This window comes from Myzus persicae, unplaced genomic scaffold (genome assembly GCF_001856785.1).
Source record: "Myzus persicae strain clone G006 unplaced genomic scaffold, MPER_G0061.0, whole genome shotgun sequence".
In the NCBI taxonomy this organism is placed as follows: domain Eukaryota; kingdom Metazoa; phylum Arthropoda; class Insecta; order Hemiptera; family Aphididae; genus Myzus; species Myzus persicae.
The window spans coordinates 56,673-121,328 of NW_019104186.1; the positions used below are offsets into that span (position 1 = coordinate 56,673).

At 27.7% G+C, this 64,656-nt stretch overlaps 2 protein-coding genes across 2 annotated transcripts; one reads left to right on the top strand and one right to left on the bottom strand.

Moving 5' to 3' along the window:
- The first annotated feature begins 49,755 nt into the window (after positions 1-49,755).
- LOC111039724 (histone acetyltransferase type B catalytic subunit) lies at positions 49,756-57,616 on the top strand. Its single transcript, XM_022323322.1, has 10 exons — positions 49,756-50,196; positions 51,832-51,891; positions 51,977-52,052; positions 52,114-52,234; positions 53,030-53,165; positions 53,231-53,390; positions 54,105-54,319; positions 54,393-54,544; positions 56,876-56,992; positions 57,099-57,616. Exons 2-10 carry the CDS (start codon positions 51,843-51,845, stop codon positions 57,261-57,263), a joined length of 1,191 nt encoding a protein of 396 aa, XP_022179014.1. The 5' UTR covers positions 49,756-50,196; positions 51,832-51,842; the 3' UTR covers positions 57,264-57,616.
- Positions 57,617-58,042: 426 nt separating this feature from the next.
- Positions 58,043-60,537, bottom strand: LOC111039725 (3'-5' ssDNA/RNA exonuclease TatD). The gene is made up of 7 exons (XM_022323323.1): positions 60,364-60,537; positions 59,999-60,156; positions 59,710-59,808; positions 59,199-59,359; positions 58,828-59,011; positions 58,510-58,672; positions 58,043-58,443 (listed from the first exon to the last, which is right to left on the bottom strand). The coding sequence occupies exons 2-7, from the start codon at positions 60,147-60,149 to the stop codon at positions 58,284-58,286; spliced, it is 918 nt and encodes a 305-aa protein (XP_022179015.1). The 5' UTR covers positions 60,150-60,156; positions 60,364-60,537; the 3' UTR covers positions 58,043-58,283.
- Positions 60,538-64,656: the final 4,119 nt, after the last annotated feature.

Sequence of the window (64,656 nt, forward strand, 5' to 3'; positions counted from 1 at the left end):
GTATGAACCAGGTGTCTATGTGCCTACATCGTCTTCAAACCGAGAATGTATTTTTTAAATTACAAATTTAAATAAAAATATAGGTACTTAGTAAAAGAATTCGAAAAATGTCTTTAATCAAAAGTGTAATATAATACATATTAATTTGATAAATCGAAAAACGCATAAGCAGTTAAAAACGCATAGGTATTTCAAACTATAAACCTACGAATCGTAATGACATTTTAACAATGTTCCAGTCATAAAATACATTGATCAATTATATTAAAATAAAATTAAGTCTAATATCAATAGGTACCGTCGTAAATTCGATATTTTCCGAGGTGATTACTGATTCATATTATGCCAAGTGTACAAAAATAAAAAAAATAACATTTGTAGAGGTAAGTATTTTGATTGGAATTCAATTGAAATTGAATACGTTATTAATAACAAATTTAAAAACCGTGAACTATTTTGGAGAAAGGCACACAAAAATGCTATAATATAATGTAAGTTATAATAGTAATATGAATACCTGCTAACCTGCTAGAGTATAATGAGACCAAAATTGATGATTTTTAATATTCATCCGTTCACCATCGATAAAAATAATAGTTAGAGTTTACGTTGATTTCTATTTAATTCATAAGTTTTAAAATTAAGGTTCGGATTTATCATTTATGTGAACTAAAAATCACAGCATCGTTGTTTAAAATAATATGTGTTATGTCTTTATGTACCAAAATGGTCAAATAAAACGATGTTTTTTTAAAGTTAAAATAAGTAGGATTTTGGTTTTAAGCTAATATAAAACTATTAAGGCTATCATTATTTATTCGTTTATTATTGTATATGTTTTGTACAACTAAAATTTAAAAGAAATAACACAAAAATCATACTAAAATGCTGAAAAAAATAGTAGAATATAAATAAAAATTAAATAGGCAAACTTTGAATTTATCTTCTTTGCTTCTATCAAATAGGCAGTCATTATTAAAATCTTTATTTTCTCAAAGTTGAACATAAAGTGTTTATATGAATTAAAATGGACAATATAATTCTATAGGAACTCCAATGTAACCTTCAAATTGTGAAATAAACTCTGAAAATCTAAATGCTGTAAAATGTTGAAATATGCATGAAAATGGCTTAAAAAAATGTGTGTCTTTAATCTTTTACCTTCTGAATTATATCGTGTGCTTATATAGAATTCAGTTTGTACGAATAAACTATTGACCAGTAAAAATATGCAAATGCATACAAATCCGAGTCCTATATAGACTTATAATTTTCTTAGCAGTCTGCGAAAGGCATAAATTCGTAAATGTATATTTTGAATATAACTTTTCAATTAAGAACATTGTTTCATTCTTAACTTTATTTGTTTCGTTATTCTTTTATTTATTTACTCGTTTATATAAAAGTACAAGAATTTATGTCAATTTAACAACATTCGAAGTAGTAAAGTACCTATTGATTTTAGCTCAAAGCATTTAATTCAAGTATTTTGTTACCTTTTCCCCTCGTCTTGAACAACAGCATGAAGGAGACCAGGTTAGCATTGCTACCCCTCAAATATTGTATTGCCCAACTATAACGAATATAGTCATACCCTGATTATTTTTAGAGTACTTATCGGCTAACTGGGATTAATATTGTTGAACAATAGTAATGATTTCGTTTTCATAATATATTCACTATTCATTATTATTATTAAAATCGAATTAGGGGTTATTATTGCTATATTTTATTATATCATATGCTAAGCTGTAATCGTAATTATAATCTGTCATTTGTTTATACTTTAAAAATGAATAGATCGAGATTAACTATTTATTAAACAAATTATGAATTTAACGTCAAGCTAGTTTTAACTAAAAACATAATGCAGAATACTAACAATTTTTATACACTCATTTTTAATTTGTAACTATTTTTTTTAGCGTTATATTTTAATTTAATTTTAATAGTTTTTATACAATTTGTTCTAGATAGGTAAGTACTGTAAATGTGTAATGTCCGCAGTTACAATCAGGAAATTATATACTAATTACCATGTATGATAATAAACTTCCACTCCAGTGTAACCATACGAATCATTAAAATTACCAAGAGATACGGTGGTATACCTCAATTAGACTACGCGTGCATACATTATAAATTCTGAACAGTTAAGACCGCTTGTCACCATTTAACAGGTACTGCGAATCTAATGTGAACCTATGTTTGTATTGAAAACTGTAACTGTTGAATTAACTTAGGAAATGTACGTGTTTCGTAAAATGTTAAATAGGTGCATAATAATATATTTTATCTGTTTTATTTTGAGGTGAAAAAGACAAAAACTACTATACGTTCGTACAAGACCTGCACATCGATAGTTTAAGAAACAAAAATTATGTCAATCATTTATTTTACGGCTTTTAATAAAATGTCTAATGTTTCATAATAGCATCGTTTGTAAATAATGTGGATTTCGTGACGTGAATGGGCTTACTACATATACTATTGTATGTATACTTACCTAATCGAACAAGGTACCAAGTAACGTAGACATATAAGAAACACTGTCAAGCCCACTGCAAAACAATAATATAGACGCTTAAATAAATCCTATAGAGCTGCAGGTAGCATGATAAAAGTCGAAAACAATAATATATTCGGCACAAGAGAGATCACAAGAGACAACCAGTATAGGAAATTGCACGAATCGAAAAAAAATTAAAAACGAAAAAAGCCAAATCCCGAAACAAACAGGAAGGTATAGTTGCAGAGGGATAAAACGATTTAAGACAAACAGGCGAACTGGACACGCCGAATGCGTGGGATTAAAGAGATTTTCGACCACATAATATATTATACACCGTGGTCGAAGTAATAATACTACTTTAATAATAATAAGGGTATATAATACCTGCCAACGGCCGACTTTCCTCGTCCCTCTCCAAACTAGGTTATAACCGTGGAATAACCAACATATTATTCTCGAACCCCATTATATTATACCTATGTCATAATGTGGACATTATGCAGCTAAATAGAGATCGCGGTTACAAGTTAGTGCCTCACGGCAGCGTGCGTAATTGCGGCACTCGGCCGCGATTTTCTCTGAGCGGATGGAGGGGTGGAAATCAATCAAATAACACGCAAACCCGTGAGGGTCGAACACCACTACCACTATACCAACCATACCACTACCAAATACATCTGTCCGATGGGCACTTCATATTCAACTTCACCCCGTCTTCTCTCGAGTAGAATACATACTTGTAATACCTGTATAGTAGTAAATACCAATAGACGATCCTAAAATGTCCATTATTATAGGTTACAAAATAGTAGTTTCGTGCAGAACTGTGATGTTATAATACATCAGTATGACAGTATCCATCGTCCGTTTGCAGTCCTACATGGTGCAGGTAATGATTAACTGTTTATCTTTAAGTTAAAGCAATGAAAAATAATTAGGAAAATGTATTGTAGGTAGGTAGTTAAAAAAAAAAAAACGATAAAATAGTATGAAGAAGAAAAGTATACTCTAAAAACACTGAATGTTATTAAAAATATTTCGAAATGTATTATATTAGGTACATCACTGTATTATTACATTAAATATATAAGTAATAACACAATTTTATTTTTCGTTCCAATTTTTGTTTCACATTTTAGCGTAATAAATGTAATAGTATAACAGAAAGTTAATATTTTAAATAGTTGTTTCTTTGAAACCTAATGTTACAAACTTAAAAATAAAACTTAATTAAAACTTTCTAAGAACTAGAATTAAATTACAAAGTTTGCAGAAAATGAGAGCTTACAGCTCAACAGCTACTTTTGAATGTTTGCTAAACTGAAAAACAATGTATGATATTAATAGAGATACCTATGAACGATAGTTTCAAATAATAGAAATATAACCCAAAAACTAAAAACAACAAAATAAAATGAATGTATACTACGAAACAAATGTATGACTGCATGAACAAAAACTTTTATAAAGCTATAAGAGAAAAAATAATATGCTCATATTTGAACTTAACTTCATAATCTCCCCATTGGAGAAAATCAGGATGTGACTTCCGGATGTTTACTTCCGAATAAGTAAAATGTAAAAGATTGGTTTTTTAATATTAAAATATCGTAATGTATAATACACTTTTCTAACTTTAGGGGCTAATAATAAGATTTCATAAATGATTCTTAAAACTTTTAAATTCTAAGAGGCATACTATTTTCTTTTTTTGTTGAGAAAACGGTAAGTATACATTACAAGCGCTACTCTACTATTCTAGACCAGCGGTTCCCAAACTTTTACGACCACGGCACTCTTAAAAAATTGTTTGTGTTTCGCGGAACCCTAATGTCTAATCCAACTCAACTACAATTTTTCTAAATAAAAAAAGGAAAATCAATTCTCTAAACTCTCAAGTCTAAATAATATTTTAATGATATTGTTAATAACTTTTCATTATTAAACTTAGTTTAAAAAAAATTTTCAATCAAACATTTTTTAAATAACAACATTAAATTAACATAATTTTCTCAATAATCTCATACATCTGGCGGAACCCTAGACATTGTCCCACGGAACCCTAAGGTTCCGCTTAACACACTTTGGGAAACGCTGCTCTAGGCTATAGAAACTTAACTATAATAATTATAGGTTATACGCATTGTTTAAAGTAGAAGCAATTTACCCGAGGAGTTCTTTTTGAAAACGGAAACAACAATTGAAAAAAATGAGGCAAATACTTACATACAAGTATTCAAAAAAAATATTTACCATTCGTCTGTAATTCGAGGACCAACTACATATCAGTACTGCTTTTTTTTAGAGAAATGATTTATAATCACTTTCTGTAAACGTATAGATGGACACCAAACCCAATGGCCCATACGAAAATCTCCATATCACATATTTTGCACGATCGGTCGAGACTTCCAGAGTTCGTGAAAATCGATGACTGCTACGATTGCTGCAAATGATCAGATAGATAAATAATAACAATATAGTGAATGTGTACTTTTGCATAACATTTAGTGATTTAATTGAAGTATAAGCACAGGTGATGTTTTTTCATCAAATAAATCAACTCGTTGAACTGCGCATCTCAAACATATTACAATGCTATACCGCGGGTAATGTACCGTTCATATTATTATATACCTACCCATACTTATTTTTAGTGATTGTGGGTTTGAGTTACACCGTTTAAATTGTCATCGCGTGATATTAATTACATTTAATACTCGACTACTGCTCGCCGAAGCGACGAGCTCGGCACCTACAGCTATTTACACGCGCGAAATGCGTGCTACCAATTTATCTTGTCACCTCGCGTCGGTTTATAGAATTATTCGTCGACACCATTGGCTACCACTTGCAATTGCCAGGTATTCTCCACAGTCACGCTCACACCGATTTTAGTGATTTTTCCATCCAGTCGTTGTCCCATATACGATACTCGATGATTGACTCGACCACTGTACATTATTGTATACAATGATAGTGTGACGTTATAATATATTGGTAATAATTCTGATAGTTGACTTGCTCGGCGGTAATTACAATTATAATCGGCGGTAACAGAGCGCGTGCGTCTATTATCCAACCCGCGCAGTGTATAATAGGTACGTAGGTACATTGCTATAATAATACACAGAAATCTGCATAATTGCGTATCATCAAATCGGAATGCGAAAGTTCATTAAGTCGCAGCGACGACGACGACCGACTGTCTCTGCTCGCGCCGGGCACACGCTCGTGTGATATTATAATATTATTAAACTGGTACAACCGATCGAATAGTTGATGCGCATCGTCCGGCGGTAAAACTAATTAGGTAATCGTAAAACATTAGACGGATAGAATGTACAGTGGCCGTGTTATAACGTTATTATTATTTCAACGATAGACCTTGCTGCAGTGGTGTGCCAGAAGAAAGTTCGTCGGTGCTTACGAATACAAAATAAACACGAAAACGCGAGCCCCGCTTTTTGGTTGTTTGCGTAGTCCAATCCATGTACACGGTTCATCCGTCAATCGCATTTACCTACCGTAAATTTTGATTATAATATAATATACGATTTCGCTGCGTTTCCCGCAATGCCAGAAATTGTAAATATGTAGGTACCTACGCCGAATAATATTCCGCGAGTCGGGTACGAAAGTTTCCCGAGTGCTCAGCAACTACTGGATTTTATTAATTTGTATACATCTAAACATAAAGTAAAAAAAAAAAAACCTGGGGGTTGAACACCCACTCCCCGATCGTGTGTACGCTGCTGATACATGTGCGTTTTGCGCTGTTTGTAAAATTTGATGTCCGATATTAACGTAGCTCATCTTCGTCTAGACTGCGGTGGAAAATATTAAAATATGAATAGTGGATGCTATATCATTATAAAGTTTGAAACACAAACTTAAAAAAGTTCTGATGGCGAAAATTATGTGTGTCCAACCATATTTGGGAGTGCTCTGACAGTATTTATAACAAAACGAGCTCGACATCTGTTGTTTGGTAAAAAATTCGGTGACATAAAGTTGTGCGGTTGGAGTAAAGTTGCAGAGCAAAAATTAAGAAAGCTCTCCCGGCAAGAATGAAGTCCAACAAAGTCGGGCAGTATTCCAACAATCATTCAAACAAGTAACCATTATTGGACATTGTATTACATGGCCATACGTAGTAATTACGACTAATTAGTAGTGGAACACTGGAACGACTGGAACAGTGATTAAATCAACTAGGTAGCCGAAAATAACACTGCGTAGAGATTCAAAAATAGAAAAATATTATCAAAACCTCTAGTTGTGTTATGGTACACGGCCAGGGGAGGGGGGATCTTACACAAAACTTATTTTCTATTTACGCCACACCCTGTATTTATTAACATTTTACACATTTCAGTACAAAATGTTTAAATTAATCTTTTTCAGTGATTTAAACTAGCAAATTTTACAATGGTTTATTATTGCCCACTGCGGTCACCGAGCTAGGCACCTACACATTTTTTTTTCAATTATCATACCATTGTTTTAAATTTAAATTCAATAATTATAGTTAGTACAATATAATACCACAAAGCGCCGAAGCTCATGGACTTGCATCTGATTTTAATTTTTGTTGTGCGATAAAGCAATCGAGGGTGATTCGTTGTTCAACGATAATCCAAATAGGTAGTATATCTACAAACCGTTGAATAATTATTTCATCGAGTTTGAAAAATAAAATAAAACAAAATTTAGCAGTTTTTCGCCGGACGTCACTAGTTTAACCATCAGCTGTTCCACCCCGATTTAGTTAGATATAGAACACTGTCCTCGGTATAATTTTTCGACTAAATCTATGGCTATAATATTATGTACATTAAGTTGTAAGTCGACCCACTTCGGACGAGTGCGACGAGACGTCAACAGAAAGGTTGTAATAATATCATCCATAATTTGAATTATATTTATTATTATATTACAATAACGCGATTCTTATATTTTATTCTAATTTATAATTGTTGAAAAAAATATCATCTGGAATTTGAAACATTATCGCTGAAATCATTTTCTGTCGTCAATGGAAATATTTAAATGTGCATATTATAATTTTGTTTTTCAACTCCATATAGTTGTTTTGATTAATATCTCTGTATATCTGAATTTTACTCGGTCACTAAATTTTTGCTATTGAACGTGTGATAATCGGGCATACACATTCAGTCAATGTAGACTCCTATACTTGTATACAATTGATAATTTATGGGAAACATTTTGTATATTTAGTGGTGATTTGAAAATAGTCCTTGACATTTTCATTGATTATTTATTTTTGAACTATGTATGTTATACTTGGTAAATTTAAAAAAAAAAAAACTATTTGTTTTAGTTTTAATGTAGTTTTGGTCTGTAGTATATTGGGTTAAGTATACCAAACGATTTTAATAACATTTCAGGAACATTTAATTACTAAAAACTCGTTTCAAACAATTTAATGATGTTTGTTATAAAATATTATGTAACATAAACGGATATTATAACTACGAAATTGTTATTTTTATTGATATTTTTTGGTTACTCCGTATTGGTATAAAGTATAAAAATCATTTATTTTTCAATTTAAATTTCAATATAATAATATACATTTCAGGATAAACTGCAACATAAACATAGCTTTAAAAAACAATTACTCAAAACAATATCACATTTATTAGCAGCCCTTGGTGAACATAGTAACACATTATACTAAACAAATCTAAAAAAAGCAATTCTTCGAAAATTTATCCATTAAATTAATTTTTCCGCGACCAATTTAATTTGTTTGCTTTCTAAAGATGACTTTTTATCATATTTATACAAACAAATGAAAAATAAACCGAATTTTCAACAGTAATTTAATTTTTGTGGAGACTATTTTTAACTTAACATTTTAGTCGTGAACATTTGCAGATTGTATAGGTATAAATATTATTTTGGTTTATAGATGTAGATTTTTTTAAGTTGAAATAAATTAAAAAGTAAATTAAAATCGTTTGTTTTTAAAATATATTAAAAATAAATAAATAATATAATTATTGAGTATTTGTATTTCCTAGGTATTTAATTAAAATGCACAATCAATCTGGTGTTCATGTTTGATATTTGCCATTCATTGATTGATCCTTTTCGAGACGACGAATAACCGCGGGTTTCAACATCATAATAATAATATATTCTCGGGTTGTATATATTAACCATCGAACATAATATTAAAAGTATTTTAATATATATATATTTGAATAGTTGATATAAAATTATGACCTCGACTGATGGCACAACAAGGAGAAATAATTAATTAATTAAATATAAATAATATAGTGATTTCTGATCGGTGTTTTTCCATAATGGTTCGCAAAGAAAATATAGAAAACGTATTAAAACTGTGGAATAAACTGAAATACCAATCAGCTGTAATTTTCTCTCTCGTTGTTATAGTTTGTACCAATCCCACTTTTAGGAACTAAAGTTTATGTCGATGTGATTTTTAATTATAATTCATTAGGTCATTGTCCAATTATAATATGATTTAATTAAATCAATTAATGTGTATATGTGTTCATTTGAATAGTGACTATGTTCAATGTGTAGTACTATATTTAATGCGAATTAAAATAACAACTGGGTTTTCAAATTAATTATGGATGACAAAAATGTTTTACAGCCACTCCATTGACAACATCAAACTATATTATTTTTATAATAATTATTTAACTTAATTAGCTCTGTTGCAGAAGCTCATAATTAATTTCAAGTACTATTGGGCACTGAAGCGCGTGTAGGATATGTATATACTTTGGGAACTTTTAGTATAGGAATTAAGTGGATAATGTTGCAACTACCCTGCCAAATTTCGGTTGGTCAGGTAGTTAATACAATTTTAAGTCACTGTAAATACATACAACATACATAGTGTTGTATAATATACTAAAAATAGCCAATAGAGACAACGATTTGGATAGTTCGTCTTCCAACACGTACGAATAACAATGTATTGTATATTATTCATAATAAATACACAACTTTCACTTGGAAAGTCATTGTGAGCTGATCCAGATGGAAAGCACACAGCTGTAGGTACTTTTCTTGATCGAAAATCGAATTAATGATAATGAAGTTGGTTGACCGCTCTCATTGACCCTACGCGAGTTTCATTAAGCCCGGCCGTTGGATTAAGCTCAGGTATTATATAAGCGCAAAATATTGATTTAGAATAGAGGGGGTTGAAATTCCAATCATAAATACGCATAATCGATTCACGAGGGGTATTGCCCTTCTTGTTATTCCCCGTATAATGTCTGTAAAAATGTCTAAGTACCTATTTGTATTTGATAATACATATATGCTGTACGGCACTTGTAGGTACAATTATTATAAGTTTGAATATCATCATATTCATAAGTAATAAATAACTAGTAGGTATAAATGTATAATAATCATAAAAATACAGAACATTATTGTCTTAATAATACCTAGATAGGTAGGTACTTAATAATTAGTAATTACTACAAATTGCTACCTAATACTTATTATATGACTGTAATATTATAATTTATAATATAATAGAATAAATATTACATTATCATTGTATTATCATTGGTAATAAAGCACGTCAACAACTTTTATTATATTTCCATTAGTATCGTTTATTGTGTAGCTCGGTGTAGGTGTGTGTTATTGTCTATTATACATAGTGAAACCCATAATTTCACTTTTATCAACATTTTTTTTAAATAAAACAATTAACAAATTGGAACAATTAATTTTGTCTTTAATCTTAAATAATTTTACTTAATGAAGCAAAAAATAGTCATTTCTTGTCTAATGATATACCTAAGTACATACCAATATACAAACAATAATTATTGAGGTAATTCGCGTAATGTGAATTGTGCCTATGACAGTTACGACTGTTGTTGCTAATTGCTATTAATATATTTTAAGTTATACTTTGTGTAAAGAAAAAATAACCACCCTTTGCTTGTTTGAACACGGTAGACCATTTTTTTAACATTATACAATTATCAACTTAATAAGGTTGTTGTGTTTGAGATAAACGCAACTTTGTATATCTTTTAATACTAAAATTGAATCATAGTCAAGCCTCACATAGTGTATTTTTTTTTACTTCACCTAAAAAAAAATAGTAAAAATATTTATGATTAATTATCAAGAATTTAATATCTGTATTATACGTTATTCATCAATATTTATCTCAACTTTTGAAACTTTTAAATTTTTTCATATTAGAACTCATAAACTTTCTTTTGTGTAAAATTATATACATTAAGAATTTAATTTAAATATCTAGACTATGTGTAGTCTCTAGACTATGTGTAGTCAGAAATGTCGTATAAAATTCACAAGAAGATACTAAAGAAGATAATAAATTGGTTATGAGTTAGATATAATTAATTTACAATGAACCATTTTATGGACTATATTTAAGACTAGGTAATATAATTATTGAATCTAACATAGAAACAAATTTACAAATGCCACTGCCTAAATGTTAGATCAAATATCATACTTAGATTTTCAATATTGTGTTATTTTATTCCATTAGATTTTAGTGTGATTTATCCATTTAAGTAACCCTAAATTTATATATTACATAGATTATAATTTGTATAACATTTATAAATGTAGATATCTATATATAAATAAATAAAAAACCGGAGAAGTCATTCTGCTGAAGCTTAGTAGCTGTGTAAAGTGTACCTTGTCATTAATTGTATTTATTGTAAATACAACTTTATAAAAACATTTATAGTTTTTTTAAAACAATAATAATTACATTTTAAAAAAAGAAAAAAAGAGCGTTCGTAAGTCACTGTAATGGATGTTTTAAAGTTTAATTAAACGATAAATAGTTGAATACAAAAAACAACTGAGTGAAGTCAGTCTATATATTTCTAAGGATATTATATTAGATATATTTAGTGCTGTGAGTTAGGTTATATATTAGCAATAAGGTAAGTTGAATTATTTTCTTTCAAAAACAAATCAAATATGTTATACTAGCTGTCCCGTCACGGAGTTGCCCGTGTATTATATAGCTGTACAAAAAAACTATATTTTACCCCTTTAGAGGTCAAATGTTGAAAAATAATTTCTTAGTGTGCCCCTACATTGCTTAAGGAACCTCTGAACAAAATTTCAAGTCTATATACCCAGCGGTTTCGTCTGGTGATGAGTGAATAGGGACTCACCGCCTATTAATCTCCTATATGTATATAGATAATAATATAATTCAATTAAATATAAAATAAAATATTATTTCATATACGAGTACCTATTTAATGATTAACAGTATTTCTTTGCTGTTAATTATTTATGAGTCGATACAAACATACTGTAGAACGGTAAGAATAGGTTCGAGGTATAAGTATTTTAAAATTAATCTAAAAATATTGAAACAATTTCATTGAGTATAGTAAATAATAATATGGGTAAAGGAGAAAAGTACCATTTCTCAAGTAATAATGAATACGTTTTTTTAAATTATTACAGCAAAATTACTTAAATCATTTTTGTTTAAATAACCAATATTGCAAAATGTGTACTGTTGCATTTGTATTTAGAGATTTGAATGTAATAACAACGGGCGGCTTTCATTTGGCCTTTCAATGACCCAACATAACATATCGTTTGGGCGAATTTATACATATCATTAGGGCGAAATTTACATGGACCCCTAATTTATCTAATACGCTTTCCTTTCCATTTTTAAAAGACTTAGGACTTTCAGTTAACTCTAACTGCAGATATGGTTAAAAAATATATATTATGTTGTTCTATAAAATTGTTTTTACTAGCATGGTATCTCATATGCCCCATTTGTTTAATATGCGTAATATATTGATGTTTTGTTTATTGATAGAATCCATTTTTAGTAAGGTTTCTGTTTGAATTTCTTTTAAAATATTAACTACTTGATAAACATTAGGATGTGGTTGATAAAATTATGAGTTATAATAATTACTGTGATATTATTCAGCCCCGTTAGTAGGAGGTTCGTCAGTTGATACTTTTGCCCACAGCAAAGGTGGGAATTTAGCATCTTTTATAATATAATTATTTAGAACATTGTCTGAATAATCAGAAATATCGGTCGGACAAATAGACATCAACTCTGTAAATCCATGTTGAATTTGATCTGATGATAAGCGGTAAGCCAAAGAAACATTTTCAGCCCATCACCAATTTCTGATAGTTATTGTTCAAGTAGTGCTTATGCAAAACAGTATTTCGCTGAATTTTCTTAAACCAATTTCGTGCAAGATGAAAGACACAGCAAATAATTTGGCCATGTTAGAAAGTATTGTTATTATTATCACACTTTTTTCTTGATTAACAAAGTTAATGTACGTAAAATAATGTATACGTAGGTATGTTACTTCCCTAATATTCAATAATTCATAAATTCACCTACACGATCGGTTAATTTCTCGCCCAAATGACGTATGCTTCACTCAAGTAAATTTTGGGTTATTCGCCCAAATGAATCCCGCCCATAAAAACTTATGAGGAATATTGTATTGAATTTACATTCAATTGTGTTAATAGTTTTTATTGAATAAAATTGAAAAATCAATACATTTTTAACTACATTGCGTAATTATTTTAACTAACAAGTTTTTTTAATTTTGACGTATTTTGTCAACATTAGAACTTCAATTGCTTACGAATAAAAATAGTGACAAAATATTTTGAGTATATTTAATTGTCTAAAAGTATAACTTAAGAGTTATGAGGAATCTTGTTTTTAATTTTTATGTTTTTTGACATAGGATAAAATTGTTAATTACTCTTGTAGAAAAAAACTAAAAAATTCAATATGCCAAATGCCTATAAATATAGCTCAAAATTAGTATAAGTATTTAAAAATTCTCACAGTGCTAAAAAATGATAATTTCATGAAATGCTTTAAGTTTTTACGATCGACATCTTTTTAATAATGAAAAAATAGCAAAAATCGTTATAAATGATAAATTGTTATTATACATTTAAGTAAGCAATTAAAAATTTGAATTTCGAAACAATCATTAAAAATGTATGTTGCTTTAAGGCAAACTTTTTTTGAATTCCAGCAACAAAAACTTATGAGAAATTTGGCTATACATTTTCAATCCTTAGATATTAAAATAAAAATGTAATGAATTTTTAATTAAAAACTAATTTGTAGTATTCGTGTTTTTGACGTATTTAGAGCAAACTAACCTAACGTTGTATTCAATTTTCAAGTTATTTTACTCATAAACATAAATTATGTTATTCGTAACTAAAAAAAACGACGAATTGTTTTGAGAAATTTTTATAATTTTTAGTAAATGCAATCTTAAATATTTGTAGAACATTTAAAGTCATTACAGTTATTAATTTTTAAATTATAACAAAAAATCTGTTTTTGCGTAATTAGTATTTTTGTATTAATTTTTTCTTTTACCTGTCCCGATTATTTTGAAAGTACTTTCTACATTTGACCATCCGGGGCTCAAAAATCTTAACGTTAAATCAACTCAGATTTACTTGCAGAAATCTCCTTCAAAGTTGGAGATGGAAAAGTGTTTTGTACCACTTGAGTAAAATATAATATATACCTGTATAATAAACATCCATATTATATCTATACATATAAAAGAAAATCGTGTTAGTTACACTATTTATAACTCAAGAACGACTGAACCGATTTAACTGAAAATTGGTGGGGAGGTAGCTTAGAACCAGGAGACGGATATAGAATACTTTTTATTCCGTTCCCTTGGAACGTGACATAAAACGTGGTATAACGAAACGCAACTGACAGCAAAACGATTGTACGGCATAGCTACCTGCAACTTGACCTTTTTGTCCGTCAAATTATGTGTTTGATCGGCGTGTAGATATTAATTGTTCCGAGAAGTAAGATTCGACAATCTATTCTTAATTTTTTATAAGAAATCAGTATTTTTGTTGTTGTTTGGTGGCCATTGGTTATCGGGCAGACCGGGTATATAAGCCATACCCATACGTCAAATCAAATTTATGCAAATTGCCTACCAAGGTGCAGGCTGAGTTGCACTTATATAGCCGCTCATCGGCTTGTCAACGATCAAAATAAAAATAATAATAAAACATAAAATAGAGTATGCTATGCACCTTGCAGGGTCCGTAATCCACCTCAGGTGGATTGCCTACCTGATAATAATCTGCTCGCATTATCACAAGCGAGTTTCATACATAGAGTTGGCATTTTTAACAGGTTAACTGCCATGTGTACCATATATGGTACACTGTTGTATTATTGCCAAGCAATTAACGAGCAACGAATTGCACGGGATCATCTAGTATGTATGTATATATACATTTTATAAGACACGTCATTTTAAAACCAATACATTCGTTGCTCTGCTCATAAAAATGTGTGAAATATGACTTATTGGTTGATTATTTTCGAATGTTAAATCGTTATAAGTTATAACCGTTACTACGCAGTAATGAGCAATAACAAGTATACATTTTAAAATAACGGAAAACGCGTGTAATTTTATTTTTGTTGTTGAGCTATAAATCACACTCATACAAAAAAATTAAATCCCTATAATATGCATTTGAATGTAGGTTATCAACGAGGTAAAGACATTTCGAATTAAATAGAATAAAAATTGCATTAGGTTACCTATACCTATAACAATATTAAATTAATTTAAATGTTAAACTAATTGAATTTCGAACCACCTGCAAATATATATACATGTAGTATTTACCATTTTATTTAACGATGCAATTATGGAATAAAACAATAATTAATGATCAACAAATATGCATGAAAATGCGGTAGAAAAAATCTGAACAATTTATGACCAAGTTAACTATACCATTAAATTACCTAAATAAATATACTAAAATGTATAAAGAATTTTTGGTTTTAGCGTATTTTTAATTACTTTAAAAACAAAATCATAATAATATGCACATCAAACAAATTTAGTTTTGACTAATAAGTGAGACGAAAATATCATAATCATATTAAATGTTCAAATACAAAACCAATGATATTACACCAAAATTCATAAAAAAAATTGAACGTGCTGTCGACATGTTCTATTCTCAACACTGGTATAAAAGAGCAATCGAAATACAAACTTCATAGAAGTTAATAATTAGTAGTCTTAAATCGCATTTAAAATGGTATGGTTTAAGTTAAAAACAATTAAATTATAAATGACGAAATTGTAATCAATTATACTTTCAAAAGAGATGAATTTCCATTAGTAGAAGTGGAGAGCATATATTTTGTTTATGGGGACAGCGATTGTCTACTTAATAATAAATATTATAAACTACTTGCACCTACATAATAAGTGTTTAAGTTGAAAACGGACTAATTTTAAATTATATAATCTTTTATTTATAAATACTTCATTTTGTTTTAATTCAACTAGTAAAGGCAATATTAGTTTTATGAACCACTTTATATTTAGAACCTTACACAAAAATATATCGTACTTGAGACATTGAGATATGGAGTAGTTGAGGAAAAAATAAATGCTCTTGAATGCCTTTAAGAACATCCTTACTAACTTTCTTATTATTTTGTTTTATATTGTCTATACTTACTACAATGTTGGTATTCGATGTTCTACAATTTTTGATTCACCCTCATCAAATATTAATTATAATTTTTTATCTCGTCCATTTTACAGTGGAATCCTTACATCTACGTCACCGCTGCACGTGCCAATATTATAGTATTATGTTTTTAAGTTGCCCGGGACATTCACATTTGTAACATTATGTTAATTTATTTTATTATCATTATTGTTGTTATATTATTATATGTTCTTTATATTCGTCATTTGTATTGTCACGACAAAATCTTCATAGTCGTGAATAATATGTAGATACAACCGCATTGATTAAAATTCTTTCAGGTTATTACGGTGCGCGTTATCTGATGACGAGAACAAAATAAAACTGTTCACACATAATATGCCAACAAAAAGTCAATGAGCCTTATATTTTACGATGTACCTACTACCTACTTACATATTACGTTAGCATAGTAATAGTCACCATCGGACCACATATCGGAAATTAACATCTATCCGATTTCGGGATAATATCATTATGTACTTAATATTCTCGAAGTGTAGTTTCGCTTCATTTGTAGACCCGCGGAGATCCACAATACTAGCGTACAATATAATATATCGAGGATAATGTACTAAGGTTCATTTTTTTTTTTTTTTTAAATAAATGTATGTTATATAAAAATCATTAATTAAATGACTTTTATAATCACAGGGCATACTCTGGCTTCCAGCTAAAATATTGAACAACTAATACATCAGATGTGAAACATTAGAAAATATGTGAAATATAATATTATTATAGACTATAGTTACGAACACAAAATACCTACCAATATTATCAAATAATTATATGAAGATATTTTATGAAAAAAGTTTTTGAACCAAGTTCACAATATTACGGCTTGTGACTTAAAATCTTAACACATATAGGTAATATATTATTACAATATTAATTGTATATACAAATCGTAGACAGCGATTTTATGAATATTATATTACTACAGAAACACTGAATAAAAACGAACTACATCAGCTGTGACGCTGCAGTGTTCTGTTTAATTTCAATGATAACTAGATGTTTGTTTAGGTACCTTATCATTTTTTGCGAACGATATTGTATAATTTATTGTCCATGACAAAATTGTAGTGTCATGATATTATAAGATAACGCATAAATAGCTTTACATTATGTCTACTGAAAAGCTAATTTACTATACTGCGCGCATGGTTTCAACTGATAAATGTGTTTTTCATTTTCCCTTGGTCTTCGTTTTGGCGATTCTGGTTCATAATTGAATGCCATGGAATAAAATAATATGTATATTATTAATTTGTCATCTAATTTTTTGTGCGTGCAGTCGCGTGCCCTACACGCCCCCAAGGTCCGCCTATACGAATTCCAGACACGTGGTAATGTTTTGCTTTCAAAAAATGTCAGTAAATAATATACAAATCAGCACATGGCTCAAACGCTCCTCACATCGGTTCCTTTTCATGTTGTTATATCGTGGTTAACATACTTTCGAAATGTAATATGTGTCATTGCGGACATTTACTAGTTAGTAGTTGGTAATGTTATCTCGAAAAATAATAAACAGTTAGACAGTAAACAACTCTCTTCGTCCACAGCTGGCAAAAATAATGGTAAATAATTATTATGGCTTATAAGTACCTCTGGTCCTACACGTTTAAATACAGCGATAAATATAAGCATACGAATAACAACGATCCCGGCCAAAGCTCGGGTTCTTAATGTTGTTTATGGTGTGATTTTTTTTAAATGATCAGTTTCTCTTGTTAAATTTATTAGCATGAATTTTAGACTGTTAAATTGTTTGTTATAAAATAAGATATAATTATACGTGAATACGAATCTCACTAGTAACCATAACTATAAATCTAAATATGTTATTTATTAATACAGTACAAACAATTAACAAAGCTTAAGTATATTCAAAAATATCTATACATGTATAGATGTCAATATTATACATGTATAGTATAATTTAATAATTTAAAGTATTCAAACTTAAAAATTCTATAATATAGAACAGTTTTATTGTAAGTTATACGATAATAATATAATAAAAGAAACTTAATCACAAACTACTTATTTTAAAATCATAGATTTAGTAAAAAGTACTAAGAACTATTGATTCATAAGTAATCAAATATAATAATATAAGTACTCCAAGATTTTTTTTTAAAAATGTATGCTGGATTTTAGATTTTTAGTTGTTTATATCATTATTTCATAGTTGTTTTAAATTTACAAATTTATTCTTACAAGTGTAGATGTATATAGTCATGTTTTTTGTTATACGTTTTTTTTTCAATTATTAAAAAATAAAAATTATTGGAAAATGCACTGTCATAAATTTTTTGTGTGCGTTGAAAGTTTAACTTTGACGAAATTCATTAAAAAATTTCAAATTATATTTTGCAAGTAAAAATGTCTAAGCTCATAATATTATCTAGTATTTTTACTTTAATAAAAACCATTACAATTACGTGCATTTTTATTCTATATACACAATTCAATTTTGAAAATATTTAGTCTAATTTTAAGCATTATATAATGTAGTGTTTTATGTACGTTATACCATATTACGAATCTATTCACACTTCTTACGTAGGTATTGTAGGGGCATACTCATAACTCTTAAGTTAAAAACGAATAATAATAATAATAATAAATATAGCCAAAGTAGGTAAGTGGTAACCTGTATCTACATTTAATTTAATGACCTTCCATCTGCCACAATTTGATTATTGTATATTTGAATATCTATATACCTTATACTATCACTTTAATTTTTCCTAGTTATTTTTTTTTTAGAAATTGAGCTTACTAATTTTCAGACTTGCAGTATTAAGAGTATATAAGCTTCAAAATGCAGATTTTAAATATTCGGTAACGGCGTTATTAATTTCATGAAGTTCGAACTTTTCTTGTTAATTTTACGAATTTTGCGTAACATATACTAACATACGTAGTACATCATGAACTTATGTCTCATAGAATATGTATTTGTACAACTTATTGCAATGTTATAAAATCGATTTCGTGGATAAACTGGTATATAGATACGTCTTTAATGATAACAATATAATCGTTATTGACATATCGTTTTAAATTATATTTTTTTATAAGATTTAAATCTATATCTTTGAATACTTCCTATCGTTATTCTTATCTTATGAATCAGCGTGACTCATACGAATTAGTTAATTTGTAATGATGATTAACTAATTCTAAATGTTATATTTTAATATCTGAGAGAAATTATAAAACTATAAAAAAATTTAATTTATAGTACAATAGATATTATTATCATATATATTATTTACTATAATACTAGATACATTATTAGTCTTGGCATTTATTATGCTTAATTATATTAAAGCAGTTTAAATTACACCCTGCTCAAATTATAAGAAAGAAATCCCATTAGTTAATATAGTTATTGTATACAATTGAGATAACTCTGTGCGAAGACTACAGATTATACATGGCCAAAAATATTAATTCATATTGTTAAACAAATAATAACAATTAGATAATTATATTAAGTATATTTTATTAAACTACTATATTCATTAAAGATATTTTAGCGTTTTAAAATTCTTCAAATTTTTAACCAAATACCAGATTTTATGGCGTATCGTTTTTGATGCACACTACTGTATAAATATTAGGTATATCGTATAATTTGTGTACATATACGTAAACACATAATTATGTAATCATTTATATCGGATCTGTAATGTAATATATAGCAACATTTCAATTTTAGACTAAAAACTTTGGATACCCAAGAGTTACGTTCTTGGAATTGTTTTCTCGTTGTATTGTTCCTATACATACACCAAATGCAATAGTTATAAAATTAAATTATTTGTTTGTCGATTTTCAAATTGTTTTAACTTTTAATAGAACTTTAGTAGAAAGTATCAGAAACTTTGTCGGATTTATTTTTAAGGTCAAAGCTATATTGAGTATTTCGATCATAATAATATTGGGGATATAATAAAATATTAAGTCATCGTGGAATAAAAAAACAAGAATTTAGTCACTGCTCGAAGTTTATAGATTTACATTACTAGGTACGTAAATAGTCATTTCAAAGCTGTGTTTTAATAGTTATTAAATTATATGAATATTTTAATACAAGCCATGCGATATATAGATACATATATTTGAAGTGACACATTATAACATATATCTGCTAAGTACAAATAAAGAAGATATATATATCATAACAACACATTAGGTATTGATAATATGTGTGAATAATATAATGTATTTATCATGTAAGTTATACATATGTTATGTAGGCATTAACCTTTATACGAACGTATCATATGTTTAAATCACTAAATAAATTGAAACCACATTGAAGTAGGTATTTGATAAACTTGACGTATAAAATTACAATTAGGCAGGTAGGTGCACATAATTTAAGTTTTTATTTTTAAATAATTTAAGGTTCTTATATGATGTAGTTATGTGTGTAGTGATTGACTATATTTCGGACTCACTATACGATATCTATTTCATTTTTTTTTAGTAATTAATACTTAGATAGTACATGGATTATTTTTTATTAGTTTAAATATTAGTTTATTTATTAAAGATGTCAGTGTTAATAAAAAAACAATTATACGAAATGTTGAAATGTTTTTTCACTGCAATTTTATTATACATAATATGAATAGGATAACTTTTATATAGTACGAACACTTTAAATAAGAAAAATCAGGAAAGCATCAAAAGTCCGTAGAACTGTAAACTGATCTGCGCTCATGATCATCTTTCACATACGAGTACCTACTTCAGTAGGTACATATCTGTATGGTTGTTTTCAACTTTAATATGTTACCTGACACACCCACCCTTGTACATTTATATGAAATCACTCATCGTTTATAAGTTTTTAAGTTTAAAAGTTTATAAAGGCTTGTAAGCAGTTCCGTAGAGTTTAACGTATTATTAAAGGAATTTTTTTTTAATGAGCTAGAATGTTTATTCTTGTCCAGATGAATGCGCATTAGAACGATATTGCAAACATATTATAATAATCCAGCAAGCTATAACTAAACAAGTAATAACTAAATCAATCCGTTTTAATTCTTTGGAAAACTACTTTTATCACATAGCTTCCATATTTATGGAATATTTAAAATGTATAAAAAATATATGTAAATATTATTTTATTATGTGTACACACCATTATTGCTAACCAATCAAAAAAAACATCAATATGCATTTGTACCTATATACGGCTACAAGCTCAACATTTTCAAATCTTATATAAACTGGTAGACGACCTTTTCTAAATAATAACACGAGCTACCTACGCGAATTGCTATCGATGAGTGACAGTGAGAATACAATTGTCAAACAATTACGACGTGTTAATGATATATAATATAAGAGGTATACAAGAGGTAGTCTGCGTCAGATTGGATGTCTGTCAACTACAGAAAAACTACACATCAATATGACAATATGAAAGTGTTGAATTGAATAAAATATAAGTGCAGGAAATAAAAAATATATGTAGTAACTTATCTACTGTAATATAGGTACCAGATATTTCTGATTAGAATATGACAATTATTATTGAAAGTTAAATAAACAATATATTATGATATATTATTACCTACCTTGTAGTTTGTACCAAGACGAAAGAAACTTTAGAAACTAGACGGATAGTAAGAATACTTTGAACTATAAAATTTAATACGCTTAAACAGTATTTATATTATATCGTGCATTTCATTTTTTTTTTGCATATCATATTTTTTTTTTTTTTAGATACATTAGTAATAAACAATCTATACTAATATAGTAACTCGCTAACATATTTCTTAAACGTATTGTTATGCTTATGAACTACAAAATATGCAAAACATTGATGCTTTGTAAAATATTATAAAGACGATTGTTAATAGATCCAATTGTCACTATAGCCAATTTATCAGTAATAGCGTTATTATTACTGCAACTTTCTAGAAATGTATAACACATTTGGCAAGTTTTAACATCGTTGTTTAGTAACAAACTAACAACTGCATCGAATTTTAAATTGACAGAAAGGATTTATATGAAACTTTTAGAGTACTGTTCCAAAAAGTGTTTTTGAAACATTTTCTTTGTTTTGTAAAAAACCCATTAATATTAAACTACTCAAACAACTTACTATACTAGAATGTCGAACAAAAAATAAGTAAATTAAATTCGTGTAATAAGAAAAAATATACTACTTGCAGATACCTATTTCTAATACTAATCTTTAGGAATCTACACACAATATCGTATAGGTATAATATTATGTCAACTATAAACATTAATTATTAAACATGTTTAAAATTATAGTTAAATATTTTAAAATACGAAAATAATGAAGTGCATAATTTTTTTTTTTAATCGCTTTTTTAAAATCTCGAACATTTGTATATTATCTTGCAACTAAAAATTCATAACATTTTTAATAGCTAAATTTCCAACATTTAATGCAAGGTTACCTACTCATAAATTATTGCTACAGCATTCTAAAAATGTCAAGAAAACACTCATTTTTACGGGCGTTATTTTTGAAGTTCAAATTTTGATTTTGATATTTAAATAAATCATAAAAAAATTTCATTTAACGATTTTAGTTTTTGAGTATAATTTTGTAATTCAAAAATATTGATTGTAGTATACTTATAATTTTTTTGCTATACGTAGGTAGATATATTTTTATTTTCTATGTACAATGTAGTTTTCAAAACATTTAGACTAATTTTAAACTATTAACAGTTTATAGGTACTACTAAATACTAACTTACACCAAACGTTCCCTGTACGCACATGATGGTTCTGACTTATAAGTTAATAACAATTATATTGAATTATAATTATTATTATATAATTCATATGTGCGAAATGATGAAATGTTTATGTAAACATTTTAACCAAAAAGTGGATCTTAGAAAATTAATTTAAAATTTAAAAGTACTGAATGTTAGCAATGTTCAAATGAATTTAACGTATGTCATTAGCTGAATAATTATATTATTTATTGAGTATCGCTAGTCGCTATTTTGAAAAATAATATACGTGCAAAAGAGATGATATTACTGAGGAAAAATATATTGCAATGAAATTGCATTATTTAGCATCTGATAAATCTTGAATCAATATACCTCCTTATTAATTTATTTTTACATATTTTATAAATTTTACACAATATACATAATTTACTATCGATAAATTCTTTTCCTCCTTTTTCTTAGTTTAGTCCTCTTAAACTTACCCCTAAATAAAATTCCTGCCATTTTACTTCCATCAGATTTCCGGCACTACCGCTTTATTGTCTTTCTTCACTCAGTGAACACAGATCTTTCTCACCTTAACCCTGACCTCTCTAAATTCTTTTTTCCTGTGGACCCTATATTATAAGGTGTCCTTTAATCACCTACCAAACTTAAGATCAATATTTATGTCTTTAATTTTATCGGACCGTTGAAACTGCTTTAGGACTTTAGGAGTTCATTATCGTGTAATTTCTCTATTCGTTATTTTGACATCAAAGATTGATGTCCAACTGCTTAATGATATTCTACATAAGAGATTACAAGATGTACATAAACCATAAGTGACATCATAAACACATGTTAAGGGTCCTATTTTCAACTGACCCAGAGAAATAAAATTCCTTTGTAGACGTTCAATTTTACTTTCTTCAACAACACTGAGGATAGTGTGTCGGAGGTTCTTTCTTCTTCTAAACAAAATTTGTTCTGTTATTTAATATGTTAAAAATAATAATTATTTTTACTGCATTCCTTATGATAAACAATAGATATCAGTGACTCGTATATTTATCCAAAGTTTCCACTTTCTGTAATTATAACATAATTTAAGAACTTAACAACTATTATAAATGTATAACAAGCTATAACACAATTCTTGAATTTGGTGATTTAAAAACTTATTCAAATATTTTATGAAAAATAATTTAATTTAGTACCTATTTTAATTATAAATGTATGTACTCTTCTGAATTTTTCATCGAGAATATTTAAATAATTTTAAATAAGCATAAATAAATTAATCAAGACATTAACTAAAGTAAATATGTTACGCTAGACTACTCAAGTATTTTGTACTATATGAATCTTTTAAAGCTTTATCTGTTTAGCAATCACCAAAAATATTATTGTCAAATAAAAATAATAATAAAACATATAATTGCAAAACCGATGTAGTGGTATTTTTATTCTACTCTCAAAAACAGAATGATATGTATATGCTATAACCACCAACATCACTGAAAATAATATTATGCGTTGGATTATATTACCAAATGGCACAATATCAAATGACGTATACACAGAATTCAAATGTATTAAATTATTAGGCATCCATATTGGGACTTTTAAGAAAGCGAAAAAATCTCGTCATTACCCATCCTCAGAAAATAAACAAAAATTTATTTTTTTTTAATTATTGTAAAATGAACAATTAAACACATATAGTATCAACACTTTTGTAAAATATGAAATAGTAGATACTGTTATTGTATTGCGCGTTGAAAATTTAAAATGAATTTACTTTAAAATGATAATGGAAGATTTTTTGAAATATTAAGTGAATATAGTACTTGTAAGAGTGTGTACATGAGGTTGGACTTGATTAATTATTCCAGCTTTATTAAAAATTGATGTAATTTTAAACTAACGAAAAATCATTTATTGTTCAACTTCATTAAAAATTTAAGTGAGTGAAGTTAAGTCAACTTTAGAATTGTTAGAAAATAATAAGCAAACAGTATACTGAATGCTTACATTTAAAAGTGTATATGGAGAACAATTTTAAATTAACTAGATGAAAAAGAAGTTATTTCATTTTTTTTTTTTTTAATTACCACTGAGTTACATAAGTGATCGTGCAACTTATCTAACAAAATATCTTAAATAATTATCAAATATTATGTTGAAAATGCATTTTACTAAGTATGCCTTCTTAGTTCTTATTGTACACTATTTGGGCAATCATACGTTTGTATTATTCAATTATTGAACCAAGAATATTTATTTGTAATGTGGTAAAGTGATAATAAAAATTTGTATAGATGATTAATTAATTAAAAAATTATCTAGATAAGATAATAGATCAAATAAATAAAATATTTTTTTTAAATAACAGAAAAAAGATAACCTGCACATCTATTTAGATAAAAACACAGACAAATTGTATATAATTTAAAACTTTCATTTGTAAAAAAAGTATTTTTGCTAGGTATAAATACAATAATAATATAATTAACTGTTAGATAATGATTTATGATTATGATTTATCCCCAAAAAATCTAATACTTAATACTAGTTATAATAATTTAGAGATTTCAGGAGGGGATGAAGCCCAACTATAATAATATAAAATAATCAAAAAAATCAAAAATTTGGAAAAAAAAAGTCCCCTCCCCTATTTGTTCATGTGACCTTATTTTTTTTAATTAGTACCTAACTATAATTTTTTAAACATTAGGTAATATTTGATTATTATAGAAATAAATTCCAATTACTTTAACATTTTGTGTAATAAATCAATTTATTATTTATAACATATAATTTAAAATATTCATATTCAAAATAGTAGCTAACTAATCAATTATGTACCTACCTAATGAATATTGTAATTGAATAACAATATTGGTTTGTATATACTTTGTAAACCGAAACTGGTGTTATTATTATTCTGCCATACTATTAATAACTTTTATTGAACGTAAATGTTTTAATATATATAAAATACAATTTATTTAAGGTTTCAATACACAATTCATTATCAATTACGTACTACGTAGTATTATATATAATATACCTATTATAAATATTTATATTTAATTTAACTGGCATATAAACAATTTAACAATGTTTATCAGTTTTATGTAAGAACATTATTCCTACAATGTACATCCCCATGTCAACTGTTGTATATTTGGTAGTCTCAGTGGTCGGCAGGGGTTGGTTTTATTATTTTCAGTTATTACTTTCATCATGATAATTTAAGTTTATACGATGTTATTTATGAAACTTCCAGCCAATCAATTTCCGTTGTATGTGTTTACATTGAATGATATAAAATTGAATATTTGAAATGCGTTCGAAAATAATACGATAATATAGGGTGGGTTACCTACGTCTTGTGTTATACAACTTCATATTATGAGGTTCTTTGAAACTATTTCCCTGAAACTGTTGAAAAAATTGGTATTTTTAGAACAGTAATAAGTAAAAGCAAATAAATAAAAAAATCTTTAAAAATAATATTTGTTTGAAGGTTTATGCACAGATATGATAAAACGCATTAAATATATTATTATACACGGCATGTTCACTTGTACGGATTTAAAATGTATACCTATACGTAACGACGTACTGTGTAGTGTGTACTAAATAGTTTAACAAAAAAAGTATTTACGACACAATTAAAGTGTTTCTTTTAACAATAAAATAGGTGTACCCATAATTTTTATTAACACTAAATTCCAATTTGTACACTAGTTAATAGGTAATTGACACCTGTGTATTAAATACGAATTAACATTTCCCCTCAAAAATAAACATATTTATATCCATATATTATATATATTAATATATTATACATATGTAGGTATAAATAAAAATAGTAAATACATATGAATAAAATTGAAAGTCTTATGTCACAAAAATTGTCTTTATAATATATCTCAAATTTTCAAATTACACATTTTATTTGAGTAGATGGATAAAAAGATATTTCAAATTATTTGTTATCTAGATAAAATAAAAATGTACCCACCTAATGTTTTCATATAGATAATGCACAAAATTGTTTATTTTATGAGCTTAAATATGATTTGAATTATTATTTTTTAATTTAACTGGAAAAAGCTAAGTTATTAAAATGGATGCATTAATTATAGGAAGTTTGGTTTCAAGTAAATACTAGTTAATTCAAAAATTTTTTAAAAAAATCAAATTTTGATATTAGTTAGCCTGTATTTGTTTATTGTAACTATTATATTATATTATTACACATAAAAATTAAATTTTAATTATTATTTTTAAAAAAATAGCATATAGCTATTTATTACAAAAATAATTTACATTTATATCTTATTTTTATACCATAACACCCTACAAATAACAGTACTTAACAGATAATCGGAAATTTATTCTCTGATTAAGCCCTGAAGGTTTTTACTTTTTAAATTACATACAATTAGAGCCTTTGCTTATATAGTAGGTCACATTGTATTATAGCGTTTAGTTATTGTTTTAAAACACTTTTTTATGTCTCCCTGCAAACGAGACCTTTCAATAGTATTTGTTTCATGATGTAATTGGGTTTTAGATGTTTTTTAGTACCTGCGATGAACTGTATATGACTATACTGATGGTATTTTAAAATTATTATTGAGTACCTAGACAAGTGGTGTTTATTATCTGATTAATTTACATATCTTTATAATTGTTAAAAAATATATATAATTATTCACTTTAAGTTAATTAAACATAATTACATACCCACATACACGCGATAATCACAATAATTGAGTATTTTATTAATTTTAAATTGAACATAATATATTAGTAGGTGAATTTGTATTTAAGAAAGAACAAAAGCAGTTCGTGGTTTAAGAATAAGTAGTCAGCAGATACGTAAGTACTTTCACAAAAATGTATTTAAACTAAAATTCGCTTTAAAAACAACTATCGTGGAGAACATAATTATTATAGTCCGAATTTGCAAAGAGATAAATAATTATAATTAGTTCAATGATCAATGGGTACCTGTATAGAATAAGTATATATAACTACTTGTCCTACCAATCAATTATTATATAGGTATTATATACTATGTTGTACGATATTATTCTTTTCTATTTCATATTTGTTCATTAAATATTAATTTTTTTAAATCGAAACGAACATGATGTGGGATTTATAGAATCTACCTGCTTAGAACTTGGCGAGCTTAAACTATTATATTAGTACGTTATCAGCATTGGTTATATCCAATGAATCTATAATAATTATGCAGTGAAACGAGCATATGAAATAATTATGTATTTGCCTACACCTTAGTTCGTTACAGGCAACAGGTGCTATAACTTACAGTTAGGTATGCAGCAGTATAATACTAGTATACTGTAGTACCTAATATTATAATGATAATGTATATTATTAGAAACGTTGATCGCACATTTAATGAGATATAGTTCACTTATGGAATATTCAAAATATGTTACATAATGACCGTTATCCGCAAATCTTCAATTCAATGAAAATTCGAAATAGGTAATATTCATCCTGTCATTGATTACTGATAAGCATATTTCGACTGCAGTTTCAACAGTATTAAATTATTTGTCTATTCTTGCACAGCGCGTACCTATATACCCACTCTCCACTTCGTAGGTATGTGTAATTCGCCATTGCATATTATTACGTATCACCTACTCAGTTTTGTATTTCCATTACACCAATACGTGTTATAGTGGATTGGTTTTATTTCGATACACTTCACTGAACTTAAGTTATTAGTAATAATTATACATACTTATATAATAGTTGAGAAATGTTCAAGTATAATACTAGCTGTATTACGATAATTGGCATAAATAGGGGGGGGGATGCAGGGACTAAGCTCCCCAACAACTAAATCCCTCTCTCCCCTAAATATTTACAAATGTTATTTTAAGCATATTTAATATTATTACTGTAGGGCTTCAGCCCCCCTCCCTCCCACAATCACAAATATTAATTGCGCCTATGGTGTCACCTACCTGAATTCAACCGGAAAAATTGTAATTGTAATTTCATAACATGAATTGTTTTTTTTTTTTTACAACATTTGAAACAAGAGTGTTTTTCCTTTTTTTCCATTTTATAGCTTAACTTTTGAATCATCAATAATAATAATAATAAGAATATTTCATATGAAAAATATGTATAGCATGTATTACCATTTAGGCGCTATTTAGTATTTATCATCTACTGACAATAAACGATTAAGTATGAACTCTAATTAAATAAGACCCAGATAATAAAATTATATACTATAACCAAAGAAATCGCATCAGAAAAAAGTATGGTTCAGGGTTCAATTGTGCAATGGTACGAGTGTATACTTATCGTCAGTATATGTATACTTGTCCATGCATTCTCGCATGCTATCGATAACAACCCGCGTGTCTTATTTTGGGAATCGGAAATACAAATATACAACAATAGTACAATACTGACAAACCGTGTGAGTTAACGCAGGCCGCATCATCAACGTATCAGAAAATTATAATTTGATTTAACCAACCACAACTCACAAGAATATTAGATATTCTACTTAATTATAGGTATACTTAAACTATTATTTATTAATTTAGAAAGAAAAAAAAATTTTAAAAATTAAATTTTTTCTTAGAAAATGAGAGTATAGTTTGAATGGTCATTGTCAATACTTTGATAGACATGTTTGCAGTAAAAAGAAAAAGGTTTTGGCGGAGATCTATTCCCCTAATCCCTCCTAATTACTCGCTTGCATGCAATCAACAAAAATATGTTTTGAAAAAATAGTTTATTCAGCTCCATCTATCGGACGTGGTTCAAATTACTCTGTATAAACTATAAAGTTTAGAAAAATCCTTTTAAAATAGTTCAGAGACAACCTACTTTAGAATAATTCCTGTAATTTTGGTCAAAATCGATCAAGTGGTTTCGAGAGTTTTTAAACTACAATCATACATACATTCCCTAATACCTTTTATGTATATTTTAGATTCTATACATATTCTATACTATGGAAGATTAGGTTGGGGTGGTTAAGTTATTATTGTTCAATAGGTATACATGTTATGGACACCAAAAAATGTACCCAAATGGTTAAATGTATATGAAAATACAAATGCAATGATAATACCCACTGAATGTTTATAGCATATAAATTACCAATAAATTATAATATTATATTTATTATTTACCTCGTATTCATTCAGATTTAGAAAGTATTTTAAAAACAAGTTTTATATTTATTCATATTATATTATACCACAGTAATATAAGAATAATAGTGTTTAAACATTGTAGGGATTGGTATTATTGTTATTTGTTTCGGTTCGAAGTTTTATTTTCCTTTGCCAACAGAAAACGTTTTTAAATAAATTATTTTATTACATTCAGATATTTATAATACCATGTTTTAATATATAGGGTGATTCACTAAATATATGCTTACCCCTTTTTTCTTAAATAAAGCAGATCTTCAAAATCTAATTTTTAAATATACTTCAGACCGTATTTTCAAATCCTTAAAATATTTGTAATACGAGTATTAGTAAGTGTTTCTTTAATACATCATAGATGATAAATATAATATTTTATTCAGCATAATTTAAACCGTATGTATCGGATATACTAACACAAGTTAAATCGTGTTCAAAAAATATGTATAAATATTCAAGCAACAAAAATTCTCGATTTTAATAATTAAATTGTATTAAGTTATATTATTAACATTTTTTAAATTATTCATAATTCATTTAATGCTCGCGTATATGTATATTATGTAAATAAATCAAAAAGTTGAATTTCTAGTAAGGTATATACTTTTCCTCGCACGATTAAAACTTTTTTGATTTTGTAAACTTTGAAGCTTATCAAAACTTATATGTCTGAGATAAAACCAGACTTTGCTAAGTTATATGTTTTATGATATAGTTGAAAGCTTCGTTTCATTTATTATAATTATTCAGTATAATATGTAGATAAAAATATAAAATATATACATATTACACCTACTGATCAATGTGACTCACGTCATATTGACATACTCACGAACCCATACGTCTATACTATTCCTATGTATTTTAATAATATATGACGAAATAGTTGTAGATATTTGTGTTTAAAAAACACACTATAAAGATAAACTAGCTTTTTCTACATCTTTAATATACCTACTATGTTAAGCTAAAATTATAATTAAACAATACCGTTATGTTTTATTTTTATCAAATATGTAGGAACTCATCGGAGAAACTTTATCACTCAGAATTTCAAAAAATAATATATCATAATAATATTATAAACATATGACCATCATATTCATGAAAGAAAACTTAAAAAAATTTAATTTAACATTTTAAGCAAATGATATACATACATATACATATTTATCGGATCTGTATGACTGAACCAGTGAACTCGTCTGCAACTGGTTTCCAATAAAGTCCGAGGGACTTAACAGTGTCGTCCTTATCGATTTCTAACGAAAATAGTGGATCGTCGTTCCCTTTAAAAATGTGTTCTCTTATGATGTATGAATAAATACATAATACATATTCCATATTTTTTCAACTGTTTTAATACATATTCCGTACTCGATTCTATACTTATAAATATTCTCTTTTAAGATTTGTTTTCCTAATTTGTCCATATGTGCCACTCAAAATTGCTAATTTTCAATATCAAAATCAATAGTTTCAAAGAACCTCATAATAAATAAATGTTTTATAGGACAGGACGTAACAGTAGTTTTCGTTTATTAAATCAATGTATATTGTACATCCCATTATATTATTATACGATTATACAGATTAGATAATCTGTTAATTTCTGTACTTAAGGTGACTCTAGGTGACAATATTTTCATACGTCAAAAGTATCTACTTTCTGTCCATTGATACGAATTTATCAATAGTCTAATAAAATTATAACAATATTTTTGCAAAAACAGATTATACCCCGATGTTTTATGATGGAGTGTTCATAGAAAGAGAAGGGATACATGTGTTCAACACATGATTCATTTGTGTTGGAGAGGACACCAAATGTATGGAGAATGTGTTTGAGAAATTTGGACAAAAACCTAGGTGGCTACAATCAATATTTAAAAAAAAGTTAATAAAATAACTCGTCAACGACTAAGTAAAATTAAATTGTATTTTATTGAAGTTTTTTTGCTAAGCGTCCCCCTCCCCTTCAAACCCCATTATGATACAATGGTGTGCAATGTACATGCACACTAATGAGTAATGACCATTAATGATTTATAAACTCACACAGATAGACAATATTATAATACCCAACCACTACGCTCCCGTAGTCATCATATTGCCTATATTTAACTCCTTAAAAATGAACTGTTTTTCAATCGGCTTTATACTTAAAAGTTAAAATTGGATGTATATTCAAGTTAACAGATAATTATTAAATTGTATGTATTTTTTAGCTTGATTAAAATCCTCACTTATAGCTTTTGACTGACTAAAGTATAGTTTTTTTTTTAATGTAATGATCATAAAAATATATACATAGGTAGGTATGTATTGTATATTATAATTATTGTTATTAATTATGACTGAAAATTGATTGATCTGATTTTGAAGTACTATTTTTCCAATGGTTTCCAACACGGTCTGATTCGGACATCATAATACCAAAACTATTAGAAATACAATAAATTATAATTCGATTGCTATGAAATGTAGATATATATATATTATATATATATATTATACATGTATATGAGTATAAAACCAATATAGATATATATTAAGTAGGCATACACCGCATATGTAATATGTAGGTAATTAGTATTTATAATCATTATCAGTGGTAATTTATAATAATTAACTTATATGTAAGTTATGATTTAAAATTTGAATTTTAAATAAATATAAAAATAAATAGTGCCTATGGAGCTTCAGCATTAATTCTCATTTCTCAACGAATAAAATGTTATTGGCATTTATAGAATAAAAAACTAAAACGATTCAAATTTAAAATGTCCATAAGTAACTCAAAACGAGTTGATATATTTTTGTGAATTTACTCAAATTAATTTGCCAATTATCATGATTTTGATGAATTTTATCAACATTTTAAATTCAGTTACTCATAACAAATTATTATGAATTTAGTCTCAACTTTTTTTTTAATTTCCACTAACAACAACGTATGAGGAATTTTGTATAAGATTTTCTAGTTTTTTGCAAGGGCAAAAAAATTTTTATTGACAATAATTTAAAAAAAAAACTAATAAAACTGGAAATTTTCTTACTTCTTTAAATAGCTCAAAAAGAGTCGCAATATTTCTAAAATGTTATGGTAGATGGAAATTTCTAATATAAACATTCAGTAAAAATGTCATACCTATATCTACGTTCATTTTTTTTAGAGTTAAGCTAAAAAACAAGATCGATCTTTTCGAAAACTGAGCTTGCGTAAGTATCTCAGTTTTTAATTTAATTGATTTTTTGTTTGTTTTTCCTGACACTTTTGGAAACTGTTTTATATTTTTTTACTTTTGACAGCCTCTTCCCTCTAAGTATCAACTATATTCTCATTCCTACCAGAAAAGTTGCTGCAGAAAATAAAATCGAATCATTTATTAATTTGCACCGTCACAAAAGGTAATAACAGACACAAATAAAAAAAAACACACACATCATATTGTAAAGTTAATACATCTCTCCACTCAGAATCTAAAATAAATATATTATGCGTATAAACATACATCATCATAAATACTAGATAATATTTAAATAAATAAAACAAATTACAAGAGTGTACCTATTGGCAGCTATACTTAAGCAGAACATTGTTTTCATTGTTCCAAAGCTATCATTGTGTGATGCTCGCTATATAATTTATAGGTACATTATGCATAATATCATTTTATACATTTCATTTTACAAACACAGTGTTTTCTACGAAAAACGTTAAACGTCAAGTTTAATCACAACACAAATTGCGAATAGAAGTGATTAAAAACTCTTCGGACAAAAAGGTCGGTTAGTTTAATCGTTAAAGATTTGTAAGAGTGTCAAACGCTGACTCGATAATCCAGGACGAGAGATTAACGTCCAAAATACGCTATTGTGGTTTATGGAAGCTTAAAATAAAGTTAACGCCATAAAAGTATTAATTTGTCATGAAATAAAATCGAATGATGGGTTTTTAAATGTATCATCAAATAAGAACTCAACTTTGATTAAATCTGATGAAAACTGATGAAAACTGTCAAAAACTCATATTATCCAATATTTCAAATTTGTTATAATAAATACCATGATATATATGAACGATATAAAAACGAGTACCATGATGTCAAAGTACAGTGAACGTTGCCGCACATTATTGGAGGTGGAAAATGTTCAAAATGTGTTTTTAGTACTTAATAATTTTTTATGTTAACTTATTTGTTACAAGACAAAATTCATAGTAAAAATAAAAATATAGAATTGTATTCTAATTATTTTATCTCTTTTTAAATATGGTAGATTAGTGAAGGATTAATAATTAGAAATATTAATTGTTACAGTTTTACATTACAGTTCTAAGTAAACCCATACATTTAAATAACAGTGATAATGAACTCGACGGACAACTGTACAAAATATGCTGTACGCAAACAAGTTCTGACGACAACTTAGAGGAATACATTAGGTATATTTTATTCGTCTGCGACGCATACGGTATATTTATTATAATATTTATATTTCGGTACACTGGTACACGAATTAATAGTGTTTAGTGGGCACTCAACTGCAAGCACTTAAACCGTGTGTAAGAAGATATACGTGTAAGCGGATATTGTTGAAAAAATATTTCAATAATATAAATTCCATTTGTATTTTAGATTCTGAGCGCAGCGAATTGATTTCACATTTACAATTCTGTGTGTGTGTGTGTCTGCGTCTCATTTTGGAGCAGTAAAAGAGATTCGTGTTTCTACTTCAGCATATTTTCTGACAGAAAAGTAAATCTAGTTGGTATTTTTGGGGGTTAGCTGTAGTTTTTAAAAGCGTTGGAAATAAAATTGATTTTGTTTTTATGGTATAACTCAACAACAAATGAGTAATAACTGTACAGTAGATACTTACATTTTCATAAGATGTTTATATCATCATTTTCCAAGCATTATAAAATGTTCATAATAAATTGACGATATTAACTTCTTTTAAAATTAATTTAAATGCATGAGAAATTTAAAATTTTTTAAATTATCGTGGATAAACAATAATTTACTCAATCTAAAACCTTGAAAAATTTAATACAATAGGTTAATCATAAGTTGTTAGTTGTAACTAGTGTAATATAAAGAAAAAAGTTTTCCCAATAATACATTTTTATGAGCGTCTGAAGCGCTAATGTTTTTTGTACCTTTAACAAAAAAAAAGTTTGCCTGAAAGTTACATTCATTTTTATGAGCATTTTATGTTAAAATTTTACGATATGAATATTTAAGTGATTTCTGATCTAATAATTTCCATAGACACTATAAATAGCTTCTTGAAATTTTGACCAAACGTTTATTTTATCAATTTCGATAGGTATATAATACAATTTTTAAAATGTTAAAGTGGGCGTTTTTTAATTGTTAGGGTATGCAACAAGCAGGAACATTTGAATCAGTCAAATTAAATTGTTATTACGTAGGTAGTTAGATCTGTCTATTCTTTCTGAATCGGATATACATTATAGAATCTATAGTAAAGTATACAATATAAAGTCTATAGTCACTAATATCAAAAATATAGGTTTATTCATACACATATACACACATATATACATACATAAATAAAAATATTTATAAATTACAATAATATATAGGTACCTGGCATCTGATACATATTCACATGACTCAAGAACGTGCTCATCAATGTTTTTTATTTTTAAATTCCTTACAACTTTTATTTTTTTGTTTCTTGTTTTACTGAATTTCGAGTTCCATCATGATCATTGATATTTATTTAAATAATTAACATTTTAGTAAATCATGGGCCGAGTTCGTCATCAAAAACACATAATAAATAGGTATTATAGCTACGTAGGTATAGCCAGTAATCGGTATCGGTATCTATACCGACCGGTTTAAACGATATTTACATCATCGAAAGGTATAATTTCAACCGGTATCTATACTATTTGGTTTGTATTTTATAATATGATACACACCGCCATAGTTACCATCTAAATACAGAGGCACTATTACTATACTTACGATGTTTTTTTTTAAAAAATTTAATCGTTACATAATTTATTAAATATATAACGCGTTGACCAATAAATATATTCATATTGTATAATATATACGTCTGAGTGGTTATTTTATCGTAAACCCTATATTACCATAGAAAACGGTATGCATTTTTTATTTTTATTTTAAGAGCAAAAACCGATAATCGAATAAAAATGTAAAATATTATGTTGTAAAACGTAAAAAAAAAATTTTTTTTAATTCTTTTCAGTATTTCCAAAGGTATTTTTGTGGAAGATAAAATATTCGCACTGCATAGACAAGACGTGACGTTGTCATAGACATGACAAGATCTATCATATGAGTAGATACCTACCTATATTATAGTGATTTGGATAATAAATACGCAGTTTTTTCTTCTACTGGTCGGGCGTTACATCAGTATTGATCAATACATTATTAGACTGTGTGCTGTCATTGGCATTGCGTTTGCCACAACTATATCGAATGATTTTTGCAACTCATTGTTTCGAATAAATCGTACATACAGTGAACTTCGACTGCAGCTCACATAGTGTTTAATGTTTATACATAAAAGCATACACACGAGGGTTGGTTGTATAATTTCAAAGCAGGGGTTAAAATGGGGGGGGGGGGTGACTCAGTCTCCCTACCTCTGACCGCAGTTAAAAAGCGTCCCCTTTAACAAATTAGGATTTTATACATTATAGACATTATTGCACATAAAAATATATATGGAACGCTTAAAACTATATGGATACATTAGTCCCCTCTGGAATTGTTTCCCACCTTAAACCCTGTCTCTAGGCTAAACTCGTATTTTGGAATTTTCCGTCTATCCGTCTAGGGGCGTCTAGGGGCAACAAACATTTTTTTTAAATACAATTAACTTATAGATTAAACAAAAAATATATTCCTGGATAATAACAACTAAAGCATTAATGTTTAAGACAATGATAATATTATAAATTATGGTACCTAACAAATTATAAAATAAAAAAAATATAATTTTAATTTTAATTTTAGGAAATAAATGAACGAAGGGAAAAAAATCCAAAGTTCCGAGGCAATAGCCTGACGTCCCCTCTCCCTTTAAGTACCTACGACACTATCAATGCTCTAGATCAGCGGTTCTCAAACGATTTTACTTAAGTGACTTGACAGCTCATTTTATCTTTTAATAAATTTTCAAGGCACACACACCAAATTAAATACATATTACTTTTCGGCGATACAAACAAGTAAAGGATAGTCCCATTCCAAAACATAAATAATTATCAGCATCTCTATGTATAACTTCTAAATTTAAGCTTTTTCACTCAATGCTAACACAAACTAATAGTTTGTAGTTTGAAACTACACATAATAAGACAAAAATTATACGGCTCACTTGAATAATTTCACTGCACACTTTTGTGTTGTTGCACAGCGGTTGGGAATCCCTGCTAAACTCTAGAGGTACCTATAAAGTTTTTGTATTATTTTTCAAATAACTGCAAAGAATATTCTCGAGATCATGAAAATACACAAAACAAATTATAATATTTTTAGTTCAAAGTAAGTATACATTCATAATCGCAATTTGGAGGGATCCTTAGCAGCCCAAGATCCTTATAACAATAAAAAATCGTTTATATTATCAAATTTAATTTTTTTAATTATAATTTACTACAACTTTTTAAAATGAAAATGATTTTTTTTGCCGACATCACGAAACCAACAGCAACCACAACTGCTGCTGTAAACTGAACATATTGTGGTTATCTGTTAACAATTTATACTTGCCATTAAAAATTAATAAGATTGAGGCAACAATTTATATCTATAATCCATGTATTATAATATTACATACCTATATACAAAAAATAAAAATACAGCGGATAATTCTGTAATTGAGATGACGTCAGCGCGCTTATTGTTAGCACGACTCTCTGAATCACGCGCAACTTTGCTTTAAGCAGAACCAATCTTGTGTTGTTACTTTGTTAACTTTATAATGTTAGAGTGAATTGACCGATTATCCTACTTAAAGATAGGAATATTATCTGTGTCCGTACGTCGGATTGTTTGTGATACTTCAGTTTTAGTTCAAGTTATTAGTACCTAGTCATGTAAAATAATTCAATTTAAAAATAATCATTATATCATAGACAAACGTAAATATCGCAAAAAAGCCAACGTTACAGACGCAGATAATGTAAATTGCAACTTGCAATAGGTTAATATTAGAGCTAAAAACTCAGTATCTATATTGGTTCAGCTAAATCCAAATTTGATGAATTTCGCTGTCAGAGTGTGGGTCAGAGAGAGAAAATAAAATATTTTAGGTATAATATTATTATCTCTAAGTATAATATATTACTCCTATTCTTAGTTTGTACAATGTTGTGGTATCGTCCATTAGTGGTTACCTATTATTATTTTTTGATTCATACTAGCACTACCTGTTTCCTTATACTTTCTATTTGGTGTTGTAATATCGTATTTTGTTGTAGATTATAAGGGTGTGGGAGGCGACAAACTTGAGTAATATTGACACAGTATCAAATATCAATAAAACATCCATAAATAAATACAAATATTGTAAGATGCGTAAAAAATTGTTTAATATAAACTAAAGGATGATGTGCGAAGGAGGCTTCACCACCTGCGTTTTGTTTAGCATATAAATGTATTGAGAACCCCAAGATAAAATTTAAAATTGCACCTATTTTTTTGTATTTTACAAAGTGTATGTAAATGGAGCTATATAATAGTCATAGGTATACACATAATATATTATAATATGTGTCATGGTCGAAGAGGACGGTATTTGGTAAATTTACTAAACGACGTCATTGACTGATTAATATAGGTAGGTACCTAACGATAACAACTTGCCTGAGAAATAATTTAATATCCGTGAAATGTAATACATCACAAAAGTTAATAAAATCACATGGAGATAAAATATTGTTTAACACTTTCGAATAATAATATGACCGCAGTAATTATTACAGGTCAATGGTGTAAATGGCTAATGTCTATGCTCTATGATTTAATCAATGGCCATTATAACTTATGGTGTCATACTGTCATCACTCATCTACTTAAAGTAGGTACCTACCTACACATTGAATATGCGCCGTTACGTTAACCACTATTATAACGGTATTGCCATAATGCCATATACATTTAAGATGTAGGTACTCGCTGGTACGATTTTACGATTAAGATAATAATATTTTTATGTAAAATAGCAGTATAGCATAATATTGTATAATAATATTATGTTTAGATTATATTTGTTACATTAAGAGTCCTCTCGGTGGGGCCCAGTACTCTCATACACGATACACGCATATGAAACAAAATAAAATAAATAAACATTACATACGTATAGGAATAGATACACACACCGAGAAAAATATTTTGAGTAAATATTAAATTATAAATTTACATACTAACATGAAAGTATGAAATTATTAATTTGCTACGACTTCCTCGACAAAGATTTTGAGGGGACTTCAATATGTTTCTATAGTCTCTGTATAGTCCAGACTCTAACCGCTGCATTATCGTCTAATTCCATTTAAGTTCATAGGTAGGTACATAATATTTTACTACATAGTAGACATGTTAATACATTTTAAATGATAATACCAAAACATAAAATTGCCTCATTTATTAAATAACATTATAGATCAGCGTTGCAGTAGCTTGTTGCTTGGTCGTATTTGAGAATTTAAAAAAGCGGATAGAAAAATAATAACCATAAATTTCTATTAATTTTCTCCACTGTTAAGAGCAGATACGAACCTATCTATGCAACTTGATTTACTTATGTACTTACTACTTACCTTATGCTTACTTAGAACAATATTATATAAATGAATAAGAGAAGTGTGAACAATGTCATTTCCGAAGAGGATATTTTTTTTAAGTTTATATTTTATATGTAATTATATTATAATATAATCTGTGGTTTTTAATTTTAAGTACAATATTTAAAAAAAAATTGGAATTCATACATAGATATTAGATATTAGTTTTATATATGTAACTTACTTTATAAATAATTATGTATGAACTATGAATCAATATTCTATATACTATCAAATTTCAATTTCAAGCTTTTTAATCACACAGATTTAACACGATGAGGTGAATTTTGAATTTTCAAAAATGTAATACATTTTTGTGTCCTAAAGTAAGTATCATGACAACAACAGGCACTGATAAAAACATTTTCGATATTTATTTTTTATAAATTTGAATTAGTTAGTGTGTAACTGTTGTCAGTCTTAATCAGACAACGATAATAATATAGGTAATAAAAAAATATGTAGGTAATAATTATATATATATATAATACAATACAGGTAACATTATACGCCTAATATAGTAATTGATATGTTATAAATCTGTATTATTAATTACTCATATTATTATGTAAAAAGTTATTTTATATAATATTATTTAAGAGTGGGGTTTTGCCGGGGAGTGGGGGGTGTTATAATTCACCCGTCTCCCATTTGGCTCTCGTTTGTTCATTGACTTCTTATAATTTATTGTTAAAATCAAACCTAATTTTTCAATTTTATTTTCTGCTTGATTTTTAATTCTTATATAAGTTATGTACCTAAGTTGATTGATAACAATAAAATAGATCCCTATATGATAAAGTAATGAATCAAATTTACCGACATCCACCTCGAATTATACGCCAATAGATGTTACTAATAAGTAATAGCAGGCATAATTATGACGTACTAATTCCCCTTACACACGATTAGATATGACTATAATTTTATTTAACTATAATAGTAACTGTAAATGTAAGAATATTTATTTTTGTTACACAGTGGTTTGAGAATAATTAAAAATTCATATTTATTATTCTATAACATTATCAAAAAAACTGAGCACGCCATTGCTGTCGTAATTATTAAGACGTGGGAAGCGGTAATAGTTTTAAGTTTAAGTGAAAATCTCAAAAATAAATAAATAAAATTTAATTAGATATTACCAAAAATTAAACACGATGTTATAAAATAGTTTTAATTGTATTATATAGGCGAATAAACTTAAAAGGGTCTAAAAGAATTAATTAACTCCCAAAATGTCAACAGACAACACAAAGTCACCTCAACTCACAAATTATATTACAAAAGAATAAAGGATGAATTTGACCAACTATAGTACCGACTATAATATCTACAGGCAATAATAAAATAATATATTGTATAGGTACAGCAAAATAAATTACTTTAATCACCATGATATCATAGATCAGAATAAATCTACTTAGTGATATTATAGGCCAGTGGCTATTTTTGTTTTCACTATGACACATTTTGTGCACTTTGAAAAATAAAAATATGCACCTGCTACCTACCACTTAAGATTGTACACAGATCAGGCAAGGCTCTAAGTTCAATCGCATTGTAAATGTATGATTATAAGAAGATAAATAATATATTATATATGAATTGTGTTTATTGGGTGTCATGTATAACTAATTCATTTAGTTTTATAGGTACAACATCTTTGCTATAATTATGTGATCTTCAATATGACAACATTCATACGAAACACTAAACCGAATAGGTACCTTATAAGGTGCAAATGAAAATATTATCATGTTTAAGCTATGGGTATAGTGATAGTGTACCTAGGTATTTAAATACCAGAGTTTGTGAGTGCTGATTTAATTTTGAATTGCTAATTTTTTATTATTTTAATTATATTTGAGTAAACTATAACAGATAGTTCCTATACTATGTATAAAAAATAGATTATTCTATAACTAAACATTTTTATCGATATTAAATGAAAACAAAACTAAAAAAATCCTACATTTTTCATAGGTACCTACATATAAATAGCTCAAAAATCCCCAAAATCTTTTTAAAGTTTTATAAAATGGTATACTAAATATCTGGTGAAAATTTAAAGTATCTAAGGTAGTAAGGTCAATGGTTCTTAGTTCCATCAAAATAATTGGTATTGTCAAAAACTGGTTTTTTCTCCTTTAAAATCCTCGTTTTCTTTTTTTTTTTTTGGTTTGTTTTTTCAGACACTTTTGAAAACTACCGTCAATTTTTAAATATTAGATATAAACTCTAAAGTTTTGAAACAATTAAATTCATTTCAACGTCAGGAAAAATGCTCGAATTTAAAATTAAGCTTTATTTCTACTGAAAAAAATGTTTACATACAAAAAAAAACACATAAATGTAAAATCAATAAATTAATTGGCCATTGCTTCGATTGGAATCTGCATTGACAATTTTAAAGCGTTTTACATATTGTATTATTGTTGTAAACAGAGTGAAACTTGTAACAATATAATAATTTGTATAATTTTGCATTTACATTCACCATTACCTTCACAATGATAAGTAATAAAATTAAAATACAAGTGTGCACTCGGGAAAATCAGAAAAAAAAACCACTGTTATTATAGGCTGACTGTCTTCGCTCAGAATTGTTTTTCATATAGGTACAATGATTTTATATAATTGAGTTCAAATTTAATACTTTCATTACAGTGACTTCCTAGACACCTAATGTTAAACAGAGCGTTACCCACTTACCAGTGTTTGGTTTTTTTTCCGAATTATTAAAAATTAAAAAAGTATTGTGAATTTTTAATTCTGACCTCACAATAGTACCAATTACATCCAATTCGCTACCAGAACCCATACCCAAATTTGAAAATCGAATTTTGTCCTATTTGTCGTGCTTAATAAGTACATATCTGCAACATAGGTAACTATGGTATACTATTGTAAAGAATATTTATTTTCCGTTCATTTAATTCAATTTTTTTTTACAGAAACATTAATTTGTATAAAATAATATTGAATAAAAAATGAGTGTGTTACAAACAAAATATTGATAACAAAATATGATTTCGCTATTGAATATGATATATAGGTAATTCGATAAACGCGTATATAAGGTAATCTAAATTAAAATTTTTTAAACTATTTTATTAGTTTTATCATATAAAAATATTTGCTTAACTGGTTGGTGTTACTCCGTGTTCTTCGCTCTAGCTACTTTACTATTTGTCTTAGACACCTACCTAACCTAACCTACCTATCTACTACTGTCTACTAATCTTAGGTATAACGTACAAAACAAATTTTTTTTAAAATAAATTATAAAATATATTAATCCCTACAACTTTACTTCCTATTCCCGACAGTAAATAATTAGATTTCATCCCGAGCAGTTTATATTATTATGGCCTCGGTCTGTCAGACAGGCCAACCGCGTATTTATATACTTGTAGTCGGCTGTGCCATTACCGTAATAGCAACAGATGACAGTATGACGCTCCTTATTTAAGTTTGCTCCGTTACACGTTAATACGTTGAGCATTCCTATTATACAGTTTTACCTACGTAAACTAGGATAATTATTGGATTTTAGAATGTTGTAAACCCGTATTATCGTCACTATAATCGTTATTTAATATTATTATTACGGTTTGTGTAGGGTGGTTGAAAGGAATTTGTTCAACCCTTTCGAATCAAGCAATATAGTGGCCCCGTCAATCTATCATCAGTGTGCTATCTAAGTACACTTTAATTTTAATCTCAAATTACCGTATGCTTCATTTACTTCAATGCTTAAAACGAATAAAACGCTTTCGGTTATTGCTCGCCTTGCCCCCTACACCAACCGGTAATAATTTATCTCTGAGGATTTATTACAAGTGACTGGGTGCCTACTGCCTATGGAGTATGGGTAAAAATGTAAAATATGAACAGTTAAATTCAATTATGGCTGCAAAAAATAATAAGTTACAAAACCCCGAATTGTATTGCAGAGCTAATGTACAAAAAGTCCTGGCTTTCAGTTATTAATATTTTACCAATATATAGAGAACTCCAAAGTCTAACTATAAACACTTAGACATTGTAGGTATACTACTTAATTAATTACGCAGGTAAGTACCTAGGTACTTAGTTATTTTATATAGAATTTTAAATTTGTATATAGCTATTGCCTATTATATGTATATGCTATTATATATTATGAATAATTTCATAAACTGTAAAATATCATTAATTATAGTAGATAGTAGGTAGGTACCTATTTAGTACCTAGTACCTACTTAGTTATCAACATGTCATCATTTAAATCTAAAATATGTACCTAGTAATTAAATAATATTATTAATAATTAATTATCACAAATATGAAATAAGTATTAGCTGTTAGCTATAATATTAGTCGCTAGTATAAAAATATCAAACAAAAAGTTTGATTTGAAAAAGACCGGAATAATTTTATTTACAGTTGTACAAAAAGTCAAGCATATTTTTTGAAATAGCTAAAGGAACCTAAAATACGAATTATTTAATCCACAAAATTAAAATATTGTTTTTATGTGTTTAAGAAATTAGTAATTTATTAATACATTAATAATTTGGTAATTGTAAATTAGGTTTATTGATAATAGGCAATTGGTTATTTAATGATAAATAAACTGTAGACATACATGTAATAAACATCAGATTTATATAACCTACATTAAAGTTACCTTGTGGATTTCCATTGTATTTGAATTTATACTTTTAAAATGTTTGTATGGAACACAATATTAGTTTATTTTAAGTAGGTACGTGGTACGTAGGTATAAGGAATACCGAATAATTATCAAATTTATCATATTATATATTATTATTCATGTAAAAGAAAAATATATATTGTATATTTAATTTTGTGAATTGAATAATAAAATAGTATTTTCAAACTTTTTGTCCACCGAAAAATAAACATATACTCAGATTCTTTGTTTCACAAGAAAAAAGTGAGTAGATTTTTTTCCATCACTCTTTTCAGGTTTTTCTCCCCAGGCTTTCTGACTAATTACTTGTACTTTATAACTTTTAAGAACATTCTAACAAATGAACAATAATTTCTTTGTTAAACCTACATGAAAAATTTGTGTTTAAGTACCTGGTAAATAGAAATTGCCAATTGTAAGGTACACGTGTAACTGCACCTGCTAATGCCAAGTAATTGCTATTGATATTATACTGATAAATCTAAGATGATTCATCAAACATGCAATTTTACAAAATAACCAAATTTCCTAATTCATTTAAATTCATGTTTCAAAAAAAAAATATAAAAAAAGAATCATAGCTTAAGTGAAATTAGAGTGTAAATTAGAGCAACATTACGTAGGCCATGTCACCATGGATAGCCCAATGTAAGTACCAATAATGTATGTCATACATAATAAATTATTTAAAAACTAAGTATAGCTATAGGTAGGTACCTACCATAAGTTTCATTTATTAGTCTAAAGGTTCATTACAAGCTGTAAGTGCAATGTTATACATAGATATGGCAGGAAACAAAAAGAGGAAAGTAGTTAGAACTAGTTTGGTTTATTTATTTTAATATATCTAATACTTGTCACATACTTAGAGCATTTCAAAGGATTTTTAATTTCATTGTATGAGACATTCTACAATAATTGAACTTTTTCAACTGCCATTGAAATAATATACATAAAATAAAATAAATTATTATACACTGAACTCAAGAATACATGTAGGCACCTATATTATATTGGCCTTTATTCTTTAAAGGTAACCATTCAATTAAAAAGTCAATTTATGAGTAGATAATAGTATTTAATAAATTGATCCTGCATTAGGCACACATTTTCATAAAAATACACATTTTACAATATTAAAACACCTGTCTTAGCCTAATGTTGTATGGTTAAATTTATAAGTTACATAACAACTTTTTATTATAAAATTCAATAGTTTATAATATATTTAATTTACAATATTTTGGCAAAATAATTGTTCATGAGGGAAGCTTTTTGAAGTCATCATTCATTGGTTGAATATTAATGAGTATATACCCTATAATTTTTTTTTACAAAAACACCACTGGTCTTGACAACTAGATCATCATAAAGACATTAAACACCATACTTGAGATTTTTACATTAGAAATTGTTTTGCATAATCTGAAATCAAATTAAATTAATTGAATATAATTAACCCAGCCCCAATTTATATTTTCAAATACTCACTGTTAGATGTTAGAATCATTGTAACAATTGGAGGTGCCTACCAAGCAACTATTTGGTGCTCGTCCAGGTCTCTTTGCTGAACACCTGACATGAGGGAATGCAATTATAGTTGGTGTAGGATAATAGTAAACCAGTAATGACTAATGAGCCATCGAGCTACGTCTGTTTTCTGGTGGCAGTTCTGTTAGGAGGTGAGGCTTTTGCAGTCATCGTAGAGCAAGGTGGTTGAGGCGTCCTTGCTAGTGTGTGTCCCTCGTGGTGGTTGTGTTGTGGGTTGGCCATGTTCTTCTCGGCATAGTGGATATCAGGGGTTCCAGTGTAGACTAGATTAGGCCAGACCTAGTGAACGCGCTGGCAATCTGGCTAGAACCGAAGTGGGGTTGGACCGAGTGTGGGCTTCACCAATGTATCGTCCGTCTCCTCTGCCTGTATATGGCGGTCTGTCACCATCAAGTATCTTTGGTTCAGTCACTGATGTAGGTGGCAGTGGAGATATACCCCCTGTTGCCGGCAGTCTGTTATTAGCCAGTATTCTTGGCATGTCTGCTGCCTGTTTCATGGGGACGCAAGCATCATATGCTGGTCACGGATCCAGGTTGGTACACAGTTGATGTTCCTTCACCGAGACTAAGAGTGGAACCTCAGAGCATCTATAAAAAAGTATATGTTGAAACTTAATGAGCCACTTTTTATTTTCTAGTTAACTTATTTGTTCATATAATTTATTTATTACAATATATTATAATAATATATACTAACTTAGTTAATATTTACAAATTTAAACATTGTAACTTGTTTTGTCTTGTTGTTGAGACTAAAAACATAAATATTCATAATTTTTGTTAATATTTCTTATTTTAAAATTATAATTTATACAGATTATCATTGAAAGCAATTAAATAGTTTAAATCAAAAACTTTTGGCAGTTCAAAAAGAAAACAAGCTTCTAAATAATGAAAGTAAAAAGAATTTGAATTGAATGTTTATACACGATAAAGAGAAAGTGAAAAGTGAGAGAATGTGGATATTGTATCAGGAATAACACTCAGTATTATGACATCAGCTTAGTTGTATCTACTTCAAACTTTTCTTTGCCATGTAAAAAGTCATTTAAAAAATGCTGTGAATTATTTTACACGTTTTCATATTTTAGGTCTTTCTAGACTAAAAAGATTTACTAAAACATTTTCCACAGAGCCAGGTGTATTAAATAATGTTTTAGGCATCATAAAACAAAAAGGTTAATAAATATCTCTGTTCTGATAGCACATTATTTTAATTTGTATGATTTTTAGAATTTTATATTTTGTTTTATACTTTTACATGTACTTATGAGTGACTGGTATTACCAGTATTACCCCACTATATGAGTAATGCCAGTCATTTGCTCGAAAAAAAATTATTCTACCCGACTCCAAAAATTTGAAATTTACATACACAGTAAGTTACAATCTCGCTAACAACTTAATAGTAATGTAAGCAATAATAAAATATTTGGATTTTTATCACCTACCAGAGATACATGAACTCCCAAGTATTCATATTCGAATGCAGTTATTTAATATATTGTACATTTTTACTTTATATATTTCCATTGTTCAGAAACAAATAATACAAGAAGACAGTTTAATGGCTTAGTTCAAGAATTCAAATGGTTACGAATAAACTTAAAAAACCATAGTTTAGTAATAGGACAGAACATGTAATTATAATTCAACAATAGGGATTAAATGGGATCAACAATTTTAGTATAATTCCTAAAAATGTGTCAAGAACATAGAGAAGTAAAACAATGAATTCAACTCATATTGCTTACCTACCTGTTTAAATTTTTTTAAAGACAAATCATTTTAAAAAATGTACTCTACAAAAAAAGATGTAGTAACTTTAAATAGATTTAGTATATTAAATACTTGAATTAATTTTATTTCAAAAATATGAATTAAAATTTTTTTCTGAGAGAACTTGTTCATGTTATACCTAGTACAGGTGTTGAGCATAGTAATATTGATTCAGTTGATACACAAATTAAAAGTATTTACTTGCTTGAAGGTATGGTTTTATTTTTTTACTTTAATTATAGCATATTTCTAAAAAATAATTACTTATTAATCAACATAATATGGACCAGGTGAAGAGTTACCAAATGAGCAACAAGTATTTATGCTGGCATACCGATTAAGAGTCCGCCGTCTCACGTATTTAGAAAAGATGCAATTGGACATATATGATACATCGTAGAGTGACACTCAATGTGAGTTCAGAAGATATTAATTATGCTTCAAATGAATACAATGATTAGATTAATTTATTCTTATTATGATTAAGGTATATACATGGTATATCTATTTAATTATTTTTATATTTATTTGATTACTAAAATGAGGTTTTTTGTAAATGTTTAAATAATATGTTGATGGTTTTTTGTGACAACACTATTTCTTTAAGTGAATTGTATTAGAATTGACTATATTTTGATTAAGATAGTAATTACAAATTGTATTAAAAAAATATAATATATTTTGCCCCTATACAAAGGCAGGGGGTCACATGTATAATATAAACCTAATATTTTTATCCTTATTTTTTAATACTGAAAATAAAAATATAAAATCTGATGTAATTTGTTTTTACAAAATAGCCAATACTTTGTAAATCTTAATTAGAAAACTGTTGATTGTAAAAAAATTTTATTAAGGTAAGTAGATTATTTTTTTAAATTATTCACATTATATTAGACAAATTAAATTGATACAATCGTTAAAACATTTTTAATTCAAAAAGTACCTAATATAAACTTTTAAAAATACTTAATGAGAATCTTTAAATAGGTTTTTTTAAATCTTTACTTCAATGAATGTTTATACTATCAAAAGGTTTCTAAAACCCAGATTTACAAATTAGCCAAGTTGAATTTTTAAAAAAAATTTTTACTCTTAGCATTAAAAAATAAAAATTGGTTATATACATGTGGCGCAAATGTCAATAATTAATGTATGAAAAAATTATAGATTAGAACAAAAGTTTTTTCATTTATCAAGTCTTCCTGTTATACCCTGTGTAGTAGATTAATTTTAAATAGTTACAAATTGTATAAAATAAATGTAATATACCTATAGTTAGTGACTGAAAGGCAGCATATAAAATGTTAGAAACTAATTTCACTGGATACAAGACTTTGCATGATGTTGTCATCAGGTCAGATTTAATGGCTTTTGATCAAACATATGTAACGAGGGTTTTTTAAATATTTGGTCATTTACATTTTTTTCATAACCATCATTGTAATTTTATTCACAACATTTACTTTGTCTGATTGCTTGAAAATGTCAGACAGGATCTTCGTCGATTTTCCTAAGTTCTACAACATCAAGACTTGCTCTAACTAATCCACCACGATTTTTCGCATTCAAGAGTTTCGATTCTGTCATTCTGATGTTTCAACTTCAAAACTCTGCAGAGCACAGACGGCGATTTTTTAAGGTCTAAACAGCGTAAAAAGGCGTAACATTTTTCAAAAAAAAAAAGACGTGATAACGAAAAAAAGCGAGATAACGCAGTGATGTCTCGGCTGCCGCGAGGAAAATTGGTGCGATTGGGAAGAAATCGACGGACCCTTTTCCAGCAGGAGCAAAAAAACGGACCGGAGTTTGAGCACCGCCGAAACGGCAACCCTGACGATCCCCAAAGTATCGAAGTGTCATGCATAGAACAATGAAATCGACGAAATTGTCGCACAATCAGGCGTAAGACGAAAACGACGTTGCCCCGTTTAGAGATAAGACGGTGTTTGGTGTGTGGGGCATCGATTCTCGGCTATTGTCTGGCGTCTGCGGACCGCCAAATTTTTATTTATCATCACTTTTTGTCGTCATCGTTGGCGTCTGTAAAGTGAAATTCTCTACCAAGATTAAGTTTTGTCGAGCAGACGGCAGCTGTCGTTTCCACACCGTCGCATAAAGTGTTTGGTCTATCGCCTTTTCCTAGACTACTGATTTTTCAAATCGTTTATACTGGTAAGTACTAAACACCAACTACCCACTGACGTAGGTATAGGGCAAAAAGTACAATGCGGCTACATTTGTTTCTTTTTTTAAGAACAAAATAATGCGTTATGAGACTTCACCTGCTTGAGTTCTCTATTTATTATGTTTCATGACGAAAAGTTTACTCTCACAATCGTGAATAGGTGACATTTGTTGAGGGGGATTAAAAATCAGTATCAACTGTCAAGTAATCGCTTAAGGTCCACTCACACTGTCTCATATATGATGCAATTACAAAATGCAACTACTACTGTGGTAGTGTGTGGTGTGCTAGCCTTTTTATGTTCATACATTTTTCTATTATAAAATTGAATACTACACAAAATCACTACTATCTAGTTGATTATCCCCTCGACAATTCTAAGGTGCTATTTGATTATTTTCATAATATAATTTGCACATAATAGTTGATAGATTCTACTTTTAATCGTGCCTTTTTAATAGTTATGTTCATTTCTAAATATTTAATTCCGTACAATATATTATGTAGTAGGTACATACCTTAATTTTTTTTTGACTACCTATTGATACAAAACATAATTTAATCAGTAACAGGGGTCTGACCAACAATATACAATATTCTACTTTTTATTGTGTATATGATAGTTACATGTGACGTCATTAAAAATACTTGATTAATTCTTAACAATATGGAACATTTGGTGTACCTTATTTTACTTAAAAACTTTTTTAATGGCTTTGCTGACATTAACACGCTGACTGCCTGTGTTCACAGACTATTTTTCCTACTCTTTATTTTTGATGTTATGCATAAAATCATTTTTTTTAAATTATAATTTTTAATCTATTTAACTCGGTTTAAGACAAGTAATATTTCTTTGTGAAACCTTCTCTCCTCTACGCCGTCATCTAAAAATATTCATTATTAGTTGATCTATTGACAAATAAATGTGTTTATGACAGCCACTGTCATATGACTTGTAGATAAATGCAAGGTGCAACGTCGAACACTTGTACAAATACTCTTATACTCTGATTCTATGTGGACGTTGGAAATCCCATGGCAGTCAACATATCAACTGTTCAACAGTGATATATATTTTATTTTAGACAAAGTCGAATTTTTAATTTAATTTATTAGCAATTTATTTTAGTGTAGTGGTTATTATTCAGTTATAATGTATTCTGTTACTAGACGTCTCACATTAAGAAGAGGATTGTACCACTTTAAAAATCTGCATACCCCTTTTCAAATATTTCCGATTTTATCCTGCAAAACTCCATATTTTAATAGTTTTTTACTTCATTTTTTATGCAAATACATGTCTTTACTATGTGTGGTCCACAATTTAGTTTTACAATTTATATCACTGAGGTAGTGTTCATTTCAATTATTCAATCAAAAGTTATAGTAATCTTATTATAAATACTAGAAGCAAAATTAATTAGCGTAGTCATTACCTGATTAATAAGTATTTCATAATTTTATTTGTTAGGTATTGGTAATTCTTAAAAACATTTTATAAAATGTCTCCCTATTGTGCAGAAAAATTATAGACTTATGTATACAGAACCCTATGTATACATTGTTGATTTTAATATTATTGGATTTTTATCTTTTATACTTTCTTATATTTTTTTCAGATTTATTCACCATGGAACAGTATATTGTAAGCAGTAATAGTGCATTAGAACTTAAACTCGGTAATTATAATACAAATAAAAAAAACTTGTGTGAATAATTTGTTTCTGTATACTTGTATACCTAATATTAATTTTTATTTTTAAGTCCGCAAACCTAGTGATATCCATGATCCTAAAGCAGCATTTTATCCAGACATGACTTATCAAGTATTTGGAAATATGTAAATATTTAAGTAATTTAATACAAATAAAATTGTTTAAACTAAATTTATTTTATTTTAGGGAAAAAATATTTGGTTACAAAGACCTTGTTGTAAAAATGTATTACACCGCTTGTAGCCTTAAACTGTATATTAATATAAGCTTTTCTTCTAAAGTGGATTCCGAGAAATTTGGTATGAATGTAAGTATTATATTCCATTTTTATCATTCAGTTTATGTAGCTTTTTTCAATCTACATGTATTATCTATAGAAAAATGTCAGTGGCAATAACTTTTGATAAAATAATTGTTTTAATAAATATAAGTTCATTTTATAAGTGTTAGTATTTTATACGCATTGTACTCGATAACATGATTTATTTGTCATAATTTCTGATTATTTATTTTTTTAATACAATATACTTCAATTAAAATTAATTTATTGGCAATAATGAAATTTCTTCAAATAGACATTATATATAACTGTAATTCTATAGAATTGCTGCTTGAATTAACATTGTTGGTTTTTTTATGAAAAATGTTTTCAGACACAAAAATAATAAAACACACATAATTGTACATTAATTTCTCCTCTCAGAATCTAAAATCGATCAAACTTTTGTTTTTTAAATTTAAAGTTTAATAAATAAATACGGTTTTGAATGTAACTAAATTTGGAAAAATGCTCATTACAATATGCATTACTCTAATTATTGTTGGTCACCTGTCATAACAATCCTTAAATTTAGTTCATGTATAAAATATTGTATAAACATTACTTAAACAATTTTTTTCAAAAATATATAATGATAAAATAAACACAATATCAAGGTTTAGTGTATTAATTGTTTCTGTTTAAAATTTTCCAACTAAATGTACATACTATATTTTAGATCTATATGTTAGTTGCATTGCACAAATTTTCTTTAAATTCAATGCTAGTTCTAACTCTTGATTTGTTTAATTAATAAATTAATAAATTATGTTAATTTTATAGCCGGACAATATAATGGAGAAACTTAAAGATTATATTACTCCTAATTTCTATTCAAATATTGATGTATTTGAAAAGTGTTTAGAAGATGAGCCGTCATTTAAGCCCTATGGAAATCAACTCGATCAATTTATTTTAAGTAAATTAATTTAAACTCAAATTTAGATTAACATTTACATTAACATTTTTTTACCATGGTTGTAGACCAAAATGAAGAAAACAAAAAATTTGAAGTCTATGTAATTGAAGACGAGAACACTGAGTTTAAAGAATATTTTAGTCAACTACAAACATTTGTTCTATGGTATATAGATTCATCAAATATAATTGATTTTGATGATTCTAAATGGAAGATATTCATCATGTGAGATATGATTTCTATTTTATACATATATTTGTTTTATTGGAATGTTAAAAAGAGCATTCACAGTTACGTCAAGCTTTGTGTTATGTCGATCAAAACATCATTGGGTGGGGCTCGGATACCTGGCTTATCTTGTGCGTGTAAATGTGGCTTGCTTTACACAAAAATATACCAACCTAATAATTTTATTTTCGATGTTTGAATTACGCATAAATATGTGATTTTTTTTTGCTTAAGACGATAGAAGTATCAGAATGTCAATGCCGTTAGATTTTTTTTTTTAATATTCAAAATACTTAAAAGGGATATTTTTTCCACGATAATAGTTACAACAGCGAGTCAATTTATTTTGATACACAATTTAAATATTTCAAAAACACTTGACCCTTTAGAAAATGCAGGTTCTACTAAAGTTTTAATTACATAAAAACACCACACACACAACAAAAATTAGAAAATATACTTGAAAGGTAAATTATTGTGTTAAGCAAGTAAAGTGTACATGTATAAGATAAGCAGTTATCGCCTAAGTAGTCAAGTTCATCTTATGTTAGTAGAGTCTGATTGACTCAAAAATTTTGATTAAACTAACAAAAAACAACTGTGGATAGTTAAATTAATAATCAGTAATAAATAACAGTAAAAATGTATTTAACACTTATAATGTAAATAAAATATTATGCTCAAATTTTAACAATCTAAATTTAATTTCAGGTATGAAGTTTTTAAAAATGAAAATGGTGATTCGTGTTATACACCAGTGGGATATTCAACAATCTATGAATACTATGCTTACCCTGATAAAATCCGGCCTAGAATTAGTCAAATGTTAATTCTACCACCATTTCAGAGGAAAGGATTGTGCGCTAAACTCTTGAATTCTGTTTACAAACACTATGCCACTAAATCAGATGTTATTGATATTACAGGTATTAATTCATATTTATTAATTTGCATGTAATATTTATTATAATATATATGTTGATTTGTTTTTTTTATCAGTTGAAAGTCCAAACGATGAATTTCAACTTGTTCGAGATTTTGTGGATGTTACTAATTTTCATAATCTGAAAACATTTGAAGAAGAAAAATTGAAAAAACTGCATTATCAAGAAATGGTTAAAGAATTTAAAAATCTTTACAAAATCAACCAGGTATGAGTAGTAAAATAATTAATTTATTTTATTTATTGTAAACATTATTGTTGTGTATTATTTATTTAAAATTGTAAGCTCCAATCTACATTGTTATAGTAACAATTATTTACATACAGGATGGAGTGGAGTAAATTTAAATCATATAAAAATACTTAATTTACCATGGGTAAATGTAATTTTAAAGTTAAGGTAAAATAATTTTTACCATTAATACATTTTTAATTAAATGTTGTGTATGTTTAGACTTTATATTTATAGTGGAGTAGGGCCAAGTATGCAAATTACCCAAGACTCATTAGAAATATGTGAACATATTTTTATAGGAGTATTAAAAAAACAATCAGGAATTGGTTATATATTTAAGATGACGCCACACGAACACTTGTCTTCAACATTGTAAATTTTATGTTCCAACAATATATTTAACAAATACATTTTACTTTGTAATTACCAGAACTAGTTAAAACTAGTTGAAAGTATGAAATTTAAAGGTAAGAATATTATTTAGGGCACCGTGGAGAATTGTATCGATATTATTTTTAAGTAAACTATGATCATTATAATGTGTATATACAAGTACAGTTTAAAAATAGTCATAACTTACTTAAAGATAAAATCAATAACATTTTTCTTTAGATGCCCTCGATAATATTTTCGCCTTTAAAATTTAATAAGAGGTAAATTCACTCTAGTTTTAGAAATTACTGTGTACAACGTAGTATTGTAAAGTACAATTTGCCATGTTGTAAGACTTAACAACAAAATGCTCGTGGGGATCTTCTTAAGGGGGCTCTAGCAGGTACAATTAATCATGTAAAGCAGGCTAAAAGCTAGACAAAACTGTAGGATATGGATTTGACGGATTTTAATTTTGAAAACTAATTAAAAATCTTCAACAACTTGACTGAAGCATGGCCATCAAAATATATAAAATACCAAAATTCTTGTCTTTTAAATTGTTGATTTTTTATTGAAGAATTTGAATGAAGAAAACCATTCCCTAGCTAACACAATGACTAAATAATATTTATTTTCAAAATTAAAATCCATCGAATCCAAGTCCTTTAATTTTGTATATAAATATACATATTTGATTAAATCTGTATCTTAGACACGTGCCCGCTCGTTACGAAAATTTATATGTGGTACTGGATAACAAATTTTACAAATTATACACACTAACATACATTTACTTCTCACACATAAACACAGCTGAAATATTAATTCTTAGAACACTTCACGCTTCAGCCATCTTAATACTATATTGATATTCTCCCAGATAAAATTACATGCTAATCTGTTGGAACCTTTTACTCATTAACAACTATCCCATCAAAATAATTTTCTATTCTGTAATTGTAAATAACAATTTTAAAAAAAAACTATGTATATTGCATTTATTTTTTCTTGTAAATCCTAATTTATCCATCAATTGATTTTAAAGGAAATAAAATAAATAATATGGACAGTATTTAATTTTCTTTGTCATTATTGCATTATATATTTACAATTGCACTATTTCACCCCAGAAAACAAAATTATTGATAGAGAAAATAGACACACGAGTATGAGTAAATGTGGGCAAGGTACTAATGAGAAGCATTGGTATCCCTTCATTCTTGTTAAGATAGAATAAAATGTACTTCTTATACAAATTAATTACGAAAGAAAATATAAATTTATGTTGTAATTTGGTACTTTCTGTGCCCTAGTGTATTCCCCCTGTCTATTATGGCATTAATATAGCTGTCTTAATGTATATAAAATCTAACTGTTACTAATTATTATAGTTAGCACGATACTTCGTGTACCAAGACTCGTCTCTCCTCTAAACTCCAAAGAATCTAGGCTTAAATCTTTTCTAGTCACAAAGTATTCTTTTATGAATATCAGACATCAATCGTTATGAAACGATACCAAATCATTCCCCAATATTCTTATAATATGGTACAAACTAATATATTATACAACAATGTAATTTGCCAAATACAGCTTTGATGTATGAACATAGTTGGTATTTTCCCTGTCTTAGCTTCACTAATATTTTCAAAAACTATTTTGGAACATCACCAGATTGCCATTTGATATTTAAATAACTTGTAGTTTAGATTTAAAATCTATTAAAAATCAAAGACTTGTTTGTAAAAAAGATTAAAATCTGATATATTTTTATTAGGAGTGCAAATACATATTATTTTTCACAGAGTTAAAATCTTTATGCTTCTTCAATTTGGTTACAAATGTTGTTTTATGTTCTTATATTAAATTAATATCTTAATTCACGGGTATATAAAATTAAATAATAATTCTTAATTAAAATTGTTTTAGAAACAAGTTCGTCGCGTAATAGAAATTATACTACTAAAAATTACCAATCGGCAGAATAAAGATGAATATGAAAAATATAAGAAATTTGTAAAAACAAGGTTGAATTGGCCATTTCAAGTACGTAATTAATAATATTATTAATCTTATATCTAACAGTTGAATGTTTTGTATTTTAAATTTATATTAAAATATTATTTATATATTTATATTTACTTATTTTTAGAAAAAACCTACCAAACTTATGTTGGCTATGCCAGCCGAAGAAGTTGAAAAAATCCAAAAAGCTGATTCAATTGTAAAACTAGAAGATTTAGATATTGAGTATAATGAATTAGAACCATCATATGATAAAGTAATCAAGCGGTTAGAAGTTAGCCTTTCTGTATAGTTAAGCGCCATAAATATCCGGTTTCTTACTTGTTCTATGATAAATAATTTTATTTCAATTTTTCTACATTTATTTTAATTATTTTTAACTTATATAAATGATTTCAAATCATGTTCCTTTTTTTATTAAAGTAATTAAGTCTTAAAATAAATGAATATTATAATAAACTTAATTAAGTATTTTTAATATTATCATTCAATTTTAATATTATACAATTTATAACTCTGAAGTAATAAATAATATGTGAATTGTTTTAGGTTTTTATTTTGTATTATAAACTTGACGTTGAAACAATTGATTCGATTTTATAGTATCAAATAAAACCAAAATTAATATTCAATTTTCCAAAAAGATTTTATTTCATGAAGCTTTATACTATTATTTTAATATATGTTACAATATTCAGCTTTATACTACTTGCATTTCATCAGTTTTTATTTAATTTCAACAAAATGATATAAATTTACCACCTAATGTTATGTAATTACTGCTAACTAATGAGTATATTTCAGTTGTCAACCATCGTTCATAAAATTCATTAAATTTTCTAAACTGTTCCTTTAAAAAAAATTATCGTTTCATGGAAGTATGAAGTAACTGTAGACACCTGCTCCAGTCAGACGAATCTTCTCAAAGTGTTCTATCATTAGAGGAACCAATTGAGGGGCGTGGGCGATGCTCTAATTTGATTGGTTATTGTTAAGACACAGAACCTTTTGTGTGAATTGTATTGTAAGTTAATATAAAATTGAAATCGATAATAAGATGCAAAACAACTGTTACAAAAATAAAGTAAAATGATTTATTTAGTCACATCAATATAGCGGTTATAACAGAAGTTGTTAAATGGCACAATATATTTTCATTGTTTTATTTTGACTAATAGTTATTAAAAGTTAAAAAACCTTAATGTTTAATCACTTTGATGAACAATAACAATAATAAATTATAAATCATAAATTCAATAAAAAAACATTAAATCAACACACATTTATACACCTTTTGGAAGTGTTGTTAAAATTATGACATTCCAAATATTTTAAGCGCATTAATTGATGTTGCTAAAGCCACTTCATCTGGCTTTTTAGCAATTAAACCAGCTAATAATTCCACTAAAATAGGTAATGAGCATGGTTCGTTCCGATGAAATGTACAGTAACGCTGTAAAAATCCCAGTGATCTGTGAAATTACAGTACATAAAAATTAATAATCATTTCAAAATGTACATTTAGTATAAAACTATACCTTTGAGTGAGGCTAGATTTTAATTCGTCAGTAAGATTTGCTGCTCTAGCATTTGGATACATAAACGGAGAATCAGATTGCACTAGTATTCTATCTAGTGTTAATGTCCCAGCACTTAAAAGTTTTTTGATTCCGCTACCAGAACTATCTTTGCACAATCCTCCTACAAAAATAAAAAATATTAAAATAATTGAATACTTATATAACTTAAAATAAAAAAATACAAACTGTATATTTAAATATTGCATGATGCAATTTACATAATACTGTCATTATTCATTGAGAAACTACACATCTAAAGACAAAAAAAAAAGTTACCTGTTATTCCAATGTACATTCCCAAGTTAATGTAGTCAGTAGCTTCTTCAAAAGAACCAGTAAATGAATGTAAAATAGCTGGAAGCTCTAAAGGCAAATGTGTTTTTAAAATCCTTAAAAAATCTTCATGTGCTCCTTTTTGGTGCAACATAATGGGCTTTTTTATTTCTTTGGCCAAGGAAATCTACATAAAAACCAAATATTAATAAAATAATATATTTGTTATATTAAATACGACATGCAAAATATACAACCATTTTATTCTAACCTGTTGCCTGTTGTTTGCAAATGATAATCATATAATAAACATCAATTAAAAATTTAAAAGAAATAAATCTTACTAATTTCATACATTTATGTTTTAGTTATACCTGTAGTTCAAAAACTTTTCTTTGTATATCAGGCGATGAAAAATCTTTGTTATAATCCAAACCACATATACCAATAGCTACACATTCTGGATTTTTAGCAATATCTCTCAGTTCGTCATAATAATTATCTTCCCAAGATTTAGCTTCATGTGGATGGATACCTATTAAACATAAAAAAATAACCATAAAATAGTACCTATTAGTCAGTACTTCATAGAAGTGTTAAATAAATAGGTAATCTAATAAAATATTTTTTCAACCACATACCTATTTTATACAATAGGTACCTAATATTTAATCTTTAATTTCAAGAGTGAAGGTCAAATAGCTGGTACTTTAGTGTAAATAAATAATTTTCTTTTAAAATGAATCTGTATAAATTATCTAAAAACACTTACATATAGCCAATTATAATTTTTTTAATGGAAAATGTTTAAGTTGTATTGATACATACTAATTTAGGTAAGCATTTTATAGACTAAATTACTAATGGTACATGTAGGTCATTTACCCGCAGTCGAATATAAAGCTCCTGGATAAATTCTTGCTAGCCGTAACGCTTCTTTACTCGTTCTAAGAGAGGTACATGGAACAATTATTTTTTGAACACCTGTAAAATGATAAAATAATTGGCAGGATATAACAATATTATCAACAGTTATACACCCACAGCTGTTGACAGTGAACAATATCATAGAAAGTTGTTGTATTATAATATCTCTGGCGTTAGAAAAAGCTAATAAGTCTGGAGACACAATTGTCAATGCATAAAACGAATCAATAGCGGTACGTAACCATACCTGAATCTTTTGCTCGTTGTAACACCGATTCCAAGTCCCTGCTGAACTTCTTGTTTACCATGTTTGATCCAACGTCGATGAGTAGATAATTGTCATAGTTCTCTCGGATCGGATCCTGTACTTTGACAGCACTGTTGGGTTGAAAAGCCATGATACCTCTACAAAAAGCGTGCGGAATTAAAAATGAAAACGGGCCCAAAAGATTATAATTATTATTGTTGAATAGGTTGAGTCTGTGTGCATATATATATGTATATAAATATATAATTATATATACAACGCTTTTTGTGTTTTAACTTTTAACTGTGCCAAAGCTAAACTATTATGTTTTATGGACACTGTACAGATCGTGGTGGTCTACTTACTACTTATCTAATGTCTAAATAGAATTGCCCAGTCGGTGATAAAGAACGGACAAATACCTATGACATTAATAATAATAATTGTAATCGAAAACAACAGCATTAAAAAATAAAATTCCATGCGATAGCGACCGAACTAGCAGCGGATCGTCAGTCGTCACTTGTCAGTGTTATCATTAAACATAAATAATATTATTCCGACGCGACGGGCTGTGTTTGTTGGTCAATATTATGATAAGCGCCCGTTTTTCATTCAATATATGTACTACAAACTATGTGATAAGAAACCTCTTGTATGTTCGGTTGCATTTCACGACATTTCGATGTCAAGGGGATCGAAGCGCACGTATTTTACGTACGTTATGCCGGTGGTAAATTTAACATATTTCGGAATGTCCGATTTTAATTATGATTGTATGTATGAATAATTTGACAAAATACCTATGATTTTTAGGAAGTCGGTTTTCGATTTTCAATTTTAAAGGACTTTAAAATTAAGATATTTTTTCAAAAATCCAATAAAAAGTAGTTGCATTGCATTTGCATATATTTTGGGTACAAAATCACAATGTAGATTATTTAGATAAACAGCTTTAAACAATTTAACATGCAAAACAAGTTAACTAATGAGCTTATAAAAGTAATTTTATTACATTAAAATTAGTAAACATGATAATAATTAATCAAAAATAATAGAAATCAAATTATTTAAAGTAAAGAAAATTAATCAAAAAACAAAATCTATATTTCTTTTTTTGCTATTTGAAAAGCGTTCTATTATCTTATCTTCTGAAATATCAAATCCTCGATGAATATACAGTAATGCTAAGCCACAAAGTCTATCTTGAGACATCTTTGTCCTTAACCAAGTCTTAAGCTTGAAGCTTGAAAATCCAAGGTGGGCGAGCGCCCCCTTTGCCCCCTCCTAAAAACCGCCACTGGCGTTCATGTCGTTTCGCGACACACTTATTAGAGACCTCACGGCACACCTGTAGTTAGACACTGGTTTGGTTTAGAAGCTTATTATAAATTCAACCATTTTTTTCAAAATTACGTTCGGGCTTCAGGAAGTATGATTAATTTATTACCAGTATCTGTGGTTTCTGTAGTTATGCAAACAAGAATATATTTCATACTTGAGGATGTATTGACATGCGCTCGCGTGTGTGAGAGTTTCATCCGACGGTGCTTGCCCGACGCATAAAAAATTACATTTGAAAAGTCATCGTGTGTATAAAATATAAAAATATACTCTAAAAGTTTCAAGTATCCACGTATAATATTTTTATATTACCCGTACAGTGTACGATTTAAAATATTATGCATGCTAATTATGTGCAATGCTAATATAAATTATTATAATGTACCTACCAACAATGTCGAGGTAAAATAAATCAATTGCAATAAGTGATTTTAATATGTGTAAGTAAAAAATTGCCAAGAACTGTGATTGTACGTGTAATTACACGCGCGCGCGGGTCGCCTATTGTAGTGCTTTACACCCACCGACCGACCTGTGGATTAGGTGTGTATTATATATATGTATAGCGATTAGCGACTCTGTAGAAGTGGACGGGATCGCCGACCAAGGCTAGAGAGTGCTAATGTGTAAGCTTATATATTGTGGGTGTGTGTACTTAAAACTAATGGATAAATGGGTAACTTAGATAATAAAATGATAACTACAATATTATTCGGGTTTGGTTGGCTGTACTAACGTGCCCCCCAACTATGTAAGACCTTTCCAAAAATTATTGTGACCTTATTTTTTCAATTTGTAACTATTTGTAACCAACTTTTTAGAATTTGTAACCTCATCATTTTTGAGTACCGATCGATTTCCCCAAGAGGGGCTGGCCCCCCCAACTCAACGAAATCCCCCAAAACAGCTTGTAACTTATTTAAACCCAATTTGTAACTATTTGTAACCAACTTTTTAGAATTTGTATTACACGTGTTACACAATTCATTTAAATAATGCAAAATATATACAATTCACAACAACAGCGCCCAAGGTATAAAAATATAAGGGTAATGTAGTATAATGGCCAAAATTATTATAATAAATTACGGCACTTCTGGCCCATCAATACAATAACAATATAATAATATATAAATAAAAACTCACAAATATGACGGTGCACGGCTGGCCAGCTGCTACCTGGGCCTACAAAAATGGTAATTGACACACACACGAAATAATAATTGTAAAAATGTGGCGATCAGCGAACAAATACATAATATAATAATAAATAACAAAAATGGCGATTGGCGCCCAAAAACGAAGCATAATAAATTTGGCGATTGGCGCCTTCAAAATATAATAAATAAAATTGTTTTCACGTTGACGTTAACGGAAAAAGGAAGACTACCATGTATACGGCGGCCGATAACGCGTTAACCTAATCTACACATATTATATAACAATTCACATATATATTAACATAATTAAATACAAAAATAAAAACGATACAAATATAACGGTGATTATGTGTGTGAGTGTGGCTGGTCGGCTGGATATACTAATTATTGCAAATATTATTATGCCGGCACGGCGCGGCGGTGACGTAGGCCAGCAAAATGGTGTTGGCAAAAATCACTCAATTATTACAATTTCAAACGACGATTAATGTTTCTGTCTAGCACGAATTCGTAATCAACTTCTACAATACAATATCATTTTTCTTTGTATGTGTAAATGGAAATTGTACGAATTATTTTCGTATTTGTAACGAAATACAAAAAAATCTATAAAAATTAAAGTAAAATTCATTTAACAACATAAAACATTTATCTCATACAGATCAGAATTGTATTAATGGTCATAAAAATAATTCAAAAAGAATTCGAGTACAGTGCAGATGAGATACATATTTCAAAAGTATTTAAAATACGTATTAGAATACTCAGTACAAAAATGTAGTTGAGTACAAACACAAATACTATTAAAAAAAACCTCCTTTCAAATTTGTAATAAATAATCAAGAGCCCATTTTCATGATTAACTTTTATTTTAAGGAACATTTACATCATATAATGTGGTATTAAATATGCTATAAAATACTGAACAAACTGTTTTCTCTGTCGAAGTATTTGAATTTTTAATTAAGCTTAATTCAAGTTAAAAAATATATTATTATGAATTCCTAATTTTTATTTTTATATAACGTGATTAAAATTGAATATATTATATACAAAAAAAAAAAGTATTTTAAAATTAGAATTTGATATTAAATACGAATACTCTGAAAAAATATTTAAAATAAGTATTTGGGTACTTATAAACTAAAAAGCGTTGAATACTTTAGTTGGAGTATTTAACAAGATTTCTATAGGTCGATTTTACTTATGAACCCTAAATAGATCTGGATAACTATACACACTTAACTTGATTTAGTTTTGTCCAGAGAATCCCCTACTAAAAATTGTAAGTTTTTGATGCGAAAATTATAAAAAATGAAATGGCAAATACAATGCGATTATGCGAACTATAATATGTATTAAAATAAATTTTTGAACATTCATTATTTCCGGTTTGTGGGAGGCTGAGGTAATGGGTGAAAAAGAAAAACTAGTTTAAAGAAATTTTAAAAAATGATTTTAAATTTCCTTTCTTCTTGTAAAGACTCCCTTTTTGGTCTCATCATTAAATATAAGTAGTAAAGAGATTCGTGTGTTATGGTTTCGTATTGTCAAGTAAATATTAATACATGTGACACTTACTATTGCAGAGACTCCAAGGACGATAGTTGACCGACAAAGTGGATTGCCACTAAAAGAAAAAGGGATAAAGAGATCGAAAGAATCGCTATAATCTCTTTGATACCACCGCCATAGGTCAGCAATATGAAATGTGTTGTTTTGTTCTTTCACCATTACTTATGAACTACCGAGAAATAAAGCTTAAAAATGTAGGTACGTAATATTATTAGTAACTGAACTAAAATAATGTTGAAATTTGAATGAAACGTAATATTTTGTAACATTTGGATTCGGGTGTAATTGCGTCAATGTTGATAATATTTTATTGTAAGTACCAGACGTAACATAGACAATTTACACATATAATGTCAAATAATACTACATGACATTATGAAAACCTAAAGTAGGTTTTAATTAATTCATAATTACTCATTTAAACGAAAAAGAATATTTACCATACGGCTTATACACGTACAGAATATAGGTTGTTGTAATTATAATGAATCAATACGTTTTTATTTAAAATACAGTAATAATATGTAATCAAAAAAAAAAAATAAAAATGTATTACCTTTAATGGCGTATTGGTATCAA

Excerpts from the sequence above, each read along its gene's own strand:
- LOC111039724 (XM_022323322.1), top strand. The coding sequence starts at position 51,843 with ATGGAACAGTATATTGTAAGCAGTAATAGTGCATTAGAACTTAAACTC. Across the intron at positions 51,892-51,976 it reads TGCATTAGAACTTAAACTCG|TCCGCAAACCTAGTGATATC; the intron begins GTAATTATAATA and ends TTTATTTTTAAG. Across the intron at positions 54,320-54,392 it reads AGATGTTATTGATATTACAG|TTGAAAGTCCAAACGATGAA; the intron begins GTATTAATTCAT and ends TTTTTTTATCAG.
- LOC111039725 (XM_022323323.1), bottom strand. The coding sequence starts at position 60,149 with ATGGCTTTTCAACCCAACAGTGCTGTCAAAGTACAGGATCCGATCCGA. Across the intron at positions 59,360-59,709 it reads AGCTTTATATTCGACTGCGG|GTATCCATCCACATGAAGCT; the intron begins GTAAATGACCTA and ends TATGTTTAATAG. Across the intron at positions 58,444-58,509 it reads AAATCTAGCCTCACTCAAAG|ATCACTGGGATTTTTACAGC; the intron begins GTATAGTTTTAT and ends GTAATTTCACAG.